Below are 66,261 nucleotides of genomic sequence, written 5' to 3' on the forward strand. Positions count from 1 at the left end.
GACAGTTTGAATAAAAATGGTCCCCATAGGCTCATATATTTTAATGCTTGGTCATCAGGGAGTGGCACTAATTGAGAGAGATTAGGAGGTATGGCCTTGATGGAGTAGGTGTGGCCTTGTTGGAGGAAGTGTGTCACTTTGGCTTTGGGTTTTCAAAAGCTCAAGCCAGGCCCAGTGTCTCTCTCTTTCTGCTGTCTGTAGATAAAGATGTCAAACTCTCTGTTACCATGTATGCCTGCATGCCACCATGCTCTCTGACATGATGATAGTGGACTAAACCTCTGAAACTAGAAGCAAACCCCAATTAAATGTTTTCTATTATAAGAGTTGCCATGTTCATGGTGTCTCTTCACAGCAATAGAACACTAACACACCTTGAATATACTAACTTAGAAAATAAGATGAGTCAGACTTCCAGTATTGATCAAGTTGTTAGACTATAAACTGAATTTAGTCTTTAACAAGGGAAAACATTTTTATATGGATGAAAGTTACAAAATACTGATATTTTTAGTGATGGAGTGCATAAAGTAATAAGGGAGTGCAATCCCTGAGAAGTGGGAAACACATGAGTTGAGCCTCATGTTTGCAATACATATTGTCTAGACCATGTCATGGAGAGTAGGAACCCAAGTACAAGCTGGGAAGCTCCATAAATTGAGGAGGAGAGTAGAGAATCTGCAGCAACCAAAATGAGTAGGTTTGCCAGACATAGCACTAAGTGAAGATAATATAGGTGCAGAAAGAACTCCAGACACTTGCAGAGGGTGCCTTTGTACACTGATGATCATCTCAGGTACTTTATGGATCCATGCACTTGAAATGCCCTAGCCAAGGCTAAACAATTAGCCACACAGAATGGTTGTAACACCCAGATCTGGAAGTAGTGTCTATTCCTTTCAACCAGACTGCTAATATCTTTTTTTAAGAATTAAAAATATTTTAATAGTAAAAATAAGGGTAAAAATAAAACTCACATTCAAGAATAATAACAATAGCAGAAAATATCCTTGAAATTTTTTCTTTCTTTAGCCAGGTGTGGCACATGCCTTTAATCCCACCACTTGGGAGGCAGAGCTACATGGATCTCTGTTAGTTCAAGGCCAGACTGATCTACATAGTGAGTTCCAGTACAGCCAGAATTACAGAATAGTGATGTCCTGTCTCATAAAATGACTGCTAATATCTCACAGTTCATGAAATAGAAGATGATTGAAGAACTCGATGTATAAAGCAGGTTGGTCTTATACTCACAGATATTTGGCCACTTCAGTTTCCTGGGTATGCACCATCACCCCCAGCCTTATACTGAATTTTTTATTTCTGAAAACCTACTAACATTGATATTGGGATTTTAATGGGGATCACATTGAATCTGTATGTTGTTTTAGAGAATTAGCAGGCAATATCTCCCAAAACATGATTACATTCCTCAAATGAGTACCAGTGGTTAATCATAAAGTAGTATGTTGGATGAAGGAATGGTAGCAAATAAATATCACAAGTAGTATAAGATGATACAAATAAATGGAAAGGTACCCTGTTCCTTGGTCTCACACATTATAGCTAGACAAGTATTCTGTCACTGAGAATTTCAAAGAATTGATAAAAAACAAAAAAACATTATTTTAAAAGCCAGGTTCCAGTGGATGACCCCAGGCTCATGTGATTAGGAGTAGCACAGATTGGACTCAATGGGTTATGATAATAAAAAGCACGGATTGGACAGAAGAGGTGGGCTCAGTGGCGAAGAGCATGAGTTTTATTCTCAGAACTTAGATCAGACAGCTTACAGTCATCTGTAACTCCAGTTCCAGGGTAGCTGACACCTTCTTTCAGACTTTACAGGCACCCACACTCATGTGCACTAGCACACACACACACATGAAAATAATCAAAAATAAAAATAATCTTTAAAAGGGTAGTGGGAGTGTATCTGGGAGGAGTTAAGAGAGGAGTATAAAATACATTATATGTATACATAATTATAAAAATATATTGCATGCATGTATGAAATTTCCAAATAATTAACAATTTAATAAACTACTATATTAAAATGTAGAGAACAAAGTGGTGACTCACACTTTTTAATTCCAATATGTATCACAAATCAACAAATAATAAAAAATGTGATATTAACACAAAGACAAATAGACTAATGGAATGGAATAGAGTTACCCAGAAGAATTCCAACATATATTGTCAAATAACCTTTTACAAGGATATTGACACTATTCCATTGGAGCTGGATAAACTCTTCAACAAATGGTTGTGAGAAAACTTCATATCCACATGCAAAACAATGAAATTGGGGTCTTATTTGCCCACTGCACACAGTTAATTAAAAATGAATTAAAGACCTAAACATACAAAGTTAGACAAATGTGACTATGTATAATTTAAACACTCTTGTGCATCAAGGGACACAGACATCAGTGGAAAGGCAACATACAGAATAGGAGAGAATCTTTGCAAATTATGCATCTGATAGGTTAATATTCAGGACACAACCAATTATATTTGGATAATATAAAAATCCAGTACTACAACTAAAAATGGAGACTGGTTGACCTGGAAAGATGACTCAGTACTTAAGAGTGCTTGCTACTCTTGCAGAGCTCTCACGTAGGGCAGATCATAACTATCTGTAATCAGATCCAGGGCATCTGATGCCCTCTTCTGGCCTTTGTAAGCACTCTCTCCCATGTGTGGATAAACCCATAGACAAGCGCACATAAAATAAAATAAAAATAAATCTCTTTTTAAAAAAAGGACAGTGATGACCATGTAGTCCCAGCATTTGGGATGCTCAGGTGGAAGGATTATTTGGGCTCAGGAGTTTATGACAACAAAATGAGAGACACAGTCTCAAAAAAGGGCAATGCTGTTGTAGAATATTAGTTACAGATGTGTTACAGGGGCCTGGAGAGATGGCTGAGTAGTTAAGAGCACTAGCTGGTCTTCCAGAGGTCCGGAGTTCAATTCCCAGCAACCACAAGGTGACTCGCAATCTATCGCTAATGAGATCTGGTACCCTCTTCTGTTGTGCATACATACATGCAGGCAAACATTATATACATAATAAATAAATGAAAAAATCTCTTTAAAAAGATGTGTTACATTTGTTTATATTGTGGAATGTTTGTTTAATGATAAGTATGTGTTGTATTCTTTTATGTTACATTTGTTGTGAAGCTGTGTTACTTTGTCTGTCTAAAACACTTGCTTGGTCTGAAAAAGAGCTGAACAACCAATAGCCAGACAGGAGAAGGGATTGGTGGGGCTGCCAGGCAGAGAGACTAAATAGGAGGAGAAATCTGGAAAGAGAGGAACAAGATTGAGAAGCAAGAGCAAGAGAAGTAGAGGAGGACATTGGGGGCCAGCCACCCAGCTACACAGCAAGCTTCTGCGTAAGAAGGCAAGAAAGTTATATAGAATAGAGAAAGGGAAAAGCTCAGAGGCAAAAGGTAGACAGGATAATTTAAGAAAAGTTGGCTAGAAACAAGCCAAGCTAAGGCCGGGCATTCATAAGAGAGAATAACTCTCTGTGTGATTTATTTTGATGCTTGGTGGCAGGCCTTCCATAGAGTAAAGAGGTAAAAAACAATCAACTACACAAAGGCAAGTGTGATATTGCATACTCATTATCCCGGCACTTGAAGGGCTGAAGTTGGAGGGTTACCATGAGTTTAAGGCCAGTCTGGATGAACCACTCACTGTGTAGCTCATCCAAATCTTACATCAAAACAACAGAAAGGAGAAAAGGAAGAAAGAAAGAAAAATAAAAGCGAACAAAAGATTGAATTGAAATTTTCCTAAAGATGCTACTGTTCTGAGTAATATTGACAACTTGACAGTCTCTGAGCATGTCTTTGAGACATTGTCCAGATTAGGTTAAGGAAGGTGGGAAGACTCATCTTAATTGTGGGTGGCCTCATTGCACGGGCTGAGGTTTTGTACGGAATATAAGTGAGAAAGGGAGCTGAGAATGAACCTTTATCTCCTGCTTCCTGTTTGTGGATGCAGTGTGTTCTACTATCTCGAGTTCCTGCTGCCAAGCTCCAACCATACTGGGTTCTACCTCACACTGAGCCAAAATAACCCCCTTTGCTCTTAACTTGCTTTGACCAGGTGTTTTGTCACAGTGATGAAACACATGTTCAATATGGATATTATAAGTGATCAACAGACAGATGAAAATATATTCAACATCACTGAATCATCGAAGAAATGAAAGTTAAAGTCACAGTAAGTTATCACCTCACACTCACTGTCACAAAAACATAAACTTACAAGTGGTCAGGACGTAAAGAAATGAGAGTAATTGTACAGTTGGTGTGACTCTATAATGGTACAGGCACCATGAAAAAATAGTACATATGTTCCTGAGAACATTCATGTTCATGGTTATAGAACTATTTAGAAGACCCGTAAGTGGAAGCAACCCAAATGTCCATTGACAGATGTGATATATAAAGACAGATAAAGCGTAATGTAAAACATACGATGGAATACTATTTAGTTTCATAATGAAGGAAATCCTAGGGTTAGGAAACAAGTCAGGTACTTGCCATGCAAACATTAAAATCTGAGTTTGATCCCCAGAACCCATATGGAAAGGTTGGGCTTAGTGGTGTGTGCTCAGAATCCTAGAAGTGGGGAACTAGGGACAGGCATATTCTTGAGGCTTGATGACCAGCCAGCCTAGCCTCATCTGGGAGTCCTGGCTTCTAGTGAGAGACCATGTATCAAAAACTAAAGTGGGTATAAGGAAGGTGGTTTAGAAGATGAATGATTTATCACCAAGTATAACGACTTGAATTTGATCTCTAGTTCCCACATATGATAGGTGGGCATGGTGGCTTGCATGTAATTCCAGTGCTTGGAAGGTAGAAATAGGGGTTCCCTGGAGCAAGCCAGTTAGCTAGAATATCCATACCAGTGAGCTCTGGGTTCAGTTGAGGGGCCTTGCCTCAATGAATGAGGCAAATAGCAATCAGGAAAGACTTCTGACATCTGCACACATGTGTCTGCACACACATGCAAACACACACACACACACACACACACACACACACACACACACACACACACACGCACACACACACACACACACAAGCTTATCGCATCCATACAAACATATATGAAGGCATGGAAATTAGGATTCACCAGACCCAGTATAAATGATAGGTGGAGTTTTATTGGGGAAAGAACTTACACAGAATACAATAAGTGATTGTCGCAGCATCCCCACACCAAGGATGCAGACCCTGACTCCCCGATGCTCTCCTTGACCCGAAGGGACCCTGATTTCCAATCCTCTTCTTTTATCCGGTCATGTCCACACCTGTAACCACGCCTATAACCAGGCGTGTCCACTGTTACAGGTACACAGGCAAATATATCACTACACATACACAATACACAAATACCTGTGGTGGTTTGAATGAAAATGGTTCCTCTAGGCTCATAGGGAGTGGCACTATTAGGAGGTAGGACCTTGTTGAAGTAAGTGTGTCACTGGGGGTAGTCCCAGTGTCTCTTTTTTTCTGCTGCTTTCAGATCCAGAAGTAGAACTTTCAGTTATTTCTCCAGCATCATGTCTGCCTGCATGCTGCCATGCTTCCTGCCATGATGACAATAATGGACTAAACCTCTGAACTGTAAGCCACCCAAGTTAACTGTTTTCCTTTATAAGAGTTGCTGTGGTCATGATGTCGCTTCATAGCAATAGAAACCCTAGCTAAGACAATATCCAATGTTAACCTCTGTTCTCTGCACTTGTATACATATAAACATGTACACACACACACACACACACACACACACACACACACACACACACACACACACAGAGAGAGAGAGAGAGAGAGAGAGAGAGAGAGAGAGAGAGAGAGAGAGAGAGAAATATTTTTATTTTTCTAACATGGGTGAACCCTGAGAACACAAAGATAAATGAAATAAGCGAGTCATAAAAGCAAATGGCATAAGATTTCACTTACATAGGCTATCCAAGTATCCAGATGCACAAAAATTCAAAATAGAATGGTTCATACCTGAGGTTGGGAGGAAGAGGAGTTATAAATGCATATATCAAACTAACAAGGGTTAAATGAAAGAAAAAAAGACCATAACTTGAGAGGGGTTGAAAAGGGGAAGGAAAATGGAGAAAGAGGACATGGGAGGGGCTGGAGGAAGGAAAGGGAAAAGTGATACAATTTATTTTCATTAAAATGTATTTTAAAAATGCTCCAGTATTCAGGGGGAGCAGAGAAGATATGTGACAGATAAGGTTTTAGTTGGGGGCGGGTAGGGGAGGACGGGTGGGAGAAGGGAAATGGAATTGTCATGTAAAACAATCCTGTTCCTAATTCAAATAAAAAAGTTGGAAAAAAAAGAACAAACACCATAAAAATGCTCCAGTATTTTTCACTATCAATACACTATACTCCACTGAAATAAGTACTTAAAATGGTTAAGGTGGCAAGTTTTATGTGTTTTTAATTTTTTTTTGAAACTAAGTATCATTCTGTAGCCCAGGCTGGTTTGGATCTTACTATGTCTCCCAGGTTAGCCTCAAACTCATGACAACTCTGTGATTCATTTTCCTGAGTGCTGAGATTCCAGGTGTTAGCTATCACAATGCCTTATATGAATTTTTATATAATAAAAACATAATCTGAGTAACCAGAGTATGTGAATTCATTTTTATACAAGAATGGTCATTTGTAAAACAGAGTGGCAACAAAGCCTAATGCACAATTTAGAAATGGTTAAATAAATTCTAATGCATTTATATTCCCAAATAATGTTTGTACAATTTATAATGCATAAAATCACAATTTGTTAAAGCAAACATAATAGTGTAATGTGATATTTATAATTTGTAGGAGGAAATGTATGAAAATAATGGCACAAAGATGAAAGTATATGTTCGAAAGTTCCTGTGTTATTCTGTTTTGTGTTGCTATAGTGAAATATCCAAGGTTTCTTCTTTTTTTTTTTTTTTTGGTTTTTCGAGACATGGTTTCTCAGTGTAACTTTGGAGCCTATCCTGGCACTCGCTCTGGAGACCAGGCTGGCCTTGAACTCACAGAGATCTGCCTGCCTCTGCCTCCCGAGTGCTGGGATTAAAGGTGTGCAACACCAACGCCCGGCCAGTGGTTTCTTTATAAGAAAAGAGACTCATTGTCTTACAGTTCTGGAGATCCAAGAGCAAAGTGTCAGTACTTGTTTGGCACTGGTGAAGGCCTCCAGGAAGATGATATCACAATAGTGAGAATGCATATGAGAGATCACATGGTGAGACAGGAAACAAAATACATTTACACAAGCCTATACTGGAAGTTCCTTTTGCATAAACCTTTACAAATACACTCAGACATAGCCCTTCCCATACCATCTGTTGGCCGGTATATCACAGTATAATACAAGACACACAGGGATAATGACCCCCAAAGCAATGTTGCCTTAGTCAGGGTTTCTATTGCTGTGAAGAGACACCATGGCCATGTAACTGTTAAAAAGGAAAAATATTTAGCTGGGTGTTGGTGGCGCACTCCTTTAATCCCAGCACTTGGGAGGCAGAGGCAGGTGGATCTCTGTGAGTTCAAGGCCAGCCTGGTCAACAAGAGCTACTTCCAGGACAGCTAGGGCTACACAGAGAAACCCTGTCTTGAAAAACAAACAAAAATAACAGAGGAAAACATTTAATTGGGGCTGGCTTACAAATTCAGAGGTTTAGTCCACTGTCATCCTGGTGGGACATGGTGACATGCAGGCAGACATAGTACTGGAGAAGGATCTAAGAGTTCTACATCTGGATCTGCAGGTAACAGGAAGTGATCTATGGCACTGGGTGTAGCTTGAGCATAGGAGACCTCAATGCCCACCTCCACAGTGGTATACTTCCTCCAAGGCCACACCTACTTCAGCAATGCCACACCTCCTAATAGAGCTACTTCCTAGTGACCAAACATTCAAATCTATGAGTCTAAGGTGCCATTCTTATTCAAACCACCGCAAATGTCTTATAAAATAATACTATGGCTTAGAATCAATAAAGAAAATAAAGTGGAATTATTTAAAAAACAACTTTGTAGACCAGTAGAATGGCTTAGAAGGTAAAGATACTTCTCTACCAAGCCTCACAACCTGAGTTTAATTCCCAGGCCAAACATGTTTGAAAGGACAACTTTTGCAAGTTTTTTTCTGACCTTCCCATATAACCCAAGGCGTATACACAAGTTCTCTCTCTCTGTCTCTCTCTGTCTCTCTGTCTCTCTCTGTCTCTCTCTCTCTCTCTCTGTCTCTCTCTGTCTCTGTCTCTCTCTGTCTCTCTCTGTCTCTCTCTCTCTCTCTCTCTCTCTCTCTCTCTCTCTCTCACACACACACACAGTTAGAAAATAAAATTAGAAAAATACACATTATCTATCTTCCTGGGTTCGTTTTGTTTTGAGTATATGGGAGTATACTCTACAGGACTCCCTAGAGGTTTGCTTGAAGAAAAACTTGGACAAGGAAAGAACCTTAAGTTGAAGCTAATACCAAGGACTGGGGATGTAGCTCAGTGTTAGAGCACTGGCCTAGGATGGCCAAGGCTGTGAGCTCTGATCCCAGAGCTGCAAACCAAATCTCAGAGAAATAGTCCTTGTGTTGCTAATCTTCGTTGTCAACTAGACTGCATCTGGAATCAACTAAAATCTAAGCATGCCTGTGAGGCTTTTATTCACTGGAACACTTCAGGTGAGAAGATGCACCCCCTAAAACATTTTAGGTGGAAAACCCCACCCTAAATCTGGGCCACACCTTTTGGTGGCAGCCCACATTAAAGGAAACTTTTGCTTTTAGCCTGCTTCCCTGACTCTCTGTGGTAGTTTAAATGTAATTGGCCCTGATAATCACATAGTGAGTTGCACTATTAGGAGGTGTAACTCTTTTGCAGTGGGTGTGGCCTTGTTGGAGGAAGTGTGTTACTGTGGGGTGGACTTCGAGGTTTCCTATGCTCAGGATACTGTCCAGTGTGTCAGTTGACTTCATGTTCCTTGCAAGCCAAGATGTAGCCAGCACCATGTCTGCCTGCACTCTGCCATGCTCCCCATCATGATGATAATGGACTGAACCTCTGAAACTGTAAGTGAGTCACCCTAATTAAATATTTTCTTTATAGGAGTTGCCATGCTCATGGTGTCTCTGCAAAGCAATAGAAACCCAGAGTAAGGCACAGTTACTGCCAAATTCACCTTCAATCATCCTGTTGCCAAGGCATTTCTTCACTGGTGTTACAGCTTTATTCTTCCAGATTCCAATGTAAACAAGCCAATCAGCTCTCTAGAAATTCCCCAGTTCTCTGATACCAGACTGGGAATACTGAGGCATCTAGCTTCATGGAGTGGACAGCTACTGGTTCTTGGCCTTTCCATTTGGGGACAGTAATTGTTGGACTGCCTAGACCATAGCCCATAAGCCACTCAAATAAATACTAAATAAATAAAAGAAGTAAATACACACATATATCACAGATATATATATTTCGTTCTATCAGTTCAGTTCCTTTAGAGAACCCTGGCTAAAACATTTTTCTTTTCTCTTCCCTTAAGTCCATTATAAAGCCTTCTTACTCTCACTTACCCCATTGACTGATTCAGTGGCCCGCTTGATCTCAGTCTTTCTTCTTGAGATGTCTGATTCTCTATTACCGTGCCTTTCTTAATCAGAGACTACTGTCCCTACCCACTTATAGTCAGAATTGACAAGGTGACATGAGCTACAGAGTTCAAGGCCAGCCTGGGATAGGTAGAAAAATCCTGCAACATGAAAACACTAAGAGATCTAGGTGTGTTTGCACAAAATTGTAATGTCAACACCTAGGAGGCAGAGGCAGGAAGAGAGAAAGTCTGAGGCTATTCTGGGCTACATTGCAAGATTCTGTCTAAAAAAATAATTGAATTGCTATCATAGGCTATTTCTCATCAGCTTCTCTTTATTGTGGGAGTGTGCCATGAATCAGGTTCTTATTTACATCCCTCATTCCAGTGAGAATGGAACTACACATCTTAGCCTTCTTAGCACACAGCCACAGGCATAACACCACTTACTTGCAGCCCAGAAATGGCTCCTCCATGGTAGACTAACCTGCAAGTCTTGTCATCTGTTCTCTATGTTCTAGTATCACCATATGGGATTAAGGATGTGGGGAGCTGACATTCTGTTCCTGCTTATGCCATCTAGGTAAGTAATAAACTGTGTGTATCCACTCTGGTTTGTTGTCACCTTACTAGCCATATCTCTGACAGAGTAGCCAGCCAGTCTTGCAGATGATTCTGCTCAGAGACTGCTTAATCTCCTGAAAGTTCCTCCCTGTCCCATTGTGTGGCAGCATCACTCCTACCACGACCATCACAGGGCAAGTACAATGGAGACATTTCTTGCCTCAGGTCCCTGGATGTAAGGACATTAGAATGTGCAGGTGGTAGGCACAACTTGAATGAATAGTCTTTGTTCCATTAGTTAGAATGGGGATGGCAGGTCATTGTTCTCCAGGGAACATTTGGCACTATCTTGGAAACATTTTTGTTTGTCACAATTTGGGAGGGTTATATAGTAGAGCCTAGTAGATAGAAGCCCAGGATGCTGTTAAATATCTTATAGTGCACAGGGCAGCTGCCACAACCACAAATCTTCCAGCCAAAGTATCAATAGCTGCAAGATAAAGAAAATCTTAGGCTAGCGTAAGCTCACTTCAGGGTCAGGACATTAATTCTAAAATACCTGCCAAACACAAAGTCCCTTGATTTGTCACTGGTAATGATGGTAAGTGCAGCTCTTCATATTCATACTTGTTTGTTTTGGAACACATGTCTTCTTGCTGAGGGTATTCATCGTACACAATTTTGACTCAATGAATGTACTGTTTCTGAAGAATGAGATCCTATCCTCACAGAGTATAGACTTTGGGTGTGCTTTAGCTGTCCTTGAAAAGACAATTTGGCTACTCTGTGCATGCACACACACACATACACACTTACACCACACATACATACTCGTGCACACACACATAACACCATTTTTTGTAGTTGTAGTATATGGTATGGAATCTGTGTAGCTCATCATCATAGGCTGTCTACTATATCGGAAATCTTTTGATAGAATTCAACTTTAAGCGATATTACATACCAATTAATCACACACTCTGTTAAGAATTCAGATAGAACTGTACTGACCTATGTGGTGATATATTATTTATGATTTATTAAAACTTGCCTGAGGATTCAGAAAGCAAAGCCAGTCATAAGCCATAGAAGCCGGGCACACACCTTTAATCTCAGCACCCAGAAGCTAGGAGGTGGTGGTACACACTTTTAACCCTAGGACTCAGGATTAAGAGGTAGACAGATCTCTGTGAGTCCAAGGCCATCCAGATCTACATAAAACTGATCCAGTCCTAAAGAGAAACAGCTTAGACAAAGATGATCTCAGCACCTGGGATCACACGCCTTAAATTCCAGTATTAGGGAGGTGTATAAGACAGGAGCAAGGCCTCAGAGCTGGAATTCATTCTCCAGCCACTTAGAGGATAGGAAGACATTCAGTCTCAGGATTCTCCAGCCACGCTGAGGAGAGGCAGCAGGATCAGCCCATTCAGCCTGAGCTTGAAGTTTGAACCCCAATATCAGTCTCTGGGTCATTTATTTTTCAAACAACAGAACTATGCTTAAGAAAGACAAAAATATACTATGAATAAATGCTCTTTTGCTGTAAAAACAAACTTCTGGTACATCCAGAATATAACTGGCACATAGTAGACAGATTGTCACCAAATGGTCAGTTGAATACCTAAGGTCACAGTGCCACTGAATATAGGCATGTTGACTTTCCTTGCTGGCAGCTTGGAAGTTCAGAGGCATCAATAATTAAGACTAGCCTGAGCAAGTATGAGTCCATTCGGTTGGTCCCATATTTACTTCCCCAAGAGACATCACTTGAATTTATCACTTAAAATCCCTGATTTTAAACTGTATTTCAAAGTTATAGTATTCAAAACAGCATCACATTGGCATAAGAGAAAACATAAGAGACCAGTGGAACAGAATAAAGGGTTTAAAAACAAACCCATACAGTCATAAAGAACTAATATCGACATTGTTTCTAGGAACAGGTGCTAGTGAAAAAACAGACTTTTCAATAAATAGTATTGGACAAGCTGGATAACCACATTCAAGAAAAAATGAAATTTGACCCTTTTTTACATTATATACAAAAATCAGCTCAAAAGGGGTTGCATGTATCAACATAGATTTTTGTCATTGTTTTGTCACTTTTCTAATGAGTAATGATATTGAACATGTTTGTGTGCTTATTATTCATTTATATATCTTTAAAGAAACATCTCTTTAGATCATTCACACTTCTTTAGTTGGGTTGTCTTTTAGTTAAGCTCTAAAGATGTCTTTACATATAGTAGAGATAGTCTACTTTTACTGGGCATATAATATGCAAGTATTTTATTCCAATCTATGAGTTATATTTTTACTTTCTTGACAGCACAGAGGGCTTTAAGTTTTTATTTTTTATTATTTTTAATTACTCATATTTACATATCCATCCACCCCATTTCTTTGACATCCCATCCTCCCATGTTTCCCACCCAACACACCCCAACCCACACCCTGACTCTTTCCCAGGGATAGTGAGGCCCTCTACCAAGGACCTTCAAAGTCTGTCATATTGTTTGGAGGAGGATCTAGACCCTCCTTGTTGTATCTGGGCTGCAATAGTATCCCTCCATAGGAAATGGACTCCCAAAGTCCATTTGTGCTCTACGGATAAAGACTGGCTCCACTGTGAGAGGTCCCATAGACTGTCTTGGCCTCCTCGCTGGCACCCACATTCAGACAGTTTGGTTTGGTCCAATGCTGTTTCCCCAGCTTTATGACTAGAGTCTCCATTCTATCAGTAGGTCAGGTCCACTGTTTCTGCAGGTCTCTCCATCCCCGTCTTGGCTCCTTTGCTCAACCCTCCTCCCTCTCCACAACTGAATTCCAGTGGTATGGTTCAGTGTTTAGCTGTGGGTGCCTGTTTCTGCTTCAAACAGAAACTGGATGAAGACTCTCCTTGTTCTCCCTGCCCCCGGGCTCCAATTTGGTCAAGGATTCTTGTTCCCATCCCCTTCTTCGAGGGACTATGCAATTTTCTCTTGGGGTCCTCCTTGTTTCCTAGCTCCTCTGGCAGTGTGGATTGTAGACTGGTAATCCTTTGCTCTATGACTAAAAATCAAAAATGAGTGAGTACATACCATGTTTATCTTTTTGTAATTGGGTTACCTCACTGAGGATGGTTTCTTCTAGTTCCATCCATTTGCCTGCGAATTTTAAGAAGCTAGCCAACAAAACACCAAACAACACAATTAAAAGATGGAATGCAGAACAAAATAGAGAATTCTCAACAGAGGAATCCAAAATGGCTGAAAGACACTTGAGAAAGTGCTCAACATCCTTAGCCATCAGGGAAAAGCAACTCAAAACCACTCTGAGATACCATCTTACTCCTGTCAGAATGGCTAAAATCAAAAACACCAATGACAAATCTATGCTGGAGAGGATGTGGAGAAAGAGGAACTCTCCTCCATTGCTGGTGGGAGTGCAAACATGTACAACCACATTGGAAATCAGTATGGCAGTTTCTCAGGAAAATGGGAATCAGTCTACCTCAAGATCCAGCAATCCCTCTCTTGGGCATATCCCCAAAGAATGCACACTCATACAACAAGGACATATGTTCAACTATGTTCACAGCAGCATTATTTGTAATAGCCAGAACCTGGAAACAACCTAGATGCCCCTCAACTGAAGAATGGATAGAGAAAATGTCGTATATTTACACAATGGAGTACTACTCAGTGGAAAAAACAGAGGGTTTTAATTTTGATGAAGTGTAATTTACTGGTTTTCTTTAGCCACTTATACTTTTGGTATCATATTTTATAAACTTTATATTTTGGTTCTTTTGAGACAGTCTTGCTATATAGTCTAGGATGGCCTTGAATATATGACCATTGTGCCTTAGCCTCTTAAGAGCTAGAAATACAGGAGTAAGCCACCACACTCAGCCCTAAGAAATCATTTTGTAAAACTCCAAGGTCTTGATGATCTTTCTAAGAATTTTAAAGTTTTACAAACTTCCTTTTTAAAAAATTTAAACACAAGGTTTCTTTATATAACCTTGGCTCTCTGGAACTAGTTCTGTAGACCAGACTAGTCTCCAACTCACAGAGATCCACCTGCCTCTGCCTCAAGAGTGCTGGGAGTAAAGGTGTGCACCACCACTGCTCAGCTGTTTTACAAACTCTTCTTTGATCTATTTCTGTATATGGTACAAAGGGTACAGACTTTCTTCTTTTTCACGGTAGTTGTTCCAGCACCATTTGTTCAAGAGCCTGCTCTTTGATGACTGAAAGGTTTTGGCACCTTTTGTCAAAATCAGCTGGCCCTAGTCATATTGGTTGACTTCTGAGCTCTCTGCCTTGTCCGTGACAGCCACTATATTACTTCTCACTACTTTCAATTCCTCCAGCTTCAGAGGAAGTTTTTAAACTGGAAATGGCGAACCTTCCAGCTTTGTACTCAGTTTTCAAGATATACATGCAGGTCTCTTTCACACCCTTGTGAATTTTAGGAGTGCCTTGTTAAATTCTGGAGGGAACGATGGTTGGGATTTTGAGAGAACTGAATTTATGGATCAATTTGATGAGTATTTTCGTTTTATTTTTGGCAGGGCTGAAGATGAAGTCCAGTATGTCTATCACTGAGCTATGTCCCCAGCCCAAGTATTTTGATATAGTGGAAACCCCTGTTTTATTCCACACGTTGGAGTAAATGCTCTCATTATGCCTCATTTAGTCTAATGGTGATTATAGATTTGTCTGGTACCCTTCTCAGCGTACACATCATTTGTTCATCTTTTTCCATTCACAAGTACTGTTTTAATCAATTTTAAGTGGACTTATTCTATTCATTTTAAATTTCTTTTTATTCATTTTAGACTTTTATATTTATTTATATTTTATATCTATGTCTGAGCACTACATGTGTGCCTGGTACTCATGTAGGTCACAAGAGTGTTCCGGATCCATGGAACTGGTGTTATGCATAGTTGGGAGCCCCTGTGTGGGTGCTGGCAATTGAACCTGCAGCCTCTGCAAGAACAGCAAGTGCTTTTAACCACTAAGCAATCTCTCTAGCCCCCATGCCATTAATTAGAATAATTCTTTGTTGCTATTATATAGAGACAGATGACTTTTTTAGAAGACTGAAAGAGGGGGAAAGGTGTCCTTCTCACCTTGTTCCTCACTTGTGAGTCTTTTAACCGATGAAAATCCAAAGACTATGGAATTAACGAGCAACTTCATTAAGACTGAGTGATTAATATTAATTTGCAAAAACAGCTCTCTGCTTCCTTATCCCCCTCTTGTTCCTTTATGGTGTTGTGGATTAAGTTAAGCGAATGCTGTACCACCAAGCTATACTTCCTGACCGTTTATTATTTTTTTTAATCAGAGTCAAAGCAGTTTTCTAATTCAAGTGAACTGTCTTATGAAGGCATATCTCTTTTCTATGAACAAAAGGTTACTGAACATTTATATATCTTCTTTGGTATATCAAGGTCTTTGCTTATCATCTTCATCCTCCATATCCTCTTTTCCCTTCCTTCCTTCCTTCCTTCCTTCCTTCCTTCCTTCCTTCCTTCCTTTCTTCCCCCTTTCCTTTATTTTGAGACAGTTTCTCTGTGTAGCCTTGGCTGTCCTGGAATTTACTTTGTAGACCAGGCTGGCCTAAGACTCACAGAGAACCACCTGCCTCTGCCTCCCCAGTGCTGTGCTTAAAGGCATGTGCCACCACACCCATTTATTAATTTATTTATTCTATGTATAGGGGTGCATTTTGTCTGCACACCAGAAGAGGGCTTCAGATGTCATGGAACTACAGTTATAAACAGTTGTGAGCCATCATGTGGGTGCTGGGAACTGAACCTGGGTCCTCTGGAAGAGCAGCCTGTGCTCTTAACTGATGAGACATCTCTCCAGTCCCAAGCCATGTTCTTTCTATCCATAGTTTTTGAGGCCTTTTGTCACAAAAAGATAAGGAAACTTCATTGAAGGCCTTTCCTGCATGGGTTTAGATGGTGGTGCGGGTTCTTTCCTTAAGTCTCCTTAGATATTGAATTGTACTCAATGATTAACATACTGTAAAACAATTTTGCATCTTTGGAATGAAACCATCTTGGTCATTGGATGTGCTCTTCTTATATGTTCTTGAATTCAATTCGCAAGAATTTCATGGAGAATTTCACCACCTTTTCACCATCTGTGTGGAAAATAGGTATAGTTCTCTTTTCAAGTATCAGGGTGTTGCTGGCTCTCAGAATGAATTTGTTAGTGTCCATTCCCTTTCTGTTTTACAGAAGGTTTGAGGAAAGCAACCTTTTATTTTTCACTTGGTCTTTCAGGAGAAGCCTTTTCAATTTTCAAGGTACCATTAGCTCTTAGAGTATAGTCGGGTAATTCTGGCAGCTTCGTGCCAGAATTGAGCCTGGCTTGACTTTGTGTGGAGCCTGATTATGAGACTAGCATGATGGAGAGCAACAGGGAGACATAGAGAAAGAAAGACTGGTTCCTAATGACATATTTGAGTTTCTGGACATGACTTGCATCAGAAGCCAAATTATATTCAGACTTAGCAGTCCCCCTTTTTCCTTAAGTAAAATTGGATTTTGTTGCTGTTGTTCATTGGTTTGTTTTGTCATGAACAAGAAAAAATCATTCAAAATGATGTACCAAAGGATACTGGGTTAGAAAAGTCAGAACTTTAAAGAGAGAATGGATACTAAAGAACAAAGAAAAACTTCCTACAATGGTAAAGTCAATGCTTTTGACTCTGTAGGCACAGGAAAGAGTAGGCATAAAGGTAAAATTGACCCCGTGACTGGAGTTGCTTCAGTGACTGCTTATATTCTGTAGACTTCAAAGAATCTTTGCTCAGAACTTGCACCTGACAGCTGTGCTAGGTTGCTGCTCTTTAATCTCCCAGATACACGTTTTACCATTATGCATGCTGTATTCTTCCCTGGGAGGCTGACCTGCATGAATCACATCAATAGCTGCTATTTTTGTTCCCCTGGTCTGACTGAGGAGAATTACTAGCAGGAGACAGGGGGAAGAAGATTGAATATGTATTCTCCTGTTCTTTTCACCTATCACGTCGACACTCTTAACCCTTCAGTGAGGCCACCACTTTCCTCCAGACAGACAACTCTATATACCCCACACCTGCCCCTGAACCTCAGGGTCTAGGAAGTGGCAAGCATTCGGCCCCTTGTAGGCTGGCTTACTGTGCTATTTGCATTCCCTACATCCATGCTTTCTGTAAATGATACCTTTGTAACTACACCTTCTTCTAATTACTATCAAGTTGCCCATTACTATCTATCTATTTCTTACTGGGACTCTGATTAGTGCTATGTTCATCGAGAAGCCTACAAGGCAGTACATTCTGGAGAGCAAGCTGGCAGGCTGAGCCTATCATGCCCTTCTTAAACCTTTTGTATCTTCCTATTAAATGTTTTTACCTTCTGCTCTACTAAGGAACGCTGTGAAGTAGTCTTTAAACTTCTTTTTCTATTTCACATTCATCAATCTTCTCTACCCTCATTGCCCCAACACATATTCTCATTCTCCCTCTATCCCTCCCTCCGTCCCCCAACCTTTTCTGCCTAGAGAAATGCAGAGTGTAATCATGTTTTTCCAAGATTTAAATTACTTTAACATATTAAAGTAATATACAGATATTTCAAGGGAAACTCAATAAAAGAACAGACTCTAATGAAGAGCCAAGTACGGGAAAATGTGTTTTCCCTTTCTTTGATACACCCCAAATCAAACCATATCAGCCTAGTAGATCTTCGGCCAGGGAAGCTTCCAAGTCAATAATGTATTCCTGCTGCAGCTCGGCCTCTAAGTTGAATAAAGAGCAGGGACTATTTGTCTTTAATTGCTATGTTCATGAAAGATTTGCTTTGGGAGACACGTTGTGTGATCAGCTATACCTGGAAGTCACTTATCCAGTGTAGTTGGGTTTTTCTTTGGCCACCAACTCACAAATAATGACACAGAAACTAATATTAATCATGAAAGCTTGACATATAGGTTAGGCTTGTCTCAACTAGCTCTTATAACTTAAATTATCCCATGTATATTAACCTATGTTCTGCCATGTGGTGTTACCTCTCTTCCTTCTTGCACTTCCTGTTTCCTCCCCCTGTCTGGCTGGTGACTCCACTTTTCTTCTTCCCAGAGTCGTCTCTGTGCCTGGAAGTCCCACACTATACCTCCTGCCTAGCTATTGGCCATATAGTTCTTTGTTAAACCAACCAGAAGGCGCTTTGGCAAAGACACCAATTCACAGTGTGCAAAATGATTATTCCACAACAACCCAGGCTTCCATTGAGCATTTGCAAAATTTCTGTTTAGATTTTGTTTCCCTTCCCCTACTTCAAAGCATCACTCAGTGTGCCCAAGTCCTATATAAACAAACAGACTAATTTTGATAAAGGAAGATGCTGACCATGATGGGGGACAAGGCAGGAAGACTGTGACTTCAAGAACGGCCTTGGGGTACAGAACAAGTTCCTGTTTAGGTAAAAGAAAGAAGTGAAATAAAGTGTCAAAGTAAGGCTGCTATGACAAAGCAGTATTCTGAGAAAGTGGAGAATGGATATTGAAAAAAATGCCCTCAAATAAAACAGCTTTTAGCTTCATGTCCCTATAGATGAAACCCTAAGAGTTAGAAACAATATTAAGCAGAAAACCAGTCTTGAACTAATAGGTTATCAGTTGTCAAGCTTTTCTCCCATATGGCTTGCTGCCCAATATCCCTGTTGGGGGGGAAATCAATGATAAGATCCAGAAAGAGAAATTCATACATTTCTTTTTCATTTCATTTATTGGTGTCACCAATTCTCCAAGACAATATAAATATTTTCTACATGAAGACCCCAAGTAAATGGATGCCTAAGAAAGATTACTTAAGAATAATCATTTTAGAGGAGTGCAAAGTGAAAAAAATCACACACAAATTATAGCAAGAACAAAACCATGAAGCCATGTGGAAGTAGTATTTCTCATTGACAATCAAGTAAAACCAAGTGCATGGCAACAGATGGCATACAAATCAAATCCTGGTGCAGCCCAGTATGGGAGCCTGTTTAAATTAATCAACTAGAAGTTTATTGAACAGTTAGACTCTCACATGAACGGACACACTCATTAATCCAGTTGTGTACAATATCCAGTTTTGTATAAGAAAGCTAGTTTTTCAAGTTCCAGCTGACAGCCCAAACTGTCTTGGTACTTTTCAATACTTCTTGGAAACTGTGGACATGATATCTGCCACTGAATGAGAAACACACATGACAAAAATAATTTCTAATTTCTTACCTAATAGTTAAACATATTCAACAGGACCATGTATTATGTAGAAAATATAGCACCAGTAGTTGGATTCCTGTGAAATGTTAACTATTTTAACTCAAGTTTGACATATTTCAGAATGTTTGGGATATGGTTTGAGATATGAGTTTTTCAGAAGATGGTACTTGCTGGTAAGCAGCGGCTCTGAGGAGAAAGAGCACTGGACCTGGAGTCAGATGCAATGCAGGTTGTTTTCCCTAAAGAGCCTTTCCCAATCTGATGGTGTATACTCTTTTGCTATTATATCTTGAGAATTTGATTGAGGCCATTTTTAAGTGGACTCAAGTTGTCTTTTTCGTTTCCTTAGTCTCCTGTTCAAAGGCTAGGAAACTGAACTTGTTGAGGAAGTAGGGTCCAGAGGAGTCGGTTTCTTTGTGTCTGTGTGTTATGTAGCCCTGCTGTCCTGCTCATCTTCAGTTGCATGTCGAAAGTGGCCAGCCCCTCTCTAGTCTATGGAGAAGATTTAGAAGGGGTCTGGGAGGGACATTCTTGAGAGCAATAGCAGTCCACTCCGCCACAAAACCCAGAGAAAAGCACCATGTTAGGAGCTAGATTGTCAGGTTCTAGCCCCCAAGATCAACTGGCTCAAGTTCCCAAGACTAAACTCGTCCTAATGAGTTCACATAACCAAATGTTGCTTTTGTTCTTAGCTTTCCTTCTCTTCTACTCTACATGTGTTTATATCTCCACATCAGTGGCTGACCAGAGGAAACCACAAGCTAAATCTGTTCCAAAGTGATCTTAACAACTTCCTCTCCAATCTCTCTCTTTTTTATACCTAGGCAAGATTAACAATATCACCACCTCACTAGTTTTAGCCAAGCTCAAAAACCTGGGGTCATTTTATACTTTTCCTTCCCCTAATTCCTGTCTCAGTCTTGTCTTCTCTATTTTCGATTCATCCCTTATGCTATTACTGCCCAAGTGCTCTTGATAAAATGCAAATGTCCTCACAGAGATGCCCTGAATACAACACTTTAATGACTCCCTTTCACTCAACATCCCTGAACACTCATGCAATCCACTCTCTCAGCATTTCCTCTGAGCTCTCAAGTGAACTGTTCAGAGTTACCAAAGCACGAGATTTCTTCATGCTCATGGCTTTGAATGTGTAATTTCCTCTGCTACTTTCTCAGCCAGAGAGAGTGATTGCCCCTCATGTTCCCCATAATCTTTCCATATGCTTTATTTACATCTCTTGTTACCCTATATTACAGTCACTTCTTCACTTGTCTCCCCATCAGTCTTCCAGTACCCCGTCTTTGGAGAAACTAAACATTGTAGTGTAGATTCAGACTCTGCAGGTTTGTAAGTGGAATTTTAGTTTGCTTTGGACCCTGAGACACTATGCTAGTCTGTAATGTTTGCCTCCTCTTTCTGTTCCAGTCCTCCCCCTGGTGGAGGCTTTAAGATGCAATTGGAATGGTCACACGGCCAAAGAAAAAACAAAGCAACTTGGCTGATCCACAACCTGGATAAACATCTGCCTCGTGATTTTTAGAGTAAATGCAAAACTGGCTAATGAGCATTGGCTTCAGGGAGGCCTGGCAGGAGCTTTCTGTCTTGCCATGTTTTAGTTAGAGAACCCTAATTTCAACCCCCAAGGTCGTAGCTGGGGCGGGGGGGGGGGGGTTAAGGCACCCATCCCTGCTGATCTCAAACAAAACACACAACTATCAAGCAAATAGGCCAAGAAGATTTGACCAAAGAAGATTTTTCATATTTTCTCTTCTGCTAGGAGTTGAAAAAAAACCTTGTTTGCAAGAATTTTTGCTTTTGCATGATTATACTACAGAGCAATCAACAACCAGCAAATCCCTATGCTAATTCCTCCCAGTTGCACTAGGATCTACCCCCCCCTGCAAAAAGTCTCACAGAAGGTCTTCATCTCTAGCCCAGATCAATAACCTGCCAGTATTGCTTGCTGTCCTGGCGGAAAATAATGGAGTCTTGAATCAGTATTGAGTCGCCTATGGGAGATGGCCAAATTTTCAAGTCTCCTCCCCCATATAAAGTTCTGTAGGGAGAGTGGCTTTAGGTATAGCATAGTCTGGGTTTGTCTGGTGTTGGTGTTTTAAGAAAGGCAGTTTTAAAGGTGGGTGGGGTTAGAATATCCACCTGCCTGGGAATAATATCATCTCTAAAACCAACACATTCTTAGAAAACATGATAGACATTGTCCTGATAATGGTGAATGCTATCAGATACTGTCTGTATAGAGTGAGACTTCTAGAAGCAAGAATAGACCTGAATTTGAAGGGAAGGAGAGGAAATTAATATAGTCTATTTGTCATCAGGAGAGATGACCTTTACAAAAAACCAAGCAGGTCTCACAATATCACTTCATACACACGTCAAAGGCAAGGAAAGATGATCTGCTGTCTTAGGCGTCCATCTGGCTGTGTCTTAACTGAAGAAAAAGGAATCGAGGTGCTACCAGGAATAAAACAAAACAACCAGAACTGGTGGGAGTGGCGTCCTGGAGTTCCTAGGTTTCTATGTTCAGGGTAAAGACTATCCTCCCCACAAAACGATCGTTGATGACATCATTTATGATGCCTTTGCCCTTCAGCTGGCACTGTACAGGCACTGCTTGGTTCTTCACCACATCTGTAAAATGCATTGCCACCAGGGGGGAGGTGTAGTTAACCTGTAGGTGAAAGAACAATGAATTCTAAATGGCCCAAGGATGGGGGTGGTGATCAGAGACTCAAGACAGGTTAGGGTAACCTCGGCAAAGGGAACTGAGCAGATTTCATGATGCCATTCCCCAAATGATCACAGCAACCAACATGCTTTCCCTGCTATGAAGAAATTACATGGCTCTCTCATAAGTCAATGTCAAGATGTCTGATTATCCTCTGGGGGGAGCCAATTCTGACTCAGAATGATTTGATTTTCTGAATATCAGACCATAAATCAAACCACAACTAGTATCCCTCAAGATTGTATACTGGAGATGAAGCCTGCACTGGCCCAGGGGAATGTGTGATTACTTGGACATTAAACACACTGTTAATCATCTATCTCTCCCTGGCTTGGCCACTAATTGGCTGTGTGACTTTGGTTAAGTCCCTTTCCCATTCTGAGCTCCAATTTTCTCATCTGAAAACTGAAGTGTTTAGATGAGACCATATTTGGCAGTCCTTTTTTGTTTGTTTGTTTTGTTTTTTAAGGCAGGGTTTCTCTGTGTAGCTTTGGAGGCTGTCCTGGAACTCACTCTGTAGACCAGGCTGGCCTTGAACTCACAGAGATCCACCTGCTTCTGCCTCCTGGGTGCTGGGTTTAAAGGTGTGCGCCACCACCACCTGGCCTTGACAGTCTTTTGGATTTGAAAGATCTGTGGTTGTAAGGAATGTGTGGAAGGAGTCCCCTCCCCTCCCATTATAGTTTACAGTTGCTCATCTGACTGTTACTACCACTGCTCCCCGGTTCTCACCAATCCTAAGCAGCCCTTCCTTTGTCTCTGAGCCCTTTATGAAACAGGAGGAAAGAAGAATACAGCTTACGTGAGTCAGTTTGCCATAGTAAGGGTAGTAGCGGAGGTCAAAAGAAGCTGACTCTGGGTAGTAATTGATGGATCGAATGTCGTTTTCATCACCTTTCTGTAAGCAAGAGCAGACAAAGGTGAGATGTTGGGCTACAGAGTGAGTTAGTATCTAGTCTAAAGTGACTTGGGCTCAGGTAAAAACACTGTGTGACTCTCAACCAATTGTCCCAAACCTAAATTCGGAATTGGGTAGAGCTCAAGCCTGGCTTGTACTCAGAGAAGCATTTCCAGGGTGTGACTGTGCCTTGGCTTTACAATTTAAAGAAAATCGTGTAGAAGGCCTGGGCTATTGAGGACAAAGTTACTTGGTAGGGCTCTACTCAGGTTTCTTGGGTCCTAGGTGGAAAGGCTTCAAAGGCCTTTGAGTACTTGGTGCTGTCCTGTGATTGTAACCTATCCCCAAAGAGCCACAGTATGGGACCCTGTTTTGCAGCTGAAACAGGGAATGTTAGGGAACATTTCCTAAGTCCTCTTGCAGATTCAGTTCTATTGGAAGTCAGATCAGGTACACAGGAACCTGATGTATAGCCATACAGTCTGTGGTTAGCTCATCTGAATGCATGTTTCTGTCTACAGAATTCAGACGATAAGCAAGGGGAATCAAATACTGGGAATGATTAAACAAGGCTACCCTTAATCACATCACGGCAGGTAATGGAGTGCCCATTAACTGTGGCTGTTACAAACGGGCAGTTTAGGGGCTCGTGTGGACAAAGAATACATCTCTACTAGCCAATTACTCATTAGAGCCATAGGATCACTTCCGTCAATATACTATCTGCTATAATCATATTTGGTAGAAACTGAGTACCCTATAGTTCAATTTTGGTTATTACCTCATCCTGCTTGATTGCTACAAGTGAGTAGGGGTTTGACCAGTATTGATGGTTTTTTAAAAAAAGTATAGAGACTGTTAGTGTTTCTGTCTTTTAGAAGAATCATTCTCAGTAAGGTTCAGTATATAACTTGGAAAATGAAGAGCTTGCATTAGGGAAATGCAAATAGAAGTTGGCCTAATTAATATGTTAGATTAAGAGCTAGGGATGTGGCTCGGTGGCACAGCACTTGCTGTTACTTTATGACTTATTCATATCTTCAAAAATGAATGAATTTTTCTTTAATGATGGCCTGCGGGATCAATCCATGAGTTTGTCGTCATGCCTCCCATATGACTTGATGCACACACACGTACATCGCAGCAGAATGAGTGCTCTTCTCTTCTCATCTCGTTCAGCTGGCAAATATTGTCTGACCTCATGAAATGAGGCTCACCTTCCTTTTTTACCACTTCCCACATGGCACCGTCCATTCTGTCTTCAGGGCTCTTCGCAGTACCTTTCATTCTGCCTCTTAATACTTCTTGGCCCTGATTTCAGTTATGTTTACTTAGACATCCCCAACAGCTAGCTAAATATCTAGAATATAATAAGTGATCAATAAACACTTGCCGAATGTGGCTGAGTGGCTGATCTGCTCCCATGAAGACTAGAGTTGTCTGCTTTATTCCTAGTTCTGACAATGACTACTTTTGTAATGTTTGCAAGACAACTCTTCAAGGCTAGGGGATGCAGATGATGTCACTGAACAGAAGGGAGCTACTGCCTATTTAAGACGCAATGCCAAATTTGAGGGGTTTTGCCTACAAAGGAACTAATTGGTGCAGATGAGATAGGAGTTAATGGTCCCTTGAAGGACAGTTAATTAGCATATTAATGAACTTCTGTTTATACTTCTCTTGTAGTCATTTGTTATTGCAACACCCAGTGCCACTGGTCATTGCTGTAAAATGTGAAATTCAGTTTTAAAATCAGGGAGTAATGACTCCAATGAAAGCTGCTTGTTTAGTTCAAAGAAACAAGCCATTAGAGCTAAAAGCAAAGAGTGTAAACAGAACCCCAATTAATGTTTTAGCACAGTGTTGTTCCCTGCTACGGCCCCTAGCTGAGGTTCTGTCTCTGGCTTTCACAGGTGTAAGTCAAACACACACACACACACACACACACACACACACACACACACACACGTTCATGAACACACACTGAATGCTTCCTGCAAAAAAGAAGCCCCTAATTCACTAAAAGGAAGAATATTTATGAAAAACACTAATGATTTTCCTACCCACCACCCATGTAGAAGTCCTTGGAACACAAGACCTGTTTGCCTGAAACAAAAGGGCTAACCATACTTACTCAAAAGGATAGTTTACCTGAACTTTGCAGGACACCTTCACAGGATCTCCAAGCTCAGGCCGGAAGCCTACAATCTAGTGAAAGAAAACCAGTGCTTTATTTATGTATTTATTTATTTATTTATTTATTTATTTATTTATTTATTTAACTTATTTATGGGTTTTCAAGCTTTGGCTGTCCTGGAACTCACTTTGTAGAGGAGGGTGGCCTTGAACTTACAAACATCTGCCTCTCTCTGCCTCTCAAGTGCTGAGATTAAAGGCATGCGCCACTACCACCCAGCCTATTTTTTTTTAACTTCTTAAGAAACAGATTACACAGCAAAAATGGATTTTTCCTCCCTGCTTTTGTTCCTCACTTCTCACACATAAATTTCATCTATGTCCCCTTTCAGAAATGCTACAAAGAACTTCAAAGTTACATAGCCCAGCTTGCTCCTTGATATATTTGTGTCTTAGGTCCATACTGAGAGGGAAAAAAATGTTGCTGCAAAATAACCAAAAGGATGTAAAGAACTTCCTAGTTTTAATAAGACTATATTTGGCAAAAGATTCTGCCACTCCGTAAGGAAGGCATGCTTTTTTAAAAGGTGCATTTAAAAATTAATTATTAATTTATTTTTATGTGCGTGGCTGTTTGGCCTGCATGTATGTATGAGTGTGCACCATATACATGCCCAATGCCTGCAGAGGCCAGAAGAGAGTTTTGGATCCCCTGAGACCCAGAGTTACAGACAGTGTGAGCTGCCATGTGGAAGCTGGGAACCAAACCCAGGTCCTCTAGAAGAGCAGCCAGGGCTCTTAGCCACTGAGCCATCTCTCTAGCCCGGAACAGTGCTTTTTTAAGTGATATGAAAACATAATAATTGCTCTCCATCATGTCCCCACATCAACCCAGTGTTCCAAATATCCCAGGACCCCAATTTTATTTTTTGAGACAGAGTCTGGCTTGGATCTTGAGACACTCCTGCCTCTGCCTCCTGAGTGCTGAGGTTAGAGAAACACTCCATGACATTCAATCAGTGGCCCTCAAGGGGCAGGTTTGTGTATGGGAAAGAAGGACACTAGGAAATGTTCAGGAAAAATGAATTTCTGGTTGTTTGCATTTTTGATGTTACGGCTAAAAATGGCCAAACCTGCAGTGTGTGAATACCAGAGTCTGACAGAAATGTGGGTTCCACACTCTCCTACCCTATGCATTCACTTATCATCAACATAACCCAAGGGCTAAGATACCCGGTTCATCTTGAGGAGGATGCAAGGCTGTCCGGTAGAGTATCCAAAAGTAGGGTCTTCCAGCCCAGAGCAATTCTTCAGGAAGGAGCGCTTAAATTGGCAGGCCTTCTTGTCCTCATCTTCATCTCCATCTTGGATGAAGTACTGTCCCGGAGGACAATCTACATTCATTTCCTCTTGAAGACTGTCATTATAGCCTACAGCATATGTGGGTGGCAAAGGGTCATGTTAGAGAAGTCCTAGAAGGGAAGCCCACACTTTCACTTAGTGCTTTTCTCTAAGTCTCTTTCCTCTCATACACTTGTACTTCAGAAGTTCTCTTGCTCTACCTTAATCCCGTGGATTGGTATTAGTTACCTGAGGGATATTCTTAGCATCATCCATCTAGACAGTGGTTCTCACCCTTCCTAATGCGGTGACTCTTTCATACAGTTCCCCATGTTGATGGTCTAGACAGTGGTTCTCACCCTTCCTAATGCTGTGACCCTTTAATACAGCTCTTCATGTGGATGGTCTAGACAGTGGTTCTCACCCTTCCTAATGCTGTGACCCATTAATACAGTTCCTCATGTTGATGGTCTAGACAGTGGTTCTCACCCTTCCTAATGCTGTGACCTTTAATACAGCTCCTCATGTTGATGGTCTAGACAGTGGTTCTCACCCTTCCTAATGCTGTGACCCTTTAATACAGTTCCTCATGTGGATGGTCTAGACAGTGGTTCTCACCCTTCCTAATGCTGTGACCCTTTAATACAGTTCCTCATGTGGATGGTCTAGACAGTGGTTCTCACCCTTCCTAATGCTGTGACCCTTTCATACAGTTCCTCATGTTGATGGTCTAGACAGTGGTTCTCACCCTTCCTAATGCTGTGACCCTTTAATACAGTTCCTCATGTTGATGGTCTAGACAGTGGTTCTCAGCCTTCCTAATGCTGTGACCCTTTAATACAGTTCCTCATGTTGATGGTCTAGACAGTGGTTCTCACCCTTCCTAATGCTGTGACCCTTTAATACAGTTCCTCATGTTGTGGTCTAGACAGTGGTTCTAACCTCCCTAATGCTGCAACCCTTTAATACAGTTCCTCATGTGGATGGTCTAGACAGTGGTACTCACCCTTCCTAGTGCTGTGACCCTTTCATACAGTTCCTCATGTGGATGGTCTAGACAGTGGTTCTCACCCTTCCTAATGCTGTGACCCTTTAATACAGTTCCTCATGTGGATGGTCTAGACAGTGGTTCTCACCCTTCCTAATGCTGTGACCCTTTAATACAGTTCCTCATGTGGATGGTCTAGACAGTGGTTCTCACCCTTCCTAATGCTGTGACCCTTTAATACAGTTCCTCATGTGGATGGTCTAGACAGTGGTTCTCACCCTTCCTAATGCTGTGACCCTTTAATACAGTTCCTCATGTTGATGGTCTAGACAGTGGTTCTCACCCTTCCTAATGCTGTGACCCTTTAATACAGTTCCTCATGTTGATGGTCTAGAGAGTGGTTCTCACCCTTCCTAATGCTGTGACCCTTTAATACAGTTCCTCATGTTGATGGTCTAGACAGTGGTCCTCACCCTTCCTAATGCTGTGACCCTTTAACACAGTTCCTCATGTTGATGGTCTGGACATTGGTTCTCACCCTTCCTAATGCTGTGACCCTTTAATACAGTTCCTCATGTTGATGGTCTAGACAGTGGTTCTCACCCTTCCTAATGCTGTGACCCTTTAATACAGTTCCTCATGTTGATGGTCTAGAGAGTGGTTCTCACCCTTCCTAATGCTGTGACCCTTTAATACAGTTCCTCATGTTGATGGTCTAGACAGTGGTCCTCACCCTTCCTAATGCTGTGACCCTTTAACACAGTTCCTCATGTTGATGGTCTAGACAGTGGTTCTCAACCTTCCTAATGCTGTGACCCTTTAATACAGTTCCTCATGTGGATGGTCTAGACAGTGGTTCTCACCCTTCCCAATGCTGTGACCCTTTAATACAGCCCCTCATGTTGTGGTGACCTCCAGCCATAACATTATTTTCATTGCCACTTCATAACTGTAATTTTGCTACTGCTTTGAGTCATAATGTAAATATCTGTTATACAGGATATCTGATATGCTACACCTAAAGAGGTTGTGACCCACAGATTGAGAACCACTACTCTAGGAAGGCTTCTTGTCTCTCAGCCCACCTGATGGTATAATTCCTTGCTTCTCTTTTCCTTAGAACTTTCAAGTGTCCATCTCAGGGTTATAGATTGATATAGATCGATCATCTTTTGTCTATTTCCCATTATTTACTTTTGGGTATGGCAAACAGCAAAATTGGAGTGGCCATCCCTTCTATTCTCAGAGAAGAGTGGGTCTGTATCAGTACATTTTGGAAGAGGGGTCACATCATAGCAAGACATAGTATATGTCAGGAGGCTGTTTCTAGGCTAAAATTCCTTAAGCGCAATTTATGAAATGTCTCCCTTTGAGTTCAAGGACAGGCACTGTGGTGGGTGAACAGAAGGATTATGAAAGAAGGGGAGGAGAGAAGAGGAGGAGGAAAAAACTAACAACTCCTCAACCTCTAAAGAGGCAAGTTACCACTGCAAAAAGGAAGTTTATATTGAAAGCTACAGACAGATGGCAACTACAGGGTCTCCACCACGAGAGTGAGGGCTTCTCTAACTCTGAGATACTTTGGGTTCTGGTCTTTTTGTGTTAGACAGATTATAACATTTGTCCCAGCTACACATCTCAGACAGAGAACTGAGGCTATTCATGTGTTCACTATTTGAGCCCTCAGATTCCATAAAAATGGGCTTTGGAAATTTACTGCATCATTCTCGATGGTGGAGCTCGGTGAATCCTCTTGCATCTAGACATGCTCTCCTGTCTGAAATCACTCACTTGTTTAGAAAAGACTGTACACTTGTGACCCACCCGAGGTCAGACTCAGAAAGGACTGCAGGTTCCACATCTAGACGGTGACTTGGATATAATGTCATTGAGATGTAACTGGTAATTTTATTTTATTTCTTAAAATTCCTCAACTTTTAAATGTTGAATTCCATTTAAGTTAGTATACAAAAATAGGTTTCATTGTGGTATTTTCACATATAGATACCATTTTTGTCTTTATTTGTCTCTTCCCTACATTGGGAACTTTACTTGCAGTCCTTGGCCTTGTACATAATAGGAAAATGCTCTACCACTACGCTATGTTCCCAGCCCAGAGAATTTTAGATGCACACTAAGTGTGGCTACATTTTTTTTATCTTAACAAAACTACATTTAGTTCAAGGATTTGTTTTAATCTTTTTAAAGGAATAAGAACTATGCTCAAACAATATTTTTTTTAAAAAATGGAAACTGCACTCGCATTGCTCAGCATTTTCCTTGAGGTAGTTCCATTTAAAATGTGACGTGGGCATGGCATTTACTGCAACATTGCCATCCTCATAGGATATCTATTTCAGACAGTTCCTTTTGGGAAAGACATCTTATTTTTGTGCATATATACTATGTATGTGGTATGTGTGTTGCATGTGTACACCCTGTGCATGTTCATGTGGAGGCCCAAGACTGAGGTTGGGACTCTCCTCGGCTTGCGCTTCCACCTTATCTACTGAGGTAAAGGTATTCCAGTCAAACACAGAGATCAACAATATGGCTACTCTCACTAGTCAGCCTTCCGTGTCTCTGCCTTCTGAGGCTGCATGAACAGGTTCTCTCCCATATCCATACAGCATTTGTGGATTCGGAAGATCCAAACTCTGGTCTTTTTGCTTGCTTGGCAAGTGGCAAGTGCTTCACCCCTGAGCCATCTGTCCAGTCACATATCATCTACTCTTCAGAAGTAACTCAATGCTTTCCTGTTGTTCCCTGCCTTCGTCATCAGGTCAAAACTGGTATTTTCCCACCTACTATCTTATTGCAGGGATTTCCTCGGCAGAAAGTCTGGCAATATGCATATTTGAAATAGCTCACAAGCGTTTTTTAAAGAAAGATGCTGTGCTGACTAAGATGCCCAAAATACTTTTGTGGTTCAAAATAGAACTACTGGGACCAGAAAGAAGCCAGCTCTGTCATTCTACAGGTGCGCACTCTGAAGCTGTCTCACCCCAAATAGCAGTGAGTGTTACTAATACAAGGCTGAGTTTCTAACTCCCGCTTAAATGGCAACAGCATAGTTAGGAGTCACGCCATTTCTCCAGCTTAAAAGTGCATAGGAATCACCTGAAAATTTTGAAATGGAGACTGCTTCAGTAGCTAAGAGTCTGGTCTGAGATTCTACCAACCCCTGTGTGATGCCCATGCTGCCGACCTCAGGCTAGCACTTTGAAGTAGCAGATGGCACCAAAGCATGTGGATTTACAAAGGGACTCTGTTGCCAGGAGACTGTGATCAAGTTACTTGGCCTCTCTGAGCTCCCATGCTCTCATTTGAAAAAACGAGGACAAATTATGCCTGGTGAAAGCTGAATGACAAAATGTACATGTTTAAGAGTAACACTTCCAGGCTAAGAGACTGTTCCCCTAAATCAGGATATATTCTACTAGCTACCTTCACCCCCACCCCATTTTTAGCCAGGCCAGGTTATCCAAAGCAGTCTAGCTCAGGGGTCCATATCTACAAAATTTAGGGGCAGCAATGCAAACTTCAAGAGGGTTTTCATTTATGTATTTATTGTGAGATGGTTGTCTTCCTATGTAGCTCAGGCTGGTCTAGAACTCCCAAGTCCAAGGTATCCTCCTACCTCAAACTCCTTAGTTACTTCTCTGTTGCTGTGACAAAATGCCCCGACAGAAGCAAATTCAGGGAGAAAGGGTTTATTTTTGGCTCGTGGTTCTGGGGGCAGGGGGGGGGGGGGGCTACCACCCATCACGAGACAGAATACATGGCCACAGGAAAGGCACAGTGGCAGGGTGGCCAGCTTGTCGGTCACATCGCCTCCATACTCAGGAAGCAAAGTGAACAGGAGCAAGGGCTGCCTGTAAGGTCTCAAGGGTTGCTCCCAGGGACTCACTTCTTCTGGAGCTGCTCTTTCTCCTAAAGGTTCCACAGATTCCCCAAACTACTACCACCTTAGCTTTCATGGAGTGAAAAAAAAAAAACAAGGCCATTCATTTGTCCCGGAAAGTGTATGCGAGAACACTACAGACACAGGAGTTCTCGAAACACTTGAGATCAAAATGATAGTCAGACACTTAGTCCTCTCACTCCTTTCTAAATTGTTGTTACAAAAAGATACTTTCCCTCTTCAAGATAGCTCATTTTCAGATTTCTCTTACCCTGAGAAAGTGTAGGAGGCAGGACCTTGGAAAACACTCCCTCTTCCCTGCTGTTTTCTCCCTTAGAATTACGTGTTATAAAAGATTACTCAGAAAGATGATCACCTGGATGTACTCTAGATTTAACTGGGCGCTGGATGGTGTTCATGAAGAGAAAACAAGCTGTGTGCCTTACAGAGATCACACTGGGCAATACAGTCAGAGCATTTTTAAAATCGTATAAGTGGCAGGCATGCAGAATGACAAAGGACCATGATGGGCAGTAGTGACTAAATCAGATTTCGGGGCCACATGGATTTTGAATTTTGGATTCCCACCCACTATGTTTCTAAAGAGATTTCCACTCCTCAGGGGAACTTACCCTGGAGAAAGCCATTTAGGCTAATCACATAATGCCGCCAAGTTTCAGGTTCGGAAACGTTGAAGTTGAAGTTAAGGCTATGAGCGAAGGGTCTGATCATAACTCCTGGCAATGAAAAGAGGTCTTGGATGTATTAACCCATTCTTAGACTTTTTTCTCTATAGATCCCCGTGACACCCCCCCTCCAGGCAATCAAAATGAAAAGGACCATAATTTGCCAAGTACCATTTCACTTTTCCTCTTAATAATTGAATCTCTAAGTCATTACCGGGAAGAAGCAAAGTTAATTGAGGCCGAACATGCTGTGCAAGCAGATTTCTGTCCAGAGAGTTCTGACAATGCAGGCCATTTGGGCACACTCACCGGGAGGTTTCACCTGCTCAGTGAAGGTTGGCATGTAGGGACTGATGACTAGGAACAGCATGTACAGGAACAGGGTGATCACAGCAGCCAGGGAGGCATAGAAGAAGAAGTAAATGACTAAAATCAGACCTGTAGAGCAATTGAAGATGACAGTAGTTAGAGCTCGCCAATAAGCCCCACCTTCCCACTGAACCCATGAACCACAATCAACTCGGGCAGATTCCGGGGAGCCTTTCTTCATGGACTTTGACAATCTGGAATTGGTGAACATGGACTGTATGGGGATCTGAATGTAGTTTTCCTTCCTTATCTCCCGTGGAAAGTCCTGCCGAGCACAAGATGACTACGAACAAGATTATAGGGAGTGGACTTCAACAGAGAGCAGAGGGGACATTGCTTGGTAGTCTTCTGGGCCTTGGCTGATGTCCTGAATACAGATCATTCTTTGCCTTTCATTATGGCAGGTGTCCTAGCAACTTGGTTTAAGTGATTATAGGTGTTTGCAAGGGGTTGAAAAACAGCATTTCTTTTCATTTGACCTAGAATTCAAAGCGTTGACTCATTTCCACTGGACTTACTTCTAATCAAGGCTTATCCTTGACTACTTATTTAAAATCTTATTCATCCTTAGCAAAGTTTAAGTGGCTCTTCTTTTCAAAGAGAACATAATGAAGGATGGGGAGGACAGTAGGGGGAAATGGTACTGAATCATTGATACTTGCTGTATGTGAACTTGTAGAATCTACAGCATATATTTATCTGTCTTCCAGACAGTATCTGAAATTCAGACCTTTCATAATCTTATCCTGATTCTACCACTTCTGGCTGTTTAATCTTGGATATGATGTTTGACACTCTGGGCCTCAGTGTTCTCATCTGGTAAACAAGGACAGTAGCATAGTACTTGCTATATTAAATAAGCATTAAATAATGCATATCAACACCATGGCACATTGCCTGGCAGATCCTAAGTGCTCTATAAATGGCACCCATCATTATTGCTATTATTACTATTGTTATTATTGCTATAAGCTCGGATGCACAGTTGTATGAATTGCCCTTCTGTGGGTTGTATTAGGATTATGCTTCTCTCAGGACTGTGTAGCACAGGGTGAGGCAAATGAGCAAGAGATAGCAGCCCAGAGCTCTTTTCTATCCTTCCTTGGGGACCTCTCAGGCAAACATATTTGGCTCCACTCTAGAAGTGACATGATGCTGGAACTACAGATTTGAACTGAATCGTCAACCAGAAACTGGGATAAACCACACTACCTCACTGTACTCCAAAATGAGTTCAATTTTTTGTGAGACAGGGTTTCTCTGGGTAGCTTTGGAGCCTATCTTGGCACTCACTCTGGAGACCAGGCTGGCCTCGAACTCACAGAGATCCGCCTGCTTCTGCCTCCCGAGTGCTGGGATTAAAGGCGTGCGCCACCAACACCCGGTGAGTTCAAATTTTTTAATTGTATAATGAACCAAATAAAGTTGGGGGGCAGGGGAGAGAAAGAGAGAGACTGACTGTAGCTATCCAGCTAGAAATGGAGCTGGCCTTTTATGTTTGTGTAAGAGGAACTAAAGAGGAACTGTGACATGGACACATTGATTTAGCTGGAGTCCCCAGAGAAGAAACAACCATGTCTGTGTGCCTGTGGTTCTAGCATGTTGCTCACTAGTTATCCTAAAGCAGGGGTGTCCTCTGCATCTGCCTCCATTTCTCCACTCCATTCCCATCCTGGGAATAACTCCAGCCCGGAGCCATCCTAGGGGGCCAAGAGATCCATTTTCATGGGTGAAGAGGAATCAAGGGAATAAACACAGGTTTATTCCCAGGTTTATTCCCTTGGCGATATCTTCTTTCCCCCTCAAGATGTGTGGGCCAGAAAGCTATAGATTAAACAATGGCGTTAGTAATGAGTCCCCTTGGCCCTACATGGGGAGAGGTGACCTTGAGACTATGATAGTTTAGTTTTTCACCTCTCCTCAGGCAAAAGCAAGCATTGCACCATTTAAACTCATCAATCTCTCTAATCTTTCCTGCTCCGGATAGAGAGTTTTACCTGGGGGCCTCCTCTAGGTGTCAGGACAGACACCTAGAGGAGGCTTGAATAGACCACTAAGGGCTTGTGCTCCCAACTCTTTACCCAACAAAGCAGCCAATCTTCTGAGACCTTATAAAGCAGGGAGGGCCTTGCTCATTGTTCAAATTCGTGAAGATAGTGAGACATTCTGGCAAGAGAATGGATTCTGGTATTCAAATCCCACAACTGTCGCTCACTAAGTTACTGTGTGATTTTGGACAAGTTACTTAGCCTCTTTAAGCCCGGGTTTGCATTTGTAAATTTGTAAATGGGTTAATGATATTATGACCTTATATGATTCTTGCCAGTATTCCAAGGTCACTTAGCTGTCAGCAATGCACGCACCTCATGATGTGTGCATCATATGAACATTTGCCCTTTGCCATGGGACAATCTGACAGGTGTCTGAATTGCTGGGCTAGCCTAAGACCTGCGAACCATGGGTCTGGCTGCAGAAGCATCTCTGTGGCCTACCTCATCTCTCTTTGTTGTCTCACAGCTTGTCATCCACCAGAGCAATTTAGATCGACGCTATCTGAGGAAGTGCCAATGGCTGTTTAAGGGTTAAAGTATGGGTACTCCTCCCAGAATTCTTCTTGCATTTCCCAAGGCCTGTTTTTCCAGTCCTCTTTAGGCAAGGAAGCAACAGCTGTGCACCCTCTAGAGTGCCAATGAATGGCCAGCATTTGTCTGTAGCTTCCAGAACATTGGAATGTCCCTTAAATGGTACATTAGTTACAGTTCCAGGGATGGGGCTGGGAACTGAGGAGGAGCAATGGGAGATGGGCGTGGTTTAGAGCCTCACACCTGCTCTTCCTAATTCCAGGAAATAGAGCTGGCTACTGGCTGAATTGACAGTACTGACTGTGAAACAGACGATTCTTAGCCAAAAGGGCCATTGGAAGGAATGGCCATCGACTTCAACAACCCAGACCCTTGGCAGCAGGGGACTAATACTTCATTCATGGCACCCACTGTCTTTTTTTAAATTTCCTCTTATGGATTGACTGAGTTAGGAACCAGCAGCTGCTTTCTTTTTTCTGGGCTGTGCAGAATGTGGCAAGGATGAATTTTACTACCCACAAAAGCTCCTGAGGAGAAGACTCCGCAGTAATAGTTCAAGAAGTGAGTAGTACCCTGGGAAGGGAGTTCTGGGCAATTTGTGAAGTAAAAATGGTGGCAGCATGTGATATAAATAGAAAGAACTAAGATATGAAATTCTATCAATGATCGATCAGCAAGGAAACTCAACCTTACTCCCTAGCAATGATGTCTTTAAAACCAAGTTTTCTGTGTCTACCATAGAAGTATAAAGCACTCACAAGCTGGGGTCTGGACAGGCTTCTGGGCTCTCCTTCTTGGTCACTGGTAAGTGAACCGATAAAGCTTTAGTAAGCCATGGTCCCCTAGGGTAGCAGGGCCTTGGTCTCATATCCTAGAAATAGCCTTCTACATATTCCTTTCAACCTTATGGTTTTCATTCTATATTGGAGTCTTATGCCATTAGAGAGGCAAAGCAGAATCTCCCACCTTCCTAATTGGCATGTGGGGGACTATGAGGGAATAAATGATGAGCCTATAGTCACATGCATAGAAAGTGACAGGACTGGAACGTGAAAAAAATTCCTGTTGTCTTTCAACTCATTCTCAGTGTTATTTTAGACTGCATATTGAGACTAGCAGCCTTCAGCCACGCATTCATTCTGATTCATCTATTTAGTGGCTTTTATAATGGATCTGATTAGTCCTCAGTCCAGGGATGTCATCAGCTATTGGTGTGTTTCTGTGAACTATTAAGAGAAATCTGTAACAAACTCATCCAGTGTGCAGCTGAGGAGCTCTGGATACCACATCAAAAGCTAAGGACAGCAGACTGGGGCATTGGAATGAATGGGACTCACTCCGACTCTGACCTGTTCGGGCCAGAGACATCCTTTTCTCCGGGTCCCACAGGTATTCAGTCACGATCTGTAATTTCCGCCACCAGGCATTGCCTGTGGGCTGACCCTGACCTTCTTCCTCCCTTTCTTCCTCCTCCTCCTCTTTTCCTTCCTCCTCTTCTTCCTCTTCCTCCAGACCAGGCACCGTCATCACCTGAGCCTCTTCTTCTGCTTCCTCCTCCTCATCTGCTAAGTAGTTCTGATTCACTTCATCCTGATCATCCTGGAGCAGTGACAAAACACAAACCTCTCTGTGAAAAAAAAAATCCCAATGGCATATCCCACCAGCCAAAACTAAATGGAAACAACTCAATATTTGGAGGTATTTCAAATTTTCACATCCCCAGAAAAATACCCATTGTTGCAAGAGGTGGATTTTTCTTTCTCCTTTCTTTTGGAGGAAGTATCCTTTCTGCAGCCCATTGCGAATTATTCCCACAGTCGTGCTACATTTTCCTTTTAACAGCAGGTTTCTAGGGTCATCTTCTATGACATCTCATGTCACTGCTCTGTCCCAGCCCTTGGCCTCCCACTTAACTTTGCCCTATCAGGATTGAGCTGAGCTCACAGTGAAGGACAAAGTAGTCTTGGACATTTATGCCTATGATGGCAACTTCCCAGCTCAAGCCAGCTTTGTCCTAATGTTCTGTGCACTTTCAGCTGCTTGACCTCACCATCCTAAGTTGCATCTAAAAATAGGCTCAGGCAGCTATCAAGAGGAGAAGCCAACGGCTGTACCCCTCCTCAAAACTTCCACTGCTTTCCCAACACAAACAAGGACTCATTTCCTGCTTCCTGTTTTAAGCTAAATGGACAGACCCCCTGAGAGATGAGATCCCAACAGATACTTCCTTTTTTCCCCCTGTAGCTTAGTTAAAAAGTTGGGCACACATGGACACATGGGAGGCCTGCCCCTTTCTTAATGGAGGAGTGGATGAGAAGGTGGGTATACAGGAAGTAGGCGAGGGAGGACGGGGGTGGGGGGAGGGGAATCTGCGGTCGGTATGTAAAATAAATGAAAAAAAGTTACTTAAATAAAATAAAAAACTGAGAAAAAGTTGGGCACATCCATACACATATAAATAACACTGAGGAGGACACATGTATAATATGAAATTATAATATATAATATATATAGACAGAGGCCATGAATTTGAAAGGGAGCAAAGGTAGGGGCAGTAAATAGAAGCAGTTAAAGGGAGGAAAGGGAACGGGGAAAATTAAATAAAATTATAAAAACAAAAGTTGGGCAGAAAGTAAGTACTCAACATATATTTGTCGATTGATTACAGCCAGTACTTGAGATTTGAAGCAGTAATCTTCAAATTGTTCTAAGAAAGTTAAACAAACGGAAAGAGAGGAGGAAAGAAAGAAAAAGAAGAACCCAGACGTCGCCAGTGGTGTCTCATATGCCTCCGACATAACGGCTGGAGGCTTGTACCCTTGCTCTTTGGGAGTTTGCCAAGGCTTACTGCAAGAGCAGAAAATCAGGCCACCCTCCCTTCTCTGTGCTGTCCAAGTTTGAAGAGTGTCAGGGCTCGTGCACCTGTCGGGGTTGGATGTGTCAAATGCTAGAGGCCATGGACTCTGTGCTGCCCCCTTCCTGCCCGATTCCTCAAAGGCCACTTAGAGGGCACTCGGCTACCCATGCTGCCTTTAGCAGAGAGCTGAGCACACTGGATTGTTCAGATCAGTGAAAGTGTTAGAGAATGACAAATCTCTGCCCTCTGCACTTACTCTTCCCAGAGCTCTCTAGCTCTTGATAACCAGCACCCTTGAATTGCTCTGTAATTTGTTCAAGCATACAGCTCCACATCACATACCATATCAGAACTTACGGGGGCTTCCAAATTATGATTGTCCAAATGAGCTCCAGAGAGGGGAGAGGATCTGGCCAAAGCCACACAGCAAATCCATGACAGAGTTGACAGTCTCGGAACTTGTGTCTCTTGATACTCTGCACGGTTTCTCCTCCATCACATTGAACACAAGTGGCTAGAAGTGGCTTAGCAGATTTATGAACATGATGATGTCTTAGAGTCTGTGTTCCCGAAATGTAGGTGCTTATAATCAAGGATTTCTGACTTTGTCTTGGACTCACAGTATAAGGGTTAGGAAAATCAACCTTGCCTGCCATTCAGTACTAAATGAATCGATGTACAATCTTAAATGTCTCGCTCGTGTGTGAACTTATGTTCACGTTTATCTCCCAAATCAGGCTTTGAACGCACAGGTGGAAGGGCCATATTTCCTAACATTTTGTGATCTATTCACAGCGTGAAGCCCACAGCAAGGTACCCAGTGGATACTCTCAGTGCTACTGCCTGGACTCTGGAGTAATGTTCTCAGAGTTTGTCACTCTTAACCTCAGAAGTCATACGTACTACATTGGCTAGTCATCATGGTCCCAAGAAAAACCCATGCACGAAATTCTCACAGAATTTGCAATGTGACATTTCATCAGGAAAGGCTTCAAATCCCTTTATATTTCTGGAACGGCTTCCTTTTGTTGCCTTGCCTACCTACCACCTCTGCTCTCCAGAGGAAGCAGCTGGTCATGGCCAAGGCCTTATTTTATTTGTAGATATGTGCTCTCCCAATAATCTTATTAAAATGGCTGTCATTAAAGTCTTATCCTCCCAGGAAGAATTAATCTTCTTGGAGCTTATTTTTCCCTCGAAGATTCCTACCACCTGAGCTTTATTTCAGGAACCCAAAATATCTTTTTCCTCTTCCCTGCTTCCAGGGATAGGGCAGTGTCACATGTGCAAGCCTGGCTTTTCCTGAAGGCTCCTTGTCAACGAAATCCTGTGAAAAAATGCACTTCCATGCAATTATTTAACACACACCAGTAGGAAATGCTTTGGCGATGAGGACGTTCATCTAAGGTTCTGTTTCTGTCAGTTTCCTAAAGTGGCACCACCCTCATGTGATAGGGAGTGTGAGCATGCTCAGATATGGTAGTGGGTGTGTTCTGGGGCCCTCATGTTTCCCTAAAAGGGAAGCCTGAAGGACAGAAGGTAGCTCCATTTTGAGCAATCTAAATATATAAACAAATATACAAACAAGCAGTATGACCCAAAGGATAAATTTGGATCTTGCATTGAGTAACATCATGCAAACATCTAAATGGCTGGTTAACTTAAAAAGGAAAAAATTACACATACAATTACATCAAATGATTTATTTTAACTTGATCAGATATTATAAAGACCCAGATCCCCTGTGATACTTAAAATAGAAACTTCTGGACGAATAGTTGGAATTAAACGCAACAAACTGCAGGTATTAAAATAAAGATTCCACATCACAGTATTAAGAAATTCCCTTAGTGGTTGACATGAGATTCAAAGAATTGTGTTGTTGTTTGTTTTTGTTTTCTGCTCAGTCTTGACAATTATCCCTTAATTCCTTAGGCATGTAAGTGGCCATATGCAAAGAAAAACGGTTTATGCTTTCCTTTTTTTTGGGGGGGGGTTCATCTACTAATCTTCTTGGGTTTCAGAATACCCCTCCTGAGAGTGTTGTATATACATACATGCATTTATGGTTTAGAGCAAAGTAAATGTAAAGACACGTCTGGACCAAATGCATTTGTAAAGGAACCTGGAAGTACACAGTGGTACAGAAGTTATGTGTCAGTGTATGCACGAGTGTGGATGTGTGTGTTTGATGAAGCGAGGTGGCAGACAAGGTGATGAAATGGGCGATGGTGGATTGGAGCTTCAAGAGGTTGTATACCATAAACACAGTGGAAAGAGCACCAGTTACAAACAAGATCCACGTTCTCATGTTGGGGTCCCCACTAACCTGCAAGTCAGTCTGGCATTCTGTTACCTTCAGAAGGAGGCTACTTCAACATAACGAGGGATTCTGGGGAGATTATGTCTAGGTTTTCTTCTAGTTCCTATCAAGGATCCTGTAATTTTAGCTATAGTTTGAATTTCTTCCTTAGAAAATGAGCAGCTGGTTCCTAAAAGCCACCACCCAAACGGACTGAACAGCTGGCCAGGCAGCGCCTTTCCCTTCCTCTTCTCTTTCCCTTTTCTCCTGGCCAAATGTCTTGCAGGGAAACCTCTACTCCCATCTGCCAAAGGTCTGTTCATATTCTAGACTCCTAAGATAAAGCTTATTCCTTGGTGTCTTCCCATTCCTTTATCTCTGTTCCCCCACAAAGAGAGGAGCCTTCCTCCTTCCATTCAGCAGTTTAGGGTGCCCTGGGATGCAGGGAGTCACTTTCTTCCCAAATCTGGGCTTTCCTAAACTTCGTTTATTCCTCTTTATCCCAAGACAAGACAACCTTAATCCAAGCTGTACACAGCACCCAACCCAACCAATTTAAAAAGGCAGCAAAATATTCGGCTCCCCGAGACTCACAAGTCCGTAGCGATAACCGTAGGGAAAGGCCGGAGCCCTTCTGGAGCGGAGTTGCCTTCTCATGGCTGTTCAGTGGGCCAAGATGCTGCAGAGGCAGGCGAGTAGGGCAGAGTTCTGGAGCTTCTGCTGGTACAGGAGACACTGGTTGCTGGGGACACTTGGCGCCTACTAAAAGTGAACCTTGCTGGCACGAGCCCTTCCCCAAAATAATCTAACATGCTCCTCTCTCATTGGTTGGCCCCTTCCTGGAATCAAAGGAAAGCCCTTTTGGAAAAGCAAGCTCATCATTACAGGGAGGGGGAGATATTCTGGGTCACGAGGATGAGCAACTCACCGCCCCCTTCGTGTGCCTTTCCACCCCTTGCCCTTCTCCAGCACCCGAAATATGATGGGCTCAATGGAAATCTTAAGTCATATTCTTCGCAATTGAGAGTTGGATATCACTGTGTGTGCAAGGGGCGGGGTGTGGATGGGAGTTAGGGTGAGGGGAGATGTCCAAGAATAACTTGCTTTTTTCGTAAGGCTGATCTCATGCAAAAGGATCTAGGGTGTCAGGGAAGATTCCCTTTGCTCTCCCTACCCTCTTCTCCCCACACTCCCTAAGCCACCTATAAAATATTCCTTACCGGATCAGTTCATGAACTCCTGAAAATGTGTATTATGCCCTTTAATTTTAGATGGGATGCCCCTGCTTTAACCCTCCCCATCCCGAGGACGGTCTTGGATATAAAGAAGCATTTTTCTAGGCCACATGTCATAGTGGCCCCATCAGTCACTGCCCCTCATACACACACCCTTGGAATCCTGGCCAAATTTCTGTAGTGGTTGAGATCTATATTTATCCCTTAGCATCAGGGCAGGGAACAAGGCAGAACTTTGCAGTGTCAGTTTCCCAGACATATATAACTCCTGAAGCCAAAATGGGATCCAGCAAAAGAAAACGAGTAGAAACTGCTAACAACATCGTACAGCGCTTTGGGTCCGTTTGCTCCACCACTCTGGGGTCTGGGTGGAGTTCGTGGTTCTTCCTTCCAAACCACTCCCTCCCTCCATTTCACCCAGGTGGCTGAGAATATTGCAGAAACTAAGGTTCTGGGAATAACCAAGGCAAAGAGCGCAATCACTGAGGTAGATTTAATCATGATTCTAAGTCTATGCTATTCAAAGACAATGGCTTTAGTTTCCGTTAACTTTAAACACTTCATTTATTTTAATGTCACTCATCAGAACTCTTCCAAGACACCCCTGACCCCAGGTGTTTAAAGAGAAGCCACTTACAAAAAAAAGAGAAACCCACTCCTCTCTTTGAATTTCACTAAAATTAAGATCCTTTCAGGGACTAATCTGCACTGGATGCATGTCTAGTTCTATTTCTTATACTCTCTCCACTCCAGTACTTTGTGTTATCCCTGGTGTTGAATATGATAAATCTGAGGCCTATGGAAGCCTCAAAACTAAATACAGAATTCATTAACTGGCCCTATCTTCCTAGAGGATGGAGGGATGGCTCAGCTCTAAGAGCACTTTCTGCTCTTGCAGAGGACCCGAGTTCAGTTTCCACAGTCCATGGCAGGTGGCTCACAACTGCCTGTCACTCCAGTTCTAGATAAAGTGATGCCCTCTTCTGGTCTCCATGGACACCCACACTCACTTGTGCACCAACACACATACACACACACACACACACACACACACACACACAAATAAATCTTAACAAAAGAGAATATGATAATTTTAATTTGGCCTGACAAGACTTCAAGCCACAAATATTGCATTCTCCAGAATCTTTTATCCCAATTAGTTTAATACATACTCAGTCTATTTGCAATGTATTTCCACTACAGTTCAGACTACAGTGCCAAATGCTGGGTTGGTGCATAGGAAAGCCAGGTCCTGTAGGATGTCAAAACGAAAAAAAAAAAAGCTGAACTCTAGTTAATAGAGACATTGTCAGAGTTGGAGAGATGTCTCAGTGGTTAAGAACACTGGCTGTTCTTTCAGAGGACCCGGGTGCAAGCCCCAGAACCCACGTGGTAACTCAAAAGTACCTGTAACTCTAGTCCCTGGGGATCAAACACCCTCTCCAGCCTTCATAGCATTGTATGCATGTAGTGTACAGATATTCATGTAGACAAAAACACCCATACAAAGAAATAAGTAAGAAACCATTTCTGTCAATTAAAAAAAGAGCCAGCACTGCTCAGTAGAACAGTGGCTGCAAAGACTTTGGAGGAGGAGTAAAGAGAGAGCTTGAATATGACTATACAGTCAAAGACAAATTATCCAAGGCTTTCAAACTTCACGCCCCTTCCTCGGACAAAGTATTAACAGCTGCTTTTTGCCCCCATAAGATTTGATGCTTGTCTGCTCTGGTAAAATTCTATGGTCATTGACAAGTGACAATTGGGAACAGATACAGTCTTCTGGGCTGTTCTGGTGTTCTGTCCCTAATAGAGCACTTTAGAGAATTTTTGACATTACCATGTGGCATAGGCTAATTCCTCACATCTGTTCTCGAGGACCGTTTCCATATAGGTGTTTGTGTGTGTGTGTGTGTGTGTGTGTGTGTGTGTGTGTGTGTGTGTGTGTGTGCAGTGTGTGTCAGTCATCAAAGGTCAGCTGGGAACTTTCCCGATGCAGGGAGTAGCTAGATTGGCACACCAGGGGTGAGGAGTAGGGTGAGAGTAAGGTAGTGGAGCTTAAGAGTTGCTTGTATTGGAGTCACCCAGGCACTGTGGAGGATCCCTGTCCCTCAGCATTAGTCACCTCTGGTCTCACTGGACAAGTCACTTGAGCAAGGAAGTGATCAGGCAAATTGTGGTCTGAGGCTGCCCATAAATGCTTCCTAACAAAGGGTCTTTCTTGAGGTGAATGGAAGATGGAGATTTCACTTGGGACTTTGATGATCAAGGGAGGGTTTCCAGAATAAACAGGCATCAGGCCAGACCTTGAAGGGCAGTACTTCAGACTGGAATAGTTACAGCCTGACTTTGATGGTGTCAGCCTGGTTCCTGGTGTCCAATGTCCCCCCCCCCCTCCTGAACAGCTAGCCTCTGAGTAATGGCCAGTAGGCAAAGCCAGCAGGCTCACTGGCTAAGATCAGAGGGTTTCCTTGACCTAAATGGTCCAGATTACGGTCCCAGATCCCTATTTCACTGGGTTCCAGGAAAATCCCTTAGCACATCACATTCCAAAGCAGTTTCCATCTGTCGAGTACAGTTGTAAAGTAAGAAACGCCTTCATTTCGAGGGACTGAAGGCCATGGGTTGTGAGTACATAAGACTAGACCCCCAGGGGAAAAAATGAAGGCTTGGGAAATTGTGAAGTCCTTGTGGAAATTCAACCCTATTTCTACTGGCTAAAAGGCACTAATGAGTATAATACAGACAAGAGATGTTGGTTCAAACAAACAACTAATTGGAATTAAGAGAAGAAGTGTGCAGAGGTCCATAATGAATGGATATGCTAATTTGTCTTCTTTGCTAGCCCCTTGGGTTTTGGCTGTGACATAGACTAGCCTATTAGATGCCTGCTCTGTAATAGCTGCTGAACGCTGGGGCCCTTTATTGCCATGGTAACATTGATGTCTAGAGTCTAGCTGAGCCCTGGATCTCTTAATTTACTACTCAGGCGGCTACAATTCTTTGGGTTTTATTATTCGTCGTGCCCCGGGTGCCAAAGTGGCAGTGAATCATGCTTATTCATCCTCTGCACCACCCACGGTGTCTTTGAATAAGTCAGGGTGTCTCTTACTGTGTGTGATGAGCAGGTTATTAAGTTAGAGCTTATTTCTGCCTTAGCCAGGCTGGTACCTCTCAGAAACCCAATGTGCCTCTGTAACTGCTTACTTACCTGCTGCCTCAAATGGCCTCTGGCAAGCAGAATGATGGCACTGCAGTGGACCCATAGTGGCCCAGCCTCCCAGCAACTTTCGCTCGCCTGATGAGCAAGGTGGAGTGGTGCAATACAGGGAGGGCAGCACTGACTGTGAAAATGAACCTCAGGAACACACAGGGAAGAAATCATTTCTGAGGCCCTGCTGGGAACCAATACCAGAAGTTTAAGTTTCTATGTGGGAAAGCACATCCCTTGTTCTGAGCTACTCCAAAGGAAGGCATTAGCCTGTAAAGGCAAAAGGGCTGCAGGGGTAACCGATTTTATTTTTGGAAGACTTTCGTTAAACAAATCTAGGTTCCCTCTGCAGATTAGTAAGCAACTTGTCACTGGAGCTTTGTCACTCAAACTTTGGTGTGGTAGGACATAGGTGTCCTAAGCACTCACTGCCGGGGCTGAGGAGTAGGAAGCAGGGCTTTGCTGCATGACCTCTTAGTACTTGAAATGTGCTGTGTCTATGTCTGATGCTGGCTGCTTGATTGGGACATATGCTAAACTTGGGTGATACTTAATATACACACACACACGCATTTTATTCGTGAGTACATATGATAAAATTGGGATGAGATTCTATATGTGTGTGTCTGGGTCTGTGTCCAGCAGTAAGTGAGACTTTGCAACAGGTGCAGACATGCTTTCCTGACACCTCTATCACTAAGAAATGGGTGGCTTCAAGTTAAATGTTCCATGAAGCCCCACATTCCAAATGGCTATTTTGGCAGAAAAGAGTCTTTGGATTGTTGGTGTAGATGTATGTGTTTGTGTGTGCGTGTTTCTGTGTGTGCTTCTGTGTGTATCTGTGTTGCTGTATATTTGTGTGTGCACGTGTGCTTGTGTGTCTGTATACATTTGTGTGTATATGTGCATGTGTTGGTGTCGATGTGTGTTTGTGTGCATTCTTGTGTTTATGTGCTTGTGTTGGTGCTTACTTGTGTGTATATGTGTGTGAGTTGGTATGTATTTGTGTTTATGTGTGTGTTGGTGTATATGTATGTTAGTATCTTTGTGTGCACATATGGATGCATGTGTGTATGTATATGTGTTGTGTGTATTTCACTGCAGCATTTTCTCTTTGCATTCCCAAGCAAAAATTGGTAGGCTAAGAAGGAAAGCATAGGCTACAGTCATTTGGCACACAAGGCTTCTTTCCTGTCTGCAGAGGATGGAGAGTGTGGGGGTGAGTGTGAGAGATCTCCTTGAAGTGGCTATCTCTTAAGAGGAAAATTTTCCCTGCAACAGGCAGGAGAGAGAGAGTTGTGAGCCTAAGGAAAGCCAATCAAACATGCCAAACATAGAAGGGGTGGTTAGATAATATTGGGCTTTCCCATGAAATCCTACAAACCTGTTTATGATCAAGCAGCTGCATTTCATCACACCGAGGGCAGTGACATTCATCCAATATGAACTCACTCTAGATTCAGCAAGCAGCAGTCAGAAATCACAGGGGCTCTCAGCAGCCTCTTAAATCAAAGTCAAACACACAAGCAGGATCTAAAGGTCTCCGCATCAGCATCGGTGTTCAGTTATTCATTTGCTGTAAGACCATAGGAATGCCAATTGATGTCTCAATGGCCTCATCTGCCAAGCCCCCCCTTGAAACTTCAGTGGCCCTGCTCCTTCACTCTCAGGAATGCTGAGAATCTGGAACTCTTTAAAAGAAATTGCGAAGAGTTTACTCAAGTCAGGTGCAATTATTTATTAATGAGTATACTGTACTGTATAGATTCTAGAATTAAAACTGGGTTTCAATCTACTATTCACTTTTATTTTTGCAGTGCTGGGCATCAAATCCAGGGCATTATGTATGCTATAAAGTGCTCTACCTCTAAGCTAGATTTTCAAACCTTTTGGAGTGGGGCTGGCTTGCTAGATAGCTGAGGGTAGCCTGCATGATCTCCCTGCCTCTGTCTCTTGAGTGCTAAGATTATTTTGGCAAGTGCCACTATGCATGAACAGTTTCTTCCATCTCTCTCTTACTCCTTCCCCCCATCTGTTCTCTCTCTTCCCCTCCCTGTGGTGTGTGTGTGTGTGTGTGTGTGTGTGTGTGTGTGTGTGTGTGCTCGCGCGCGCGTGCATGTGTGTCCAAGAGAGGGGGGGGAGGAGGGAGCAGGAGGGAGAGAGGGGGTGTTGTATTTACCCAAGATGCTGTCCACCTATTTGCCTTGAGGCAGCATTTCTCACTGAGTTGGAGGTTTGCCATTTTGGCTAGGCTGTCCGGCCAGTGAGCTCATGGGATCCACCTGTCTTTACTCCTCAAAGCTGGAGTTACAGGCACGAACGGCCATGCCCAGATTTTCAAGTGGGTGCTGGGGATTTGAACTTAGGTTCTCATGCTTGCAAGGCAAACACTGTTACTCACTGTGCCACCCCAGCCTCATTTCTGCTCATAACAACTCTGTGAACTTCACCTTCCTGACCCTCAGTTTTCCTAGGTGTGCAAGCATTAGATTGATATAAGGATAAATAATTTAACTTAAACGAAGCGCCTGGCTTGGTTCACATTCTATCTTTTATTTGGGACAGATCTTATTATGTAGCTCTGGCTGGCCTGGCAAGCTCTTCATGGACCAGGCTGGCTACAAACTCATAGAGATCTGCCTGCCTCTGCCTTTTAAGTGCTGGAACTTCCAGTGGATGCCATAATATCACATCTTATGTGGCTGCTGTTGGTAAGTGCCTCAAAGAGCATGTGACTTCTTAGGGCTCTTTTCTGTTTTTTTTTACCAATATAGCAATTGAATCTACAGATTCTAAAACTACTGGTGAAGTTTTTTCAGGGCAAACCTGGTAGTCATTTCAGTCTCTAAATATTACTCCCAAGATTACTTATAATTTTCAAAGAAAATGCACCACTACAACGAAGAATTTCAGAAAACATACATCTTAGCCACATGATCGAATTTCCCACAGCTAACAGGGTTGTTGTTAATGACAATGAGCCTCTAACTGATGTAGCTGTGTCCTAGTTAGGGTTACTATTGCTGTGTGATGAAACACCACAACCAAAAGCAAGTTGGGGAGGAAAGGGTTTATTTGGCTTATGCTTCCACATCAGTATTCATTACTGAAGGAAACCAGGACAGGAACTCAAACAGGACAGGAATCTGAAGGCAGGAGCTGATGCAGAGGCCATGGAGAGAAGAGTACTGCTTACTGGCTTGCTACCCCTGGCTTGTTCAGCCTGCTTTTTTATAGGTCCCAGGACCACCAGCTCAGGGACGGAACCACCCACAACTGGCTGTGCCCTCCCTCATCAATCATCAATTAAAAACAATGTCTTACAGCCAATCTTACGGAGGCATTTTATCAGTTGAACCTCCCTCCTTTTAGATGACTCTAGCCTGTGTTAAGTTAACATCAAACTAACCAGCAGAAGTGGGATATGAAATAGTAATTCTGTGGGATACTTGCCCCAAATATTTCATCCAAATGTCATCATGAGAAAAACAACCGAAAAATGCAGATGATTCATGAGACACTTTTTCTGCATTCTCCAAAATTATCAGTATTAATAAAAGGCAAAAAACAGAAATAGTCTTCCAGAACCTAAATTAAAGAAGACTTAAAAAGACAAAAATGAAAGCCGTAATTGTTGATTTAATCCTGTCGATACAAACCACTAGGATGTTTGGGGGCAATTTTAGAACATTGATGGATTCAATGTTATTCTATTCTATTAAAATAGTTATCCCATTTGGATATGACAATGCTATATGACTATGCAAGAGAAGGAGAGGATCCTCTTATTCTCTGACGATATTAGGAATATTTAATTGTGAAGTGGTATCATTGCAATTTCATTTCTAACACTGCAGCCAAATACATGCATGTGTGTATTGCCTATATATGTTAATAAGAGAATGCATACATGCAAATATCAGATGTTATCAATTTACACATAAAGGGTATGTTGGTTTTTATCAAAGTTATTTTCAGTTTGTAACATTTTTCCAAGCAAAAATTTGGGACTAAATATTAACTTCTCCTTCATTTAATATGCACCTTCTCATATCTCAGTAGGTACCTATATCCCACTTTATATACCCCTAGTATCCTTCATCTCTCTTAACTGAAGAATATTGGAATTAAGGAGACATGAAATCAAGAAATGCTTCATAAATGCAGGTATATCTTATCTTAGCCTCTAGGGGTGGAACAAGCTTTTTTCCACTGAGAATAAAATGGGGAGAAAAAACTTTCTAGAGATAGGTAATAACTCAAATGAAGAGTGAGTTCCAGGACAGCCAGGGATATTATACAGAGAAAACCTGTCTTGGGAAAACAACAACAAAACAACAACAACGAAAGGCGAAAGCAAATGTAATAAACACCAGCATGCCCTTTGTCTATGAATTGTTAACATTTGCATATATGATTTCTGTTACAGACACATATTGGAAATATACACACATATACATTTGGCCATAGATTTTTGACTGTGTCAGAAATGACCACACAATTTGTTAACAGATAAAGATGCACAGAAGACCCAACCCAATTGGACAGATAGTAAGCTGAGAGAATCAGAGTAACACCCTGTGGAATTATTTCTATCTATTGTGAGTTTTTCCAGTCAGGAGTGAGAATAGAAAAAGGGGAGCAGGGATAGTACATGTGGAAAAAAGAGGGGCTGGAAATGTATCTCAGTTGCCTGACACCCACATATGTGAAAAACAGCATAATGCTGCCTAGAGATAGTTTGGGATCTCTGCTGGTTTCCCGATGAGGGTATTAAATTAATGTACCCTTGATGAAGTTACCAGTTCTTAAAGAATTCATGGTTCCCTTTTGTTTTTGTTCTTTCTGTTCTCTCTCTCTCTCTCTCTCTCTCTCTCTCTCTCTCTCTCTCTCTCTCTCTCTCTCTCTGTGTGTGTGTGTGTGTGTGTGTGTGTGTGTCTGTGTGTCTGTGTGTCTGTGTGTCTGTGTGTGTGTATTGGGAACCAAACCCAGGGACTTGTGCTTGCTAGGTAAGCACTCTACCACTGAGCTGAATTCCCTTACAGAATTCCAATTTCTCAGATAAAAGGGTATTTCCATGTCATGCTGCTACCCACCAGAGGATTTGCCAGGCCAGAAATGAACTATTTTCTTTTCTCTTGCATCTTCAAGTGAACACACAAGTCAAGAAAAGGAGCCTGGCCTGAATATCGGGGAACTCTTGCTCCCTAGACTGATAGCTGGGATACCAGCATGGGACTGATCCAGACCCCAGGAACGTGGGTTTCTGTGAGGACACCTCAGAAATCTATGGGACCTCCTGTAGTAGATCAGTACTTATCCCTAGCATAGGTGTGGACTTTGGGAGCCCATTCCATATAGAGGAATACTCCCTGAGCCAAGACACACAGGGGTGGGCCTAGGCCCTATCCCAAAGGATACAATAGACTCTGATGACACCCTATGGAAGGCCTCACCATCCAGGGGGAGCAGAAAGGATATGTGATAGGCAGGGTTTTAGTTGGGGGGTGGCAGTAGGGGAAGACGGGAGGGAGAAGGGAACTGGGATTCTCATGTAAAACAATCTTGTTCCTAATTCAAATAAAAAAAGTTGGAAAAAATCCTGGCAGGAGAAACTAGTCAACAAGGAGAACCCTAAGAAAAAACAATCAGGCTGAGAAAGTCCCAGGCAGAAAGCCAGTAGACAGCACAGCAGTACTCCTTTGTGGTCTATCAGCTCCTGTCTCCAGGTTTCTACACAGTTTGAGTTCTTGTACTGGCTTCCCTCAATGGACTGTGACTTAGGATATGTAAGCCAAAAATACTCTTTCCTTCCCCCCCAAAAAAAAGAAAAGGAGCCTGGATGGCTCAACACCCTCCTTACCGTGAAGATCAGCGGTTCTCAAACTATGGGTTATGACCCTTTTGGAGGTCAAATGACCCTTTCACTGGGGTCGCATACCAGACATCCTACATATCAGATATTTACATTATGATTCATAACAGTAGCAAAATCACAGTTATAAAGAAGCAACGAAATAATTTCATGGTTGGGGGGGTCACCACAATATGAGGAAGTGTTTTAAAGGCTTACAGAATTAGGAAGGTTGAGAACAACTGGTGTAGATGCTTGTAACCCAAGGACCTACCTTTCATGCTTGGTTTAAAGTGGAGGAAACCTTATTCCCTTTCTGAACTTAGTTTTTCCCACCATCTCTGACTTCAACCTCTAGAGCCCAGAATAGAGAATCTATTCCTCCAATGACCCAATCGTCCTCTTTGTATGCGGTGGCAGTAGCTGCTGGAGGAGCTAAGGGAGAAAATAGGGAAGGCCAGAGGAACTTCTCTAATCCCCACATCTTTGCAGTACACCAGTGCTCAAACAACCCAAATGCTCTTTCTGGAAGGAAGCATGGCACAGCATAGAACTGATTTGTCTTGCTCTTTGCCCCTGACTTTCTGTCTTCTGGACAGCATGGCCAGGATCTGTCAGAATCAAAGAGTCTTTGTCCTGAGGCTCTTATCCCCCTCTACCTCCTTAGAACTCCCCTCTGAACTTGCCAAAACCCAGGTTAGGGAAAGGAATCCTAGCACAGGGCTGCTGTGATTGCAGAGTAATGTTGGCCCAGTCACTTAATCTCTTCAGGCCTCAGTGTCCTCAGAGGGCTGTTGTGAGGGTGGCATGCAATCATTTTGATGAAAATCCTAAACAAATCATCAGGCCTTCTGGTGAAACAGTCCTTTGGGAACATGACAAATGAAAATGGCCTCATTTCTCCATGGCCTCCTGTTTCCTCTCTTTCCAGCCCGAGGATGGCAGCTGCTTCTGCAGCTCTAGTGAACAAAGAGAATGGATTGTCTGCCACCTCAGCGTCACTGGACATAAAAAGAGTTTGGAAACAATGAGAGGAAAAGACCTAAATGAACAATAGGAATGCTTGGGACACCTGAGGTTAGAAATAGCTACCGAAATTACTTTACCCGACTGATTTAAGGGCTAGAAATCAGTGGGGACATGGAATCTTGGGTTCCTACCACTCAGGTGACTCAGAACAGATGAACAAAGCCTACTGTTTTCAGTGTAGGTTGAGCCAGCATTCCTCAAACAGCTAAAACTATCTGTTTCTTTATGGTTTAAGGTGTTCCAGTTGAATCCTCTGGGGATTCTTTCCATTCATGTAACTTTACCTGTTAAAATCCTGACTCTTGAGAGATCCATAGTCCAAGGAAGGAGCATGATTAAGAAAACAGGAAAAGTATTCACACTAACCTAGAAATACTGGAGGAGAGCTAATCAGATACTTTAAACTTGCTCTCTTTGCTCTCAATGGGTCACCCATTCCCCAAACTTGAAAACAGATCAGGTCTAGTGGCTCATAGGAAAAGCTCAGGGTAGAATGTCATGCAATGCAACACAGATAACTCCAGAAGCAACACCACCCTGGGAAAAGTGTGTCAATCCCGGAGCTAAAGAGCTCCGGGTGCAATTGTTCTATATTTCACCTGGGGCCAAGAAGAGCTGGGAAGACATTGAGATTTTTTTAAAGACTTGCAAAGTAACAAAGGTAATTTATCACATTTCCTAGATGCTGGCAAAAGACATGAAACTCCTGACTTAATATCCTGAGAGATAAGAGACTCTTTCTCACAGCACAGCACTGGCCAGAATATAATCATTTTCTTAGATTAATATCTCTTCCCCCTAAGTTCTGGGACAGGACATTGACTTTTTTTTTGTACTTGTTGTTAGTTGTTTTGTTTTTTGAAACAGGATTTATCTGTGTAGCCATAGCTGTCCTGGAACTCAAAGATCTGTCTGCCTCTGCCTCCTGAGGGCTAGGGTTAAAGTCGTGTGCCACAATAGCCGGGCTTGAACACAGTGGATGTTGTGTTAAAAAAAATAGCACTGAGCTTAATATATGGAAATCTTTCGGGAGGGCCAGTAACTTTGGCTTGTTCCAGAGATAAAGAAGCTTATTGTCTAAAGTTATTCACATAGACCTGACAAGGTGGACTGGAACAATGTCAACCAGTATGCCTTCTCAGAGGAAGTTCAGAAACACAAAACCAGTGGAAGAAGTTTCACACGAGACTCATCATGAACAAGTTAGTTAATCTCTTGAGTCTCAATTCTTCTTCGTCTCTCAAGCGAGTATCATAATAGTAGTCATCTCTGGAATTAAGAAGATGAATTCATACAAGGTAAAGTACCAGGCACTCGGAGGATGCTCACCAATTGTTTTTATTCCTGCCCTCACTTTCTCACTACAATTGACTACAAGGTTGTATTAGTTCATATTTCCCATTCTGTTCTTGTAGTCATTCTCTGCCTCCCAACAAAGACCTCAGTTTATTATTCACCGTCTTTCTTCACTCATTTGCTACTTTTCATCTACACCCTCTCGGGCTGTAAGTTCAGTTTAATTAAGCTGTTAAGTAATGAACCCGTCCATCCATAAACTAAATGGTTACTATAACACGCTATGTCAGAGAGTGGTACTGGATGAAGAGAATGAAAAAGACATGATCACCACTCCCATGGTATTTGCTCTTCAGTTTGGAGGGCAAATAAATAAGTCACATGAAATTACCATTCGCCAGGAAAGCAGAACATTTGGAGTAGAGGAGTGCTCTTCTTTTCCTAATTAGATGTGTGCTGCCTCACCAAGCAGAAGGTACTGGCCATATAGGGCCACATCTCTCACCACTTTTCCTTGATGGAGGCAAACCACTCCTGGGCCTTAACTGGATGAAAGGTCAGTCTAAACTTGTAGAGCGGCTGAGATGTAGCACACTGTCCAAGGAGCGGAGTCCTATTTCTTCTTAACACAGGCAGCGACACTGCTGATAGAAATGAAGGTCAAGGAAATAAGGCTTCTGGAATCTGCTAACGTGTTTAAGAAGAGATCCAAGTAGGCTTTAGAAGAGCCATTCTTTCTCTTTTTCTTTTTCTTTCTTTCTTTCTCCCTTCCTTCATTACTTCCCTTGACAGGATCTCACCATGTAGCTCAGGCTGGCCTCAAATGTGTAAATTCTCCTGCACTGCCTTAACCTTCCAAGTGCTAGGATTTCAGGCCTGTGTTTCACGCCTGGCTTAGCAGGCAGAGAAAACAACAACTTATATTTTGCTTTTATTCTTTTTTGGGTTTTTTTGAGACAGGGTTTCTCTGTGTAGCTTTGGAGCCTATCCTGGCACTCACTTTGTAGACTAGGCTGGCCTTGAACTCACAGAGATCCGCCTGCCTCTGCCTCCCGAGTGCTGGGATTAAAGATGGGCACCACCAATGTCTGGCCAACTTTTATTCTTAAGGAACATATACAGTGCCGTCATTTTTTTTTAAAGATAGATTTTATGTCGCCCAGGCTGGTCTTGAACTCATAATCCTTTTCCTCAGCCTTTCATGTGCTTTACAGGCACATGCTACCATGTCAGGCTAGTATGTTCATGTTTCACAGTTTATCAGCCACACATAACCTCCTCTCATAAAAACTCAGCCTGGCTCCTGATAGAAAGGACCACACACTATGGATGGCTAGGATAGTCACCAGCTTGTTACCATCATTTCACCCCAGAGAATTTTCTCTCTCCAGGAAGAGTTTAAGAACGTTGAAGGCAAGAAGTATACCTTATAAATCCTTTCTAACCCCTGCTCCTCCCATTCCCAGGCAAGCCTGTATCTACTCAATGATAAAAGACAACCGGTCCCTAAAAAAAACAATCTGGCTAAAAAAAGGAATGATGCTGTGGAATGGCATGGTGTTTACAAGCAGAATCGTGGGCATTTTATTTATAAAAATTCCCAGACTTCTTTGCTCAGTCCCTCCTTATGGTATCAACAGAAACACTTTCCCCCAAGTAATTTGTGAGCCCAGACAGATTGGTTTCCCTGTTTTCACAGATAGAAAGTCAAGTGTTAAATTGGGCCAATCACATGCTAGTACAGTACTGCTAGGAATAGTAGCAAAGAAACAGTATCCCAAACTCTCGCTTTAATCATTAGCCTGTCTTCTTTCTTGGTCTAATCCCTTTGATCCTGAGTCAGGAAACGTTCCAAGTGTGATGTCAAAACTTCTTCCACCCTTCATCCTGGGAGATGAGTAGGAGGCAGGTGCCGATTGACTTCTAGCAAGGGGTGGGAGAGGGCCAGTGACCTTCCAACTATTGTAACTTTGGGGTCAAAAGAAGAAGTTGACTCTTCAGCAAGATCGGGATCTGAAGGAGCCTTCAAATAGGGTGGCAAAGGGACCTTTACAGGTAGAGAAAAGGAAGAAAGCTATGACAACTGTAAAAATTAGCCAGCTTACCTAATCTTATTATTCAATTTATTGGGATTGGAACTAAGAGCATTTGGGAAGTCAATACTTCCTAACTTGATTCCAGATAAGGATAGTATAATGGAGAAAGACAGAGACTTGGAAAATACATTGAATTTCGACGGAGACATCTCAGTATACACAGCTAGGTCCAAATTTAACTACCAACATCTACCAAAAATAAAAGAACCTGGCCAGGCATGGCACAGTCCTTTAATCTTTCAGCCTTTGGAAGGTAAAGACAGGCAGAGCTCTATGAGTTCAAGGCCAACCTGGTGTAAATAGCAAGTTCCAGGCAGCCAGGGCTACAAATGGAGACCCTGTCTCAAAAAATAAAAATAAAAGAACCTTAGAACACTATAACTACAATAAATTCTCAGGCATTTTTCCATTTAAAAATGTGAAGGAGACATACATAACAATTTTTTTTTTACAGTGCTGGGGATGGAAATCAGGCTCACACACATATGCCAAAGTTCTGCTACTGAGTTGCACCTCCAGTCTTGATAACAATACATTTTAACTGGCTTTATTTAGAGCAGTTTTAGGTCACAGCAAAATGGAGCATAAAGATGACTCTTAAACGTTCCCTGCTTCCTTCCATCTCTCCCCCCACTACCAATATCCTCCATCAGGGCAGTACACTTCATCCAACTGATGAGTCCACAGAGTTATCACCCAAATCCATAGTTTACATTAGGATTTACTCTGCATGGCAAGTGCATAATGACCTATGTCCATTATTTCAGCATCATTCACAATAGTTTCACAGTTCTCCAAATCCTCTGTATTCTATGGTTCATTCATTCTTTTTACTAACACTTGGCAAACACTGACTTTTTTTTTCAAGACAGGGTTTCTCTGTGTAACCCTGGCTGTCCTAGAACTCACTCTGTAGACCAGGCTGGCCTCAAACTCAGAGAGATCCACCTATTTTTGCCTCCCGAGTGCTAGGATTAAAGGCATGCACCATGGTCTCCCAGATCCACTGACATTTTTATAGTATCTAGTTTTACCTTTTCTACAGTGTTATATAACTGAAACAATACAGTATGTAACCTCTTCATATTGTCCAAAAAGATAGATATTCATTAGTATAACATTTTTATCCACAGTCATAGGAGATATTGTTCAATATAGGAATATCATCTATATCTCCCTGTAAACAATTTAGTATATACCTGAAAGTTGATAGGATGAATATGCTAAGACTATAGCAACACTAAGGAAATAAAAGTATAAATACATTTTAAAAATTAAAATGTTGCATTTAAAAATCTACCTAATATAAAAATATCAGTAAAGGAATAATACAGGAACAAGGGAAACAGACACGACACATATAGAAAACAAGAAGCAGATGGGCATAAATCCAACTATACCAGTAATGATATTGAAGCTGGGTGTGGTAGCACATGCCTGGAATCCCAGCACTTGGGAGGCTAAAGTAGGACAGCTTGGACCTCAGGCTTATCTCCAAAACGATGACATAGATGGTATTAAATAAGTTGTCTAACGGGCAGAGGTTTCAAGAATAGATTAAAAGACACATCCAATATATGTTACTTTAAAAACATATTTTTAGATTCAAAAATATAAGATATATTGAAAGTAAAAGAAAGGGGAAGATATCCAAAAGCAAACACAAGAAAGCTGGGCAAACATGGGAATAGGAAAGGGACATGCTGGGAAGAAGAAGGGGCCCAAGAGGGGTGGGGGTGGGATAAAAGGGTGGAGGAAGGATGTTTGTGAGCAGGGTGCATTATATACATGTCAAAAATTAGGAAAGAATAAATAAAATATTTCAAATAAAGAAAGCAGAGCAAGGTAGTTTTAAGAAAAAAAAATACTGCAACATAAAAGACACATTTTGTGATAAGAAAAGTTCAACCCCACTCTAGTATATGGAAAGCAAATTGAAAGTTCAGGTTCCTAGCCCTCCTCAGCCCCAAACAGCAGTCCAGAAGAAGCAGGCCCAATGGCTGCCTGTGGACCCCTCTCTTCTATGCTGTTGCTGTGGGACAATGGCTCAAGGGCACAAGAGCAGAGGGTGGCAGTTGGCAAGAAACCTAATGTGGTGCTGGTTGCCAGTGACCTCTTTGGTGGAATGTTCACATTCCAACCAGGGAGTCAAGTAGTAAAACTGGCCTTCATCAACTTCATGAAAATGCACAGCGCCTCCTTTCTGAATGCCTAGCAAACTCCTGTCTTGTGTCCGTCACATGCAGCAGCATGGAACGGGCTCTTCAGAGTCATCATCCAAATTATACGTCATGGATGGATGGCACAGAGAAGCATGAGTATCAGACAAGCACATTTGGGAAACTAGACTATCCTTTAGGCAATCACTCCATCAGTGATTGTGTGGGAAGCATGGACAAAAGGCTTTGCAGTCTTACTCCAACCAGAAGGCAGGCATATGGTTAATCTTATCTCCAATAAGTCTATGGCAGTAGAACCAGTATTCATCCCTAGTGCATGAATGGGCTATGGGAGCCCATTCCCTATGGAGGGTTACTCTCTCAGCCTAGATCCACGGGGGTGGGGGGTTCAGGGTGGGGGGGCGTGCTCGGTCCTGCACCAAATGATGTGATAGACTTTGATGATTCCCCATGGGAGGCCTCACCCTCTCTGAGGAGTGGATGGGGGTTGGTGGGAGGATGGGAGGACCGGAGGGAGAGGGATCTGGTATGTAAAATGGGACTGTTTTTAAAATAAAAAAGAAACTAAAGAAAAAAACAACATAAAAAATAAAAGGGAGTGATGGACGGGAACTGGCAGAATACTTACAAAGTGGTCGATTGTCTAAGACAGGATGCAATTAACTACATTAAACCATTTGTCCTTTACATGGGGTTGAATTTACCACACCTTACCCTTCACCATCTTCAGGAGAAAACTTTGGCTTTTCAACATTTCACATAACCTCTTTCTTGGCTTGAAAAAGTAGCTTGTGGTGTCATTAAAATCCCAAAGTGGTTGCTTTTGTCAGAAATGCACCCTGTGGATTATTATTCTTCCTAGACAAAAAGCTTCACTGGGAAGTTTACCGGAAAGGAAATTAAGAACATTAGAGTTTTTGACGCTGTGCATGCTGAGAAAGATGCCAGAGTAGCTGAGATCCTTTTGGCTCTTCACAACTTTTCTTCTTCAGGAAAACTATTGCTATGTGTACGGAGATAGCCAAGGAACACCTGGAAGTTTTAGAAAATGAATACATATGAAGCTTGTGGCCATGTTCCACTTTTGATGATGGGACCAGGAAGTAAGGGCAACTTCCAAATACCAAATATGGTTTCTTTGGGGGATATTTACCCTACCGTGTTTGTTTCCTATTCTTACTGGGAATCCTCTGGCTCAGGCCAGGAGCGGATCCCTTTTGTTGCCGCTGTCATTAGAACCATCTACAAATGATTCTAATACCTTTGTGTCTGCCTTGGATTCTGTGTGAATTGCATGGATTCAATGCAAACGCTTCTCCCCACATGTTGGGAACCAGCAGTGGAAGCACACAGTGATGGTGCTTCGGTGGGACCTCAACGTCTTCATCTTTCCTTGTCTCTGCTTCAAGTAACAAATACTGCTACAGAATCTCCAGAAATTACTTATTCTGTGGACCAGAAGCTTAATTCTATTATAAACTACCCTGAGGTGTCCACCAAAACAATAGAGAACAGTTATGATGTGGAAACAAAGCATAGCACAAAGTTATTCAAACGTTATGCCATGTTAGGTGGCATCAATAGTGGCCAAAAGGACCAAAGAAGTATGAAAACACAGTCTACCAGTGGCTGAAAAGTCACTCTTTTCCAGTAGCAGAGGGCAATCATAAACAGGGCTCTTGAGGTATGTATAAATATGCTTATGCATATTAAAGAGAAACAGCAGTCATAATTGTTCATTTTACTTACTTTTAAAAATATATACTATAAACTTCATTTGATGGCTCAGTTGGTAGAGAAGCGGGACTGTAGGTGGAGATAGTATAATATTTATTATATCTTAAGACCAATGATTACAGAACTACATATTTTCAAAATGATTACTACTAAGACTTCATTGTTACAGATCTCTGACAGCTTAATAGTGGAAGTTTCTCTGGATAATACAGAATGTGAAGTATTTTAATAACTGTTGGTTATTATTTCTGAATCATGATGTTTCATGACTTACTTGTATTTGATGAGACTATTTGGATGTATTAATATATTAGAACTATTTAGTGGGACATAAACCCTGGATGTCGCTTATTTCATGACTCCTTTTTCTTTCTTTCTTTCTTTTTTAATAAATGGCATCTTCAGAAGGGACAGCTTCAAAGGGCACAAAGAGGAAGCAAAGTCTCCTTCCTTTTCCACTCAGGCCCTCTTCCAAAAGACAACTACTTAAACCACCTTGTTTGCATTTGTTTTGTGGACAAGCTAAACCTTTGTTACCAAATGGACACATTCTTTACACATACATGCAAGCACACGCACAATTGGTAATAGGATATATTGTTTCTTCTTGCACATTGCATTCTGGTTTATTTATTTATTTCCAATTAGCAGTAGATACTGACAAGTGAAATTGCTGACTCAAGAATATCAATACAATTTCTCTAGATTTTGTCATTACTTCTAAAGAAGTTTGGATAGTTGGGTTCTTGCCAGCCTGATAGCAAATATTTTACTTTTACAATACATTTTATTCGAATTAGAAACAATCTTATTTTACATAACAATCCCAGTTCCCTCTCCCTCCCATCCTTCCATGCCCCCCATGGAGCCCCCCAGTCCTATCCCCCATCCATCCCCAGGGACGGTGAGGCCTTCAATGAGGGAATCATCAAAAATCTGTCAAGTCATTTGGGGCAGGGCCTAGGCCCTCCCCCATGTATCTAGGCTAAGAGAGTATCCCTCCATGGAGAATGGGCTCCCGAAGTCCATTTGTGCACTCCACTGCCAGGGGCTCCATAGACTACCCAGACCTTCTAGCTGACACCCACGTTCAGGGAGACTGGTTTGGTCCTCTGTTGGTTCCCTAGTTCTCAGACTGGGGTCCATGAGTTCCTACTTGCTCAGGTCAGGTATTTCTGTGGGATTTCTCAGCATGGTTTTGACCCTTTTGTTTATCACTCCTTCCTCTCTACAGCTGGATTCCAGGACTTCGTCTTAGTGTTAAGCTGTGGATCTCTGCTTCTGCTTCTGCTTCTGCTTCTGCTTCTGCTTCCATCAGCTGCTGGATGAAGGCTCTAGGATGGCAATTGAGGTAGTCATCAATCGCATTATAGGGGGAGGGCATTTAAGGTAGCCTCTTTGCTATTGCTTAGATTCCTAATTGGGGTCAACCTTGTGGATCTCAGTACAATTTCCTAGTGCCAGATTTCTCTTTAAACCTATAGTGGCTCCCTCTATTGATGTGTCTTTTTTCTTGCTCTCCTCTATTCCTCTCCCCACTCAATCTTCCTGATCCCTCATGTTCTCCCCACTCCTCCCCTTCTCTTTCTCCTACCTTCCTCCCATCCCATGCTCCTAATTTGTTCAGGAGATCTTGTCCCTTTCCCCTACTTGGGAGAGAGGGACCATGTATGTCTATGATACCTTGCTTGCTTGTTTCCTTGCTTCTTTGGAGGTGTGGATTATAGGCTGGTAATCCTTTACTCTATGTCTAATATCCATATGTGAGTGAGTACATACCATATTTGTCTTTCTGTGTCTGGGTTACCTCACTTAGGATGGTTTCTTCTAGTTCCATCCATTTGCCCGAGGATTTCAAGATTCCATTGTGCCCACCCCCACCGCTGAGTAGTACTCCACTGTGTAAATGTACCACATTTTCTCTATCCATTCTTCAGTTGAGAGGCATCTAGGCTGCTTCCATTTTCTGGCTATTACAAACAATGCTGCTATGAACATGGTTGAACAGATGTCCTTGTTGTATGAATGTGCTTCTTTTAGGTATATACCTAAGAGTGGAATTGCTGGATCTTGAGGTAGACTGATTCCCATTTTCTGGAGAAACCTCCATACTGATTTCCAAAGTGGCTGTACAAGTTTGCATTCCCACCAGCAGTGGAGGAGTGTTCCCCTTTCTCCAATCCTCTCCAGCACAAATTACCATTGGTGTTTTTAATTTTAGCCATTCTGACAGATGTAAGATGGTACCTCAGAGTTGTTTTGATTTGCATTTCTCTGATAGCTAAGGATGTTGAACACTTTCTTATGTGTCTTTCAGTCATTTTAGATTCCACTATTGAGAATTCTCTGTTTAGTTCTGTACCCCACTTTTTTTGTGTGTGTGTTTTTCGAGACAGGGTTTCCCTGTGACTTTGGAGGCTGTCCTGGAACTAGCTCTTATAGACCAGGCTGGTCTCAAAGAACTCACTGAGATCTGCCTGCCTCTGCCTCCCAAGTGGTGGGATTAAAGGCATGTGCCACCACCGCCGGGCCTGTGCCCCACTTTTAAATTTAATTATTTGATGTTTTGGTGATTGGCTTTTTGAGTTCTTTGTGCATTTTTGAAATCAGTCCTCTGTCAGATGTGGGGTTGGTGAATATCTTTTCCCATTCTGTGGGCTGCCATTTTGTCTTTTTGGCTGTGCCCTTTGCCTTACAGAAGCTTCTTAGTTTCAGGAGGTCCCATTTATTAATTGTCAATCTCAGTGTTTGTGCCACTGGTGTTATGTTCAGGAAGTGGTCTCCTGTGCCAATTAGTTCAAGGGTACCTTCTACTTTCTCTTCTAAGAGGTTCAGTGTGGCTGGATTTATGTTGAGGTCTTTGCTTTCACTATTTGCAGATGATATGATAGTTTACATAAGTGACCTGAAGAATTCTACCAGGGAACTCCTATAGCTGATAAACACCTTCAGCACAGTGGCAAGATACAAGTTTAACTAAAAAAAAATCAGTAGCCCTACTATATATAGACAATAAAGGGACTGAGAAAGAAATCAGAGAAATATCACTCTTTAGAATAGCCACAAACAGCATAAAATATCTTGGGGTAACTCTAACCAAACAGGTGAAAGGCCTGTATGACAAGAACTTTGAGTCATTAAAAAAAGAAACTAAAGAAGATACCATAAAATGGAAAGATCTCCCATGCTCTTGGATAGGTAGGATCAACATAGTAAAAATGGAAATCTTACCAAAAGCAATCTACAGATTCAATGCAATCCCCATCAAAATCCCAGCACAATTGTTCAAAGACCTTGAAAGGTCAACACACAACTTTATATGGAAAAACAAAGAATCCTGGATAGCTAAAACAATCCTGTACAATAAAGGAACTTCTGGAGGCATCACCATCGCTGACTTCAAGCTCTACTATAGAGCTATAGTAATGAAAACAGCTTGGTATTGGCACAAAAACAAACAGATAGACCAATGGAATCAAATTGAAGACCCTGATATTAACCCACACAACCAACACCTGATTTTTGACAAAGAAGCAAAGAAGCTAAAGTTATACAATGGGAAAAAATCATTTTCAACAAATGGTGCTGCCATAACTGGATGAGGACATGTAGAAGACTGCAGATAGATCCATATCTATCGTCATACACAAAACTTAAGTTCAAATGGATCAAAGACCTCAGCAAATATTTTACTTTCATTCATTGTAAGTATTGAACTTTTTTCACAGATCCAATATCCATTAGAATTTGCATTATGATGACTGTGGTGGTTTGAAAGAAAATGGCCCCCAAAAGGAGTGCCACTATTAGAAGGTGTGGCTTTGTTGGAGTAGGTGTGGCCTTTTTGGAAGAAGTGTGTCACTGTGGAGGAGGACTTTGAAGTCTCATATATGTTCAAGCCACACCCAGTGAGACAGTTCACTTCCTGTTGCTTGCAGGATCCAGATGTAGCTCCTTCTCCAGCGCCATGTCTACCTGCATGCCACCATGCCATGATGACAATGGCTTAAATCTGCGAAACTGTAAGCTTCCCAAATAATGCTTTCCTTTATAAGAGTTGCCATGGTTGTGGTGTGTCTTCACAGCAATAGAAACTCTAAGACAAAGGCATTCCCCATTTCTATTAGCCAAATTCTCTGTTGGTTGTTAGCTTTGATTTTTTTGTTTCATGTTTGCATTAGGTATTAGCTTTGGGGGGGAAGGGGAGAGGGCTGGAGAGATGTTTCAGTGATAAAAAACACTGGCTACTTTTCCAGAGGACTCAGTTTCAATTCCAAGCACCCACTTGGTGGCTCACAACTGTCTGTAATTCATGTTTCAGTGGATCCATGGCATTTGCTCGCCTCCAAAGCACCATGTATTGCAGAGACATAAATGTGGGCACAACACCCATACATATAAAATAAAAAAGAAATGCATGTTTAAAAATACTGGAAATAATATTTTCTTTCAATTTTAATTTTGATACTGATCTGAAAATTTTTGACCTGTAGAAATTTGTATTTTCTTGTCACACACTTAGAAATCTTTGTACCAAATAAATATTATGAGTTTTCTCAATTAAATATTCTTTAAAATGTTAAAAACTATTTAATCCATCTAAAACATAATATCAAATATATTGTCACTTAACAAATGTCACTAACATGCATAAGGCAAAATTAGACACTTAAATGGAAAAATAGACAAATCAACCAACATCCTATTCTTGGGAATGAATAGGATAACTGCAGAGAAGATCCACAAGAACATGGAGGACTTAACCAGTAATAGACATTGAACAGCTTTAATAGTTATTTGTAGCACATTCTTCCCTACAGCAATAAAACACATGTTATTCTCAAGTGAACATAGAATGTTCTCTTGAGGTAAGTAAGTCATATGCTAGTCTAAAAGCTAAGTAGAAGTAGGGTGGTGGTGGCACATACCTTTAATCTCAGCACTTGGGTGGCAGAGATAGGTGAATCTCTGTGAATTCAAGGCCAGCCTGGTCTATAAAATGAGTTCCAGGACAACCAGAGCCCTTACACAGAAAAATCCTGTCTCAAGAACCAATAAATAAATAAAATAAAAACTAAGTAGCAATACCCCCAGGATGCTAGAAATAATATAAAAAATTAAATTGTTTTACCGTACAATGTAATGAAGTTAGAGATTGACAACAAAATTTCAGAAATTCATGAATAAATGAAAATTAATAAACTGGCTTATGGATCTATGAGTAAATTATAAGAGAAATGAGAGCATAACTTGACATGAATGAACTTGAAGGCTTGGCATAGCAAAACTGACAAGATGCAGCCATTACAAAAAAGTAGAGAAATTTCTAATTGCAAACATCTATATTACATGAATGAGGCACTAGGCTCAGTACCCAGCATGCAAAACAAGAAAAAGGGGGGGAGAGGAGGGAGAGGGGAGGAGGTGAAGAGGAAGACCTGTGTTCTTGCCACATAGCCTGTAGCACCAACACTTGGAAGGCACAGATGAAAGACTCACTTGAGTCCACAAATTTGATACCAGCCTGGGCAAAGTGCTCAGACTCTTCTGCACAGGAAGCCAGGGGAATGAAGACTGCAAGTTAATAAAAAGCTTTGTGGTGAGGAAGCTAGAAAAAAACAGTGAGCTAAGCATCAATCAAGCAAGAAGGAAAGAATTAAAACGAGGATGAAACGAACAAAGCATGCAATCAAAGTAGAGCCTATGAGCAAAATCATAACCTTGTTCTTTGAAAGGATCAACAATAACCAGTAAACATCTACTGTGTTGACCAAGAGGGGGAAAAAGGCCTCAAATTACTAAAATCACTTGCTAACTAGATTTACAAAGGAAACCAGTAAGTGATGATTTTTTAAACTTCCTGGAATGTTTTATTTATCTATTTCTTTATTTTTTTATGCGGGTGGGAGCTTTGCTTGAATGTTGGGTTGTGCACCGCATGCATGCAGTGTTCACAAAGGCCAGAAGAGGGCGGGGAATCCCCTGGGACTGGAGTTACAGAGGGTTGTGAGAGGAGTTGGTTCGTGGATGGGAAAGAATATGATCAAAATACATTCTATAAAAAAAAAACTAAAAGAAAAAGTTTTAGAAATGAAGTGAGAAAGGGTATTTCTTTTCTTTCTCTCCCCCTCGGCCCCAAAAGCAAGAATTAAGAATAGGACTAGGCATGTTTACCTGACCCCTAGGCATGATTGTCAGTACAGAACTCCAGTTGAAATCAAATCACAAAACAATGAAAATGAAACCTCTTTAAAAGCGTGCTGGCTACTCTTTCAGAGGACTCAGGTTCAATTCCCAGAAGCCATGTGGTGGCACACAACTGTCTATACATTTTGTGAGGTTTATTTATTTTTATTGTTTGTGCATGGGTGTTTTGCCTGCATGCATATCTGTGCACCTCATGCATGAGTGGTGCCCATGGAGGAGAGAAGAGCGTGAGAGAAGAGGGTGTTGGATTCCCAACTTGGAACTGGAGTTATGGGCAGTTCCTAGTGACATTAGGTGCTGGAAATTGAACTCGGGTCCTCCGAGAAAACAGTCAGTGCTTTTAACAGTTGGGTCATCTCTTCAGCCCTACCACAGGCCTTCCAGTGACAGGCCACCTCCTCTCCATTTTGCTGCAGTGATAAATCTGTCATTGTATATCAAGTCTCCATATTATAGGGATTTGTTTGGAACCATTTTTTCTTTGTTCCTTCTGCCGTTCTACTTCTGCCAATATGATCCTGTCTTGTTTGCCGTGGTTTTACAATAAGCCTCATGTCTTGGGCTGAGGAGATGGTTCAGTCAGTAAAGTGCCTGCTGCACAAGCACGACAAGCAGAGTTGGGACCATGTAAGGAGTCGGTCAAGGCCGTGCACATTTGGAATTCTACTGCTGGTGCAGTGGAAGGAGATACGAGGATCCCTAAAAGTCATTGGTGAGCCAACCTAGCCAATTGCTGAGCTCCATGTTAAGTGAAAGCCCCTGCTGTTTTTGTAATTTTTTTATTAGTTCAAATTAGGAACAAGCTTGCTTCACATGTCAATCCCTTCTCCCTCTCCCTCCCCTCCCCCCACCCCAACCTACCCCCACCCCATCCACCCTCCACTCCCCAGGCAGGGTAGGGCCCTCGACAGGGGCTCCCCAAAGTCCACCACATCATCCTGGGCTGGGCCTAGGCCTTCCCCCATGTGTCCAGGCCAAGACAGCATCCCTTCACGTGGGATGAAAGCCCCTGATTTTACACATACACACACACACACACACACACACACACACACACACACACAGACACACACACACACACACACACACACACACGTTTACATTCATACATACATACATGAACA

At 42.0% G+C, this 66,261-nt stretch overlaps 1 protein-coding gene and 1 pseudogene across 2 annotated transcripts; one reads left to right on the top strand and one right to left on the bottom strand.

Moving 5' to 3' along the window:
• Positions 1 to 22,010: 22,010 nt before the first annotated feature.
• Positions 22,011 to 40,949, bottom strand: Atp1b4 (ATPase Na+/K+ transporting family member beta 4). 2 transcript variants are annotated; one of them, XM_027433476.2, is made up of 8 exons: positions 40,887 to 40,949; positions 36,483 to 36,732; positions 32,492 to 32,620; positions 32,129 to 32,233; positions 26,497 to 26,693; positions 25,279 to 25,335; positions 23,032 to 23,127; positions 22,011 to 22,172 (listed from the first exon to the last, which is right to left on the bottom strand). In XM_027433476.2, the coding sequence occupies exons 1-8, from the start codon at positions 40,947 to 40,949 to the stop codon at positions 22,011 to 22,013; spliced, it is 1,059 nt and encodes a 352-aa protein (XP_027289277.1). The 2 variants fall into 2 exon arrangements, with proteins under 2 accessions (XP_027289277.1, XP_027289276.1); XM_027433475.2 differs by having other exon boundaries at positions 36,471 to 36,732.
• A 16,060-nt stretch (positions 40,950 to 57,009) lies between these two features.
• LOC100764286 lies at positions 57,010 to 58,876 on the top strand (annotated as a pseudogene).
• Positions 58,877 to 66,261: the final 7,385 nt, after the last annotated feature.

Source organism: Cricetulus griseus, chromosome X, assembly GCF_003668045.3.
Source record: "Cricetulus griseus strain 17A/GY chromosome X, alternate assembly CriGri-PICRH-1.0, whole genome shotgun sequence".
Lineage (NCBI taxonomy): Eukaryota > Metazoa > Chordata > Mammalia > Rodentia > Cricetidae > Cricetulus > Cricetulus griseus.

Coding starts and splice junctions, on each gene's coding strand:
- Atp1b4 (XM_027433475.2), bottom strand. CDS start 40,949: ATGAGAAGGCAACTCCGCTCCAGAAGGGCTCCGGCCTTTCCCTACGGT. Junction 36,733..40,886: donor ACGGTTATCGCTACGGACTT/GTGAGTCTCGGG, acceptor TCACTGCTCCAG/GATGATCAGGATGAAGTGAA. Junction 23,128..25,278: donor AGGTGTCCTGCAAAGTTCAG/GTAAACTATCCT, acceptor TCTTGCTTACAG/AAAGGTGATGAAAACGACAT.